This window comes from Gossypium arboreum, chromosome 6 (assembly GCF_025698485.1).
Source record: "Gossypium arboreum isolate Shixiya-1 chromosome 6, ASM2569848v2, whole genome shotgun sequence".
In the NCBI taxonomy this organism is placed as follows: Eukaryota; Viridiplantae; Streptophyta; class Magnoliopsida; order Malvales; family Malvaceae; genus Gossypium; species Gossypium arboreum.
The window spans coordinates 105,014,622-105,086,710 of NC_069075.1; the positions used below are offsets into that span (position 1 = coordinate 105,014,622).

General features: G+C 34.4%; 1 protein-coding gene, 1 long non-coding RNA gene, 1 other non-coding gene and 1 pseudogene across 3 annotated transcripts; 1 reads left to right on the plus strand and 3 right to left on the minus strand.

Annotated features, from left to right (window-relative positions):
- Positions 1–20,621: 20,621 nt before the first annotated feature.
- Positions 20,622–20,732, plus strand: LOC128294550 (small nucleolar RNA R71). The gene has a single exon (XR_008284860.1). It is a non-coding gene; the product is annotated as a small nucleolar RNA R71 (small nucleolar RNA).
- A 2,935-nt stretch (positions 20,733–23,667) lies between these two features.
- Positions 23,668–24,904, minus strand: LOC128293749 (uncharacterized). Its single transcript, XR_008283934.1, has 2 exons — positions 24,681–24,904; positions 23,668–23,746 (listed from the first exon to the last, which is right to left on the minus strand). It is a non-coding gene; the product is annotated as an uncharacterized LOC128293749 (long non-coding RNA).
- Positions 24,905–30,956: 6,052 nt separating this feature from the next.
- Positions 30,957–42,135, minus strand: LOC108484442 (proline-rich receptor-like protein kinase PERK3). Its single transcript, XM_017788229.2, has 8 exons — positions 41,044–42,135; positions 40,556–40,951; positions 40,370–40,456; positions 39,927–39,997; positions 39,742–39,827; positions 36,605–36,752; positions 36,202–36,363; positions 30,957–31,425 (listed from the first exon to the last, which is right to left on the minus strand). The coding sequence occupies exons 1-8, from the start codon at positions 42,062–42,064 to the stop codon at positions 31,186–31,188; spliced, it is 2,211 nt and encodes a 736-aa protein (XP_017643718.2). The 5' UTR covers positions 42,065–42,135; the 3' UTR covers positions 30,957–31,185.
- A 1,322-nt stretch (positions 42,136–43,457) lies between these two features.
- Positions 43,458–52,295, minus strand: LOC108455347 (beta-adaptin-like protein A; annotated as a pseudogene).
- Positions 52,296–72,089: the final 19,794 nt, after the last annotated feature.

The following is a 72,089-nucleotide window of genomic DNA, read 5'->3' on the forward strand; positions in this document are numbered from 1 at the left end:
AACTCACTAGCCAAACATGTTGGGAACATGTTTTCCCTTGCCCATCCGCCCACCTTGGCGGCCACTATAGTCAAATTTGGGGAATTTGACATGCAAGGACAACATTTCCTAGTGTGCATCAATAGACCACTTCCACATTTGCCTATCTCAATTCTAAATTTTCTCACACAAGTCCTTTCTAGTGAAATTCACCTTTATAACACTAAATCAATCATCATAAAATGTCATACATGAGCACACACATATTATAGGCATCAAAATAAATTTTTAATTATTTTTATGCCTCGGTTTTGTGGTCCCGAAACCACATTCCGACTAGGGTCAATTTTGGGCTGTTACACACGTGAGGGAGCAAGGTGGACAGCTTGTGTGCGCGCGGGCAAGGGCGTGTGCAGGCTGGCTAGCGAGGTGCGCAAGGAAGCAGGTGCGAGCAATGGAATATGCAAGCAGAGCAGAGGGCTAGTGCTTGGTGCATCGGCTACTGGTGGTGAGGGTTACAGCACTAGGAAGCTTGGAAGATGGGTGGTGTTAAGAATGATAAAAGAAAAGGTGAACGAGGAGGTGGTATTTAAAGTGCGAGTATGGGGGGAGTTTAACTCAAATTCTTAGAACAAAAATAATAAAATATTATAAATACTAATGCTATATAAAGTTTATAACAATTAATATACAATATAAGTATATTAATATATTATTTGTTATTACCTTATTTGTTAAAATAGAAACTCTTAACTAAAATAATGATAAAATATTAAACAATTCTAATCATATACAAGGTTAATAACAATTAATATATATTATATGAAATATAATTTTATATATTAGTTGCTATCATCCTATTTATTAAAAATTTAAAACTTTTATTTTAGTTGTTTTAAAATATTTATAGAAAAGATAGATAATTTCACTATTTACAAAAAAGATAGCCAATTATTGCAAATAATTCAATTAAGTTTAAAGATAATTTGAAAATTGAGTTGTAAACTAAAACTTGGATCAAAATTGACCCTTTTATTCAAAAAAAATTAAAAATTGTTTTTCACTTAGGAAATATTTTCTTGGAATATTATGTTAAAATCAATTCTTAGGAAAGATTGGAAGGGTTATAAACGGTCCATCTTAAATTACAATCTCCTAGACAAAATTTATTTTAACATATTAATCTAGAAAATATAATCTAAGTTAGCCATTATATTCAAATAATAAAAAAAGCTAACAATATTAAATAATGAACGAGAGAGAATCACCTTAATTTTTTGAAGATCGTCAATGTAACAGCCCGTTTTCAATGAAATTAGAACAGTGGTTTTGGGATCCAATGTCAAAAAATTTATTTTTTTAATATTTTAATGTCTACATCATGTTAGTATTGTCGTATAAAAATTTCGTTAAGAAATTTTATCGTTTGCATGCTTAATTTGATAAAAAAAACACTAAATTGCACAAGGTGCAAAATTTGAGTTCTATAAGTAAAAGGTTTCAAATTGTTATGAAATTGGAATGCGAGTGGCCTTAAATGGTAATTAGACCATTAATTAAAGCAGTGGACAATTATGGATACCATTAATGTAATTAGTAAATGTTATATTAGTAATTTAATAAATTAAGTTAGTAAAATGATAAAAAAAATAAGGTTGTCATCTTTGTTTCTTCCTCAGCCGATTTTTAACCTAAGGAAACCACCATTTTTGAGCATCCAAGCATTCATCCAACTCTTTCTAGTGCATGCAAGTGCATTTTTGTTAGGTTTTTAATAATTTTTATGTTTTTGGAGTCGTTGTAGCTTAATCTAGTTAGCCCAGGGACTAATTTGCAAAATTTTTAAAATTCTAGGGTTTTACCATGAATTTATGTTAGTTTTTTTTATGCTTGATGGATGGAAATGAATGTTTGATGATAGTTGAACAACTTTTGTAAAGGAAATTTTGATGAATTTATCAATTAGGGATTAAATTGAAAAAAATTTATTCATGGTGAAATTGTGAAATAAATGAAATATAGGCCTCGCTAAGGGCCTAAGTGATATTCAGATATAATAGGTTGGTACTAATTGCATGAATTTCCATTTTATGAGCTAGGGACTAAATTGTAATGAATTTAAAATTTTAGGGGCAAAAGCATAATTTTGCCAAAATTTGATTTTTGGATTAAGCTGAATAGAATGAAATTTTGATGAGTTAAATTTGATTATTTAGATCAAGAAAAGAACGTACGGATTTAGATCGGGGGAAAGAAAAAGTGTTGGACTAACCGATTGTATTTCTTCACTCGTGTTTGAGGTAAGTTCGTTAATTTAAATAGTATTGAATTATGTTCGATTTAAATGCTTTTATGTTATATATATATATATATATATATATTGATACAACTCTACGAAAATATCCAATGAAGTTTTAGCAACTTTCGGATCCCGTTTGAACCTTAGGAATATATAGTATACAAATGACATGTCATTCGGGGTTACCATGTTATCGGTACTAGTCTTGTACATCCTATTGGTAGCTGAATTTTTGGCATGTGTTGTGGTTACTTAACAGCTTGTGTGAGCAGCACTGTGTAGCTACGTCCTGACCTACAACTTGTGTGATCAAACCCACTTATGGCTCGAGAGAGAGCATTTATATGATAAATGAGAAAGTAGTGTTTCAACCACATGTTAGCACATAGTGTGTGAGATTCCTGGGTATCTTATATTATTCTAGTGGTTCAACGAGTATGTAAAAGGGAAGGTTCGACAAATGCTTTGATAAATGATGCTATGAAAATATGAAAAGGTATGAGTTGATGATGTTTTGCATAAGCTTAGCCATATGCATGAAAGAATGAATGCTTATAAGTAGTGTACATAAAAGCTATGATGTTTTGAGATGATTTGTTAAGTTATGTGGTTATCTAATTTGAAAGGTTGTTGTTGTTTAAGCTAATGCCAAGTTATGTTGGATTGTCTCAAATTGTTTTTATGCTTATATATTAAAAGGGTAAGCTTTGTTTATGAATTACGAACTTACTAAGCATTACACATTTACTTCGTGTTATTTCCTTTGTGTTTTTAGATAATCAGAAGCTCGTTTGGGTTGGAAGCTTGCTGGAGATCAATCACACTATCCATCGACTAAATCGGTAGATTTTGATGATTTTGATTCATAGTTATAATGGCATGTATAAGTGTCTTGTTTGATGAAATTGGCTATTATGTGTGGCTTGTATATATGTTGATTTGGTTGATGAACTAGTTGTTATAGCAATGTAATTATATGGTATTTTGTGAGGTTGTTATTTTGATGTTGTTTTGGATAAAATGATGGTAAGGAAATGATATGGTAATGGTATGTTATGAAGTGTTGAATGGTGTGAATAGAGATAATCCATGATGTTGCTAATGTCTTGATTTGGTAGTTTGAAAGTGATCAAATTTTGGTCAAATGGGTATGGCACATGTTATTTGTCAAAATGGTCATTTTGTATTGGTTTTGCATGCATTCTGGTATATGAACATATGGATAAATGTGGCATTGAAATTGTTCAATTGGTAGTTTAATTGATGAATGAAATGGTTAGGTGTTTAGATAAGTTTGATTGTTGAAATTGAGGTGTCATTTCGGCATATTGGTTGAATGGATAGTTTCTATGTTGTGTAAGCTTCAATTTGCATATGTTAGGTCTGTTTTGAATGCTTGATTATAGGTACATTTGGCTTGTGCAAGAGGTATGAGTTTGGGTGAGAAAAATGGCTTGGAAATGGCCTATTTTTCGTCCACACAGGCAGAGACACAAGCATGTGTCTTAATCATGTGTGACACACAACTAGGCAACACGGTCGTGTGTCCCCTGTACCTTTCTAAGGGTTGCAAGTCAAGCTGTTACATGGCCTACCACACGGCCTGGCACACGAGCGTGTGGCTTGGCCGTGTTGCCTAAATCAGTGAGTTACACGAGTACGGACACAGGCTGGGACACAGCCGTGTGTCCCTATTTTGAATGCCCAAACGGTCGAAAACACTGGCATGTCTCTTGGCCGTGTGAGTCACATGGCCTGGCCAAACAGCCGTGTGACACCTGCAGTTTGAAAAATTGTCTTTTTCCAAAAAAATTCATATGTTTTTTATTTAGTCCTGATCCATTTTCAATGTCTTTTTAGGGTTTCGAGGGCTTGTAAAAGGGACCGTATGTATGATTTTGGTTGATGTTGCCATGATTTATGATGTGATTTTTTTATGATAACAAAATGTTCAGTATATGATGTTATGCTCCAGTAATACTCAGTATCCCTAATTCGGTGATTGATACGGGCTAGGGGTGTTACAGTCACTGGCCAATGAGTTGTCAAATCTCCATTTGTCATACCAATCGTACCCGTTTAGAAAGAAGAAATAATCTTGGCCGACAATTTTGTTAAGTATTTGATCTAGGAAAAGAAACAAGAAATGATCTTTCCTGGTAAACTTGCTTAGCTTCTTGTAGTCTGCAAATAATCGCCAACAAGTAACCATCCTTGTTGGAATCAACTCGCTCTTTGCAATCATGAAACCTCCTTCATTCGATGCATATTGAACAAGGTCTATCAAAAAATTATCATAGATGGGATAAATGATCCACACTTTTAATCATTGAGACTTGAGTTTCTCGAGATCAAATATTTAAGATTGAATCAAGCTCTTTTGTCCCTCAATAGACACCTTTTCAGTTTATCCTAGAAATATCTTGTAAGTGTACGTAGAATGATAATTACCTCAAATATATGAAATAATCCACCTGATATCCTTCACATGCCTTCTCACAAGATGGTTCTTTTATTGATGGATTAGGTTGCTTCTACTCACAAGATGACAACTCTAGTGACTTGAACTGAACTTTTGCAGTGAATCCTTCCGAGTTAGCTTTCAGCAAAGCTAAATATTTATCTTCTCCCTTATCACTTGGAGGGTCTGACATTAAAATGTGTTTCAATGGGTTCTCAACAAAGTTGAATTCCCATTCTACATCTAAATCTTCTAACTCGGTTATTGTAGAAAAATCATCAGCTGTTTCAAGAAATCGCATAGACTTAAAAACATTGAACATTACCTGATCATCCTGAGTACGCATGGTAAGCCCCCCTCCTTTTACACATCAATAAGGGTCCTTCCAACTGCTAGGAATGGCCTTTTGACACCCTAAACCAGATCGGGATGGACCGACCGAATTTGAAGCATTACATTAGCCACCTAAGTGACTCTCCAGCTAACGACCTCCTAAGACACACCCCAACTTTATAACACCTCAATGTTATCCATTTATTAGTTATTTATTAATACAGAAGCAATTTTTGAACCAATTTTAAAATTTTTATAAGTAATTTAACCTAAGGGCATTTTTGTCATTTTACCACCTACGATTAAACTAACCTGAATTTAGATCTATACATTTGCCAACCCTCTTTTATTCATTTTATGTAAGCCTTATAAATTTTAGCTTATTCTGAGTTTATTTTCTATGTTTAATTCAAGTTTTATCATTAAGGACTAAATCGTAACAATTTCAAACTATCAGTACTATACCCAAATATTAAATTGAGTGCATTTCTACCAAATTTTATCAATTACAAGTCTAATCCTAAAATTTTATCAAGTTTCCTTATCATTTAAGGCTCTAATTAGACTTATCAAGTTACATGACTAATTTGCAATTTAAACGGACTAGAGAACCAATTTAAAAAGACCATAATTCAAACCCCCAACAGTCCATTGCAGTTTTTTTGTGTGAAAAGTTTGATTTTAAACCCGATTTTGAGTATTTTAATAGCCAATTAAACTCGTTTTAGCTACAATTAAATGTCCCACATATTCATACACCTACAATTGAATTTAGTAACACTAATTACGCCTCAATTAAATTGAATTAAACATTCAATTTCATGCATATCACCCACTAGTTAATTCAAACAAGTGGCGTACCTTAGTCGCTAGTAAACCACTCTATAGAAGCTTCATTTCAACAATGGTTAGTGTAAACATCACGCGTCACACACCGTGCTACCAATCACCATGTTATCTAGCAACAATACACCGTAAATTATTCAATAATCAAACTCAAACATGCATATATGATGTTATAAAACCATCCAAATTTAAAAATGTCCAATATCCAAGTCCAATTACAACCAAAATAAAACTAAGTCTCAGAAGTTTCACAATGCCTGATTAACATCTCTAAAATGTGTAACTAAATTTCTATCAACCCTTAATCTCTTGTGTAACAGTCCGTTTTTAGTCAAATTAGAACAGTGGTTTTGGAACAACAAATTCGAGGTCAAAATATTTACTTTATTATTATTTTTAGGTTTACAGCATGATAGTATGATTGTATGAAAATTTCATTAAGAAATTTTATCGTTTGAATGCTCAATTTGATAAAAAGGACTAAATCGCGTAAAGTGTAAAAGTTGAGTTCTAATAGCTAAAGGGGTATTTAGTGGATGATAATGGCTTGGTATTTAGTGAAATAATTAATGTTTATAAAGGTTAATTTTGTAATTTGGTAAATAATGATAATTAAAAATAAGTAAAACAAAGTTATCATCTTTCTATTCTTTCTTCAACCAAATTTTCAAAAAAAAAAAAAGGAATCCATGGAAGCTTTCTAGGTTCAGCCTTGGTGTTTTGTGTGCCTGGTATGATTTTTCATCCCATTTTTCATGATTTCTATGTTTTTGGAGTCGTTGTAGCTTAATCTAGCTAGACAGGGACTAATTTGTAAAATTTTTAAAGGTTTAGGGTTTTACCATTGATGAATGTGTGTGTGTTTTGATGTTTGATGATAGAAAATGGATGGTTGTTGTTAGATAAACAACATTTGTTAAGTGATTTTGAATGAAATTGCAAATTACGGATTAAATTGAGAAATGTAAAAATTAGGTGGTAAATGTGTGAAATAATGAAAAATATGGGCTGTTTTGAGTATAGTTGAAATTCAGCTAGCATAGGTTTAGACTCAATTGCATGAATTTGCATCTTTATGAGCTAGGGACTAAATTGTAAAGATGTTGAAATATTAGGGGTAAAAGTGTAATTTTTCTATAATATGATTTTTGGGTTAAATTGAATCGAATGTATTTTGAATTAGTTAAATTTGATTATATAGATCAAGAAAAGTAACGTACGGATCTAGATCGGGGAAAAATAAAGTTTTAGATTAGTTGATCTTATTACGTCGTTTTTGTGATCGAGGTAAGTTCGTATGTTAATAAGCTTTAATGTATTTTTATTTTAAATACTTTGTAATTGCATTATTTATTAATAAGATTTTACGGAAATGTTGGACAAAAATTTGGCGACGTGTGAAATCCAGTTGAACCTTAGGAATAGATAGGATACAAATGACATGTCATTAGAGGTTATTGTGTTTTGGGTGCTAGTCTGTACGTTCTACCGGTGGTTGAGTTTTCTGGCATGTGTTACGGTTACTCGTCAGCTTGTGTGAGCAGCACCGTCAGCTTGTGTAAGCAGACCCGATGATAGCTCGAGAGTAAGCATTATATGAGATTTGAGATTGAGATGGTTTCGACCATTTATTGGCACTTAGGGTACGAGATTCCCGAGTATTCAATATTATTCAAAATGGTTCAACTAGTATATAAATGATATAAAAGAGTATGAGATCGATACGAATTAGTGCAGGTATGTACGTGAACCATACAAGCATTGAATCGAATAGATTTATGAATTTCATGTCTAACCTTATGGATAGATTTTTGTTAAGTTCATCGATTAAATTGAGCTACATTATGTCATGTTTAATTATCTAAAATTGTGAATGAATGGTAAGTTATACTTATTAGCCATACGAGCTTACTAAGCTTTATAACTTACTCTGTTTATTTTTCTGTGTTTTATAGTGATTTCGAAGCTTGCTCGGATTGAGAGTCGTCGGAGATCTCATCACACTATCCAGCTATTGTTTTGGTACTTTTGAACTTTGGATATTTAGGTTATATGGCATGTATAGGTGCCGTAGTTAATATGGCATATATGTTGGTAATGTATTTAGCCATTTGATTTAGTTTTTAAATGATATATGTTTTTGGTTATGTGTTTAGCCATGTGATTTGGCTTATTTTGTTAAACTTGACTATGTATATATGTGCAAATGGCCTTTGACATGTGGTTTATATTTGCCTTGTGAATACCTTATTGAGAATTGGTAATGAAGGTAGCAATTGGTTGAATTTGAGAATAAATTAGCATGCTAAGTATTAGGCAAATAATGCATATTTGAAAGTGACCATGTAGGTGATTTTTGGATGTGATATTGGTATGATTTTGAATGCCCAATTGTGATGTTTATGAGCGTTATTTATTGTTGGTATTGGTATAGCATAATTTGGACTTGGTTGAGGTTGATATGAATGCCTATTTATGTAAGGGTCAATTGCAATTAAATGTGTTTAGGTTGATGCAAGTTTGGGTGAGAAAGATGGCTTGGAAAATAGCCTATTTTTGTCTACATGGGCAAAGACATGGGCATGTGTCTAAGCCATGTGTGACTGTGATCGGTGACACTACCGTGTGTCCTCGATGTTTATTTAAAACCGGTCGGTGACTCCACACGGCCCAAAGACCTGCAGGCGTGTGACTTGGCCGTGTGACTTGGCCGTGCGGCAGAAGTCAGTATGCATTCCAATTTTCACACGGCCTAGCACACGGTCTGGCACACAGGTGTGTGAGGCTATTTCGAAAGGTACACGGGCTAGTCACATGGGTGTGTGGTTGGTCGTGTGACCCAGGTCAAGGAGTTACACAAGGAAGGACACGGGCTGGGACACGGCTATGTGATTCCATTTCAAATGTTCACACAGCCTGTGACATGGGTGCGTCTTTGGCCTTGTGAGACACATGGTCAGGCCACACGGACGTGTGTCCCCTGTATTTTGAAAATTTTCTATGTTTTTCCAAAATTTTCCTGAGTTCTCAGTTTAGTCTTGACCCACTTTTAATGCATGATTTGGGCCATGAGGGCTCGTATTAGGGACAATATGATTGATTATGAATGACTTTTATTTGGTTAAGAAAAATGTATGGGAAATGTATGTTTGTTTTAAGTCCGTTAATGCTCCGTAACCCTATTCCAGCAATGGATACAGGTTAGGGGTGTTACATTATTGGTATCAGAGCTACGGTTTAGTCCATTCTCAGACTAGCATAGCATGTGTAAGTCTAGCTATATAAAACTTGTGATAGTGTGAAATCTCCTGACAGTTTTAAATCTTGTTTTCATATAGTAATGGATCTCAATTGAACAGTGGCTGATGATGTAGAAAGTAATGTGCCAGCCTCCAGTCACGAAGTAGCACAGTCTGAATCGTGACCTATATCTAAGAGTAAAGGGAGGCCAAAGAAGTCTTCTTCCAAATGATGAACGAATGGTTCACTGAGTTTGTCTGAACTAATCCTACTGCTCAGCAACCTCCAACCACACCTATTCCCCAACCAGTACCCGTAGCTTCTCAAGGTTTTGAACCTTTACGTTTGAGTAAGCCGCCTATGGATAAAATTCAAAAGTACGGGCCTGAACAGTTTAGAGCTACAGTTGATGATGATCCTGAGAGAGGCAAGTTTTGGCTTAAGAATACGATCCGGTTATTTGATGAACTGTCTTGTACTCTAATTGAATATGTTAAATGCGCTGTATCACTTCTAAAAGATACTGCATATCAATGGTGGAAAGCTTTGATATCTGTGGTGTCAAGAGAATGAGTCACACGGGAATTCTTTTAGACTGAGTTTAGAAAGAAATACATAAGCTAACGGTTTATTGATCAAAAGCGCAAAGAATTTCTAGATTTAAAACAGGGTCATATGATTGTGACCGAGTATGAAAGAGAATTTGTGAGACTAAGTAAATATGCTCGAGAATGCGTTTCTACTGAAGAAATTATGTGTAAGCAGTTCGAAGACGGGCTGGACGAAGACATTAAACTTCTAGTCAGAATTTTGGAATTGAAAGAATTTGTTGTTTTGGTCGACAGAGCTTGCAAAGCCAAGGAACTTAGCGAAGAAAAGAGAAAAGCTGATTCATAGGCTAGAGATTCGAGAAAGAGGTTGATGAGTAAACCCTATCATTCCTCGTCAAAGAAATCAAGAGATTATTATAACCGTTCGACAACTTCAGTGGGGTATTCTAACAAAGATCGTGGGAAGCAACATACAAGTCCAAAAGCTCAAACTACTTCAGTATCAAGCGTTAGTAGTGTTAAAGCCAACAAACTGAAAGACGGTATTTTAGAGACTGTTGGATGAATAATAAAGCTTGTTTTAGATGTGGCTCGCAAGATCACTTTATTCGGGATTGTCCTGAGTTATCTGAGAAAGACAAATTTTTGAATACAAGGCCAAGTAATACAGCTGCCACAGGGAGACCATCTAGAAATATGAGAAATGTGACTAGTAGCAAAGGTGCGATAAAGGATTCTGCTATGATATTCGAGGCTCGAGCACTAGCCAGAGCTTACATTATTCGCCCTTGCGAAGATGCGCCGTCACCAGATGTTATCACTGATACATTTTCTCTCTATGACACTGATGTAATTGCTTTGATTCATCCTGGACCGACCCATGCAAATGTCTATATGAATTTAGTGTCTAGTAAGAGTTTACCTATTGAGTCAACTGAATTTGTGATTAAAGTATCAAACCCTTTACGCCAGTATGTCCTAGTTGATAAAGTTTGCAAGAATTGTCCTTTGATGAATCGGGATTACTATTTTTCATCTGATTTGATACTTTTACCGTTTGATGAATTTGATGTAATCTTGGGTATGGATTGGTTGACTCTGCATGATTTTGTTGTGAATTGTAGACGAAAGACTATTGAGCTGAAATGTCAGAATAGTGAAATTCTTCGAATTAAACCTGATGACTCAAGTGGGTTGCCTATAATGATATCGATGATGCTAGCACAGAAATATGTGAGGAAAGGTTGTGATGCTTATCTTGCGTATGTACTAGATACAAGAGTGTCTGAATTGAAGATTGAATCAGTGCTAGTGGTTTGTGAATATCCGAATGTGTTTCCAGAAGAGTTATCAGGGTTGCCACTGATCAGATAAGTTGAGTTTGCTATTGAATTAGTACTGGGAACATCATCGATATCGATAGCTCTGTGTAAAATGGCTCCTACAGAATTGAAAGATTTGAAACCTCAATTGCAAGAGTTAACAGATAAAGGTTTTGTACAACCTAGTTTTTCGCGCTGGGGTGCATCAATTCTATTTGTAAAGAAGAAAGATGGATCGATGAGACTGTGTATTGGCTATCGTCAGCTTAACAAGGTTACGATTAAAAATAAGTATCCTTTGTCGAGAATTGATGATTTGTTCAATCAATTGAAAAAAGCAGCAGTATTTTTAAAGATTGATTTGTGATCTGGTTATTATCAGTTGCGAGTTCAAGATTTGAATGTGCCAAAAACTACATTCAAAACCAGGTATAGACATTATGAATTTCTTTTTATGCCCTTTGGATTAACTAATGCTCCGACGGTATTCATGGATTTGATGAATCGAATCTTTAGATCGTATTTGGATAAATTTGTTGTTGTATTCATTGATGACATTCTAATATATTCCCGAGACAAATCTAAGCATGCTGAACATTTGAAGATTGTGTTACAAACATTGAGACATAAGCAACTGTTTGCTAAATTCAACAAATGCAAGTTTTGGCTCTAAGAAGTTGGATTTTTGGGACATATTGTTTTAGCAAAAGGAATCTAAGTTAATCCGAGTGAGATTTCAGCAGTTGTTGACTGGAAACCACCAAGAAAGGTATCTGAAATTAGAAGTTTTCTAGGAATAGCTGGCTACTATCGGCGGTTTGTAAAAGGGTTCTCGACGATTGCTACATTGATGACTCAATTGTTACAGAAAGATGTGAAGTTTGAGTGGTCTGAGAAATGCCAACTGAGTTTTGAACAGCTGAAAGCACTGTTAATGGAAACACCAGCTTTGGGTCAACCTGAGTCAGGTAAAGAGTTTTTCATTTTCAGTAATGCTTCATTGATCGGTTTGGGATGTATTTTGATGCAAGAAAACAAAGTGATAGCTTATGCTCCCAGATAATTAAAGCCGCATGAAAAGAATTATCCGACGCACGACTTAGAGTTGGCTGTTATAGTATTCGCATTGAAAATTTGGTGACATCATTTATTCAGTGAGAAGTGCCATATTTATACCGATCACAAGAGCTTAAAGTATCTAATGACTCAAAAGGATTTCAATTTGCGACAACGAAGATGGCTTGAGTTGTTGAAAGACTATGAGTTAGTGATTGATTATCATCCGAGGAAAGCGAATGTAGTCGCGGATGCTCTGAGTAGAAAATCTTTATTTACTTTGCGAGATATGAAAATGCAGTTAAACTTGTCTGATGATGGTTCGATTTTAGCTAAACCGGTATTTCTTCAGCAAATTTGTGAAATTCAGAAATGCGACAATGAATTGCAAGTTAAAAGATTACAGTGCGAGTTGACTACTGATTCAGAGTATCAAAACGAATCCGATGATTGTTTGCTGTTCCGAGGTAGAATTTGTGTACCAAGAAATTTTGAGCTTATTTAGAAAATTTTACACGAAGCACACAATGATTTGAAACAATTGTATTGGTGGTTAGGAATGAAACGAGATACGAGATGCTTAGTTTGTCAACAAGTTAAAGCCGAACATCAAGTGCCTTCAGGATTATATGATACCAGAATGGAAATGGGACAGAGTTACGATGGATTTCATATCGGGGTTACTCCTATCTTCGAAAAAGAAAGATGCTATTCGGGTGATAGTTTATCGATTAACAAAATTTGCATTTCATTCCAATACATACAGACTTTTCACTCGATAGATTAGCTAAATTGTACATCTCGGCTAGAGATCTGAGGTTTACATTACAATTTTGGAATAAATTGAAAGAAGCTTTAGGTACACAGTTGCATTTTAGTACTGCATTTCATCTACAAACTGATGGTCAATCCGAGAGAGTGGTTTAGATTCTTGAAGGTATGCTACGTTGTTGTGTTTTAGAATTTGAAGGCAACTGGGAAAAATATTTACCGTCAATTGAATTCGCGTATAACAATAGTTTTCAATTGAGCATAAAGATGGCATCATTTGAAGCTTTGTATGGTTGTAAATGCCAAACTCTATTGTAGACCGAGCTTAGTGAGGAAAAGATTCACGAGGTTGATTTGATTAGAGAGACCGAAGATAAAGTGAAAGTAATTCGCGACAGTTTGAAAGTAGCTTCAGATCGATAGAAATCATATGCGGATTTGAAACGTAAAGACATTGAATTTCAAATCGACGACAAGGTGTTTATGAAAGTATCACCGTGGAAGAAGATTCTTCAATTTTGTCGCAAAGGAAAACTGAGTCCGAGATTTATCGGACTGTACGAGATTATCAAAAGATAAGGCCCATGGCATATCGGTTAGCTTTACCGTCAGAATTAGAAAAGATCCACAATGTGTTTCATGTGTCGATGTTACACCGATATAGATCAGATCTGTCGCATATAATTTCTCTGGCAGAGATTGAAATTCAACCCGACATGTCGTATAACGAAGAACCTATTAGAATTTTAGCTCGAGGGATTAAAGAGTTAAGAAACAAGAGCATAGCATTAGTGAAGGTTCTATGGAAACGTCACGGTGTTGAAAAGGCTACGTGGAAACTCGAGGAAGCTATGAGAAAACAATACCCTAACCTATTTTCTGGTAAGATTTTCAGGGACGAAAATTCCTAAAGAAGGAGTGGTAATAGCCCATTTTTAATCAAATCAGGATAGTGGTTTCGGGACCACAAATTCGAGGTCAGAATATTTATTTTAATATTATTTTGAGGTTTACAACTTGATAGTATGATTGCATGAAAATTTCGTTAAGAATTTTTTCATTCGAATGCTCAATTTGATAAAAAGAACTAAACCACGTAAAGTGTAAAAGTTGAGTTCTAATAGCTAAAGGGGTCTAATAGCTATGGAAATTTAAAATAGAGGTCCTTAAATGGTAATTAGCCCATTAATAAGTTAGTAGATGATAATGGCTTGGTATTTAGTGAAATAATTAATGTTTATAAAGGTTAATTTTGTAGTTTGGTAAATAATGATAATTAAAAATAAGTAAAACAACGTTATCATCTTTCTATTCTTTCTTCAACCGAATTTTCAAACAAAAAGGAAGCCATGGAAGCTTGCTAGGTTCAGCCTTGGTGTTTTGTGTGCATGGTATGATTTTTTATCTCGTTTTTAATGATTTCTATGTTTTTGGAGTCGTTGTAGCTTAATCTAGCTAGCCCAGGGACTAATTTGTAAAATTGTTAAAAGTCTAAGGTTTTACCATTGATGAATGTGTGTGTGTTTTGATGTTTGATGATAGAAAATGAATGGTTGATGTTAGATAAACAACATTTGTTAAGTGATTTTGAATGAAATTGCAAATTAGGGATTAAATTGAGAAATGTGAAAATTAGGTGGTAAATGTGTGAAATAATGAAAAATATGGGCTGCTTTGAGTATAGGTGAAATTCGGCTAGCATGGTTGTGAACTCAATTGCATGGATTTGCATCTTTATGAGCTAGGGACTAAATTGTAAAAATGTTGAAATATTAGGGGCAAAAGTATAATTTTTCCATAATATAATTTTTGGGTTAAATTGAATAGAATGTATTTTGAATGAGTTAAATTTGATTATAAAGATCAAGAAAAGTAATAAATTTGATTATAAAGATTAAGAAAAGCAACGTACGGATCTAGATCAGGGGAAAAATAAAGTTTTGGATTAGTCGATCCTATTCCGTTGTTTTTGTGATCGAGGTAAGTTCGTATGTTAATAATTTATTTGTGTTTTAAATGCTTTATGGTTGCATTATTAATTAATACAATTTTATGGGAATGTTCGACGAAAATTTGGCGGCGTGTGAAATCCCAGTTGAAACTTAGGAATAGATAGGATACAAATGACATGTCATTAAGGGTTATTGTGTTTTGGGTGCTGGTCAGTACCTTCTACCAATGGCTAAGTTTTTCGGCATGTGCTGCGATTACTCGCCAGCTTGTGTGAGCAGCACTATGTAGTTATGTCTTGACCGTCAGCTTGTGTGAGCAGACCCGGTGATAGCTCGAGAGTGAGCATTATATGAGATTTGATATTGAGATGGTTTCGACCATCTATTGGCACTTATGGTGTGAGATTTTCGAGTATCCGATATTATTTCAAATGGTTCAACTGGTATATAAATGATATAAAAGAGTATGAGATTGATACAAATTAGTACAAGTATGTACGTGAACCATACAAGCATTGAATCGAAGAGATTTATGCATTTCATGTCTAACCTTATAGATGAATTTGTGTTAGGTTTATGGATTAAATTGAGTTACATTATGTCATGTTTACTTATCTAAAATTGTGAATGAATGGTAAGTTATACTTATTAGCCATACGAGCTTACTAAGCTTTATAACTTACTCTTTTTATTTTTCCGTGTTTTATAGTGATTTCGAAGCTTGCTTGGATTGGGAGTCATCGGAGATCTCATCACACTATCCAGCTGTTATTTTGTTACTTTTGAAGTTTGGATATTTAGGTTATATAGCATGTATAGGTGTCGTAGTTAATATGGCATATATGTTGGTAATGTATTTAGCCAATTGATTTGGCTTATAAATGATATTTGTTTTTGGTTATGTGTTTAGCCATGTGATTTGGCTTATTTTGTTAAACTTGGTTATGTATATATGTGCAAATAGCCTTTGATATGTGGTTTATATTTTCTTTGCGAATGCCTTATCGATAATTGGTAATGAATGTAGCAATTGGTTGAATTTGAGAATGAATTAGCATGCTAAGTATTAGGCAAATAATGCATATTTGAAAGTGACCATTTAGGTGATTTCTGGATGTGATATCGGTATGATTTTGAATGCCCAATTATGATGTTTATGAGCATTATTTATTGTTGTTATTGGTATAGCATATTTTGGACTTGGTTAAGGTTGATATGAATGCCTATTTATGTAAGGGTCAATTGCAATTAAATGTGTTTAGGTTGACGCAAGTTTGGGTGAGAAAGATGGCTTAGAAAATAGCCATTTTTGTCCACACGAGCAGAGACACGGGCGTGTGTCTCAACCATATATGACACACGGTCAGGTGACACGGCCACATGTCCCCTGATATTTATTTAGGAACCAAGTCAATAGCTTCACATGGCCCAGCACACGGGTATGTGACTTGTCCATATGGCATAAATTAGTATACCCTCCAGTTTTCACACGACCTAGCACACAGTCTGGCACACGAGCGCATAAGGCCATTTCGAAGGGTACACGAGCTAGTCACACAGGCATGTGGTTGGCCATGTGACCCAAGTTAGGGAGTTACACGGGGAAGGACACGGGATAGGACACGGCCATGTGATTCCATTTCGAATGTTCACATGGCCTGTGACATGGGCATGTCTTTGGCTATGTGAGACATGCGGCCGGGCTACACAGGCGTGTTTCCCCTGTATTTTGAAAATTTTCTATGTTTTAAAAAATTTTCCTGAGTTTTCGGTTTAGTACCGAACCACTTTTAATGCATGATTTGGGCTACAAGGGCTCGTATTAGGGACAATATGATTGACTATGAATGACTTATTTGGTTTGACTGTGAATGATTTTTATTTGGTTATGAAAAATGTATGAGAAATGCATGTTTGTTTAAGTAATAAGTCTAGTAATGCTCCGTAACCCTATTTCAGTGACGGATACGGGTTAGGAGTGTTACATGTTGGAACTCTTTTGCTTGGCTCCTCAGCTTCTCAATCCCGACAGTTAACTATAGAATGTGAGGGTGTGAGCTTAAAAAGCTCAGTGAATGTTAATAAAATGATGAGTAAATTAACACCCAAATCATGCTTAAATTGAAACCAATCAAATACAAATTTTCAGTCACAATATCAATCCATAATAGTTCAATGCCATATGCACAACCATGTATAAAATATCATAATTAATCATGGAATATAATCATCAATTTAGCATATAACATTTCAGACATTTATATTGGCATATACAATCATGGCTTAATCGGGTGATCATACAACGGATAAATGGATCTCCTTACTCCCAATCAAAATCAGAATTAGTCTCGAATTGAGCGGGCCAATACCACATGCTCCCTTATATTGCCTCAAATCAATCCCGTTGAGTGGAGTCACAAGCTCAACACTCCCTTATCTACTCCAAATTAGTCCACCTAAAGCCTCATTGCTCACAAATAACATATCAATATGGTGAGCACTCACAAATTCTATGGTATTCCAACTATATTCAATGAACCTACCATGCTATAACGCCATTATAACCAATTAATCATAGCATAATTTTAGTCAATAATGTGCTCAATTTAAAGTGCCAAAACGCATATATAAATCATATAACATATCCATTTTAACATCAAATTAAATCTAGCACACCAATTACCTATTATCGATGTTCATTTATGAATTGAAATATCAATATACCATGAACTAAAAACTCCAGTATGCTTGCTTAGTTCACCATTATAATCAATTAAATCAAACAAACAAAATCAATAGATGCTAACTTACCAACACTTAACAAAAATTTTATCACTTAAACATATATCAATAATCTTTCTAAATTAACCAACTAAAACTCAATTAAATATTTGCAATTAGTAATTAATCATCCAATTAAGCATAAGTAAGGGTCAATTTACCAAATCGCCCCTTAATAACACTCACCATACAACTAACTTAACCACGACCAAGTAATCAACCAAGCAAATCCAAGCTCCAATTTCAATTAGCTCGATCCTCTTCAAGATTCAGAGCATCAACAGAGATAAAATATATATTACCATCTTTCAAAAGATATAATAAACACAAATTTTCATCAACTAGGCTACACGAAATTCTCACTCAAAGTTACCTTACCAGATTTGTATCATCAAGTCGAAAACTCGATGCCTCACAAAATCGATCACTCCAGCCCTCCTAATCACTTCCAAACATCAATACTAGACCAAATAAACATATACTAAGCATCAATTTCACATTTAAATCAATTTCACAAAATCTGAAAAATCGGTTCATGAAGATGATAAAATTTGAATTTCTTTAAATTACCTTACAAAATATTTTTAATCTTGATAAATAAGATCAAAAACCTTCTAATAGATCCGTTTTGATTTGGAACATCCATTGATTTGTGAATTTCCTCTCAAAATTCAAGATCCACCATTGAAGCACCTTAAACTTTTGAAGAAGATGACATTGATAAAAAATCATGTAGTTATCACTCAAATCATGTAAATATGCTTCTAATCATCATAAAAATAAGTTTAGAAATAATTATTACCTTTGATTCATTCTAAATCCTTTGATTGAAAATCTTAATTCAAGAATCTTGAGAAAATTCAGAATATTTTTTGCTACATTTTTGAATAATTTCAAGTGAAAAGAGAGAGTATTTTGAGAAGGAAATTGTTGAATCTATTCTCTGATGATAGGTATTTAAAATCATGCAAAGAAAAAAAAATTATAGCTCTCTAATCTGATGTAAATGGTGTGAAAAGTAAGCTAGATGCATTGTGTTTAAAACTGAAACAATCCACCAAAAATTTAAAAATTGGGAAATTTTTCCAATGGCCACTCCCACATTTCCCTTACTTTACCAATTAGTCTTTTCCATCAAAAATTCCAAATTTAAAGGTTTATTTTCCAAATAAATACTCCAAAATTTCCTTATTTTACAATTAAATCTAATTTAATTAATATTTAAATTTAACTCAAATTAACCCCATTAAAAATATTTTAAAATTCTTTTTCGCCCAAATTAATTATTTTCACTAATAATTATTTAATTACTTTCAAATTAAACTTCCAAAAATATTTTTATTTATCTGGATTATTTTTAATCGATTTTAGATGAAATTAACCTCTTAAATTAAATTAAAAATTATTATTAACCCGATAATTTCCTAAATTTAGGCTCGGAACCCGAAAAATATACCCAAAACTACTACACCTAGGATGAAAATATACCCGATTTAGGGATATTACGGGCCTTCCTAGGATGATTGACACCTCCTTATCTATTTCAAAGTCTAAATAAACAAATTTAGCAAGAAAAATAAATTTATACACGTGCCAATACATCCTCGATTTTTCCTTCTGGAAGTGCTAAATATTTATCTGCTAACTGAAGTGTGACCGTAGTAGGTCTAACTTCACCTATTCCCAACTTTCTAAATATGGACATGGGCATCAAGCTAATGCTCGCTCCCAAATCACCTAGTGTCTTACCATAATAAGTTGCTCCAATGTTGCAAGGTAGGGTAAAACATTCAGGGTCCTTCATCTTTGGGGGTAATTTATCTTGTAAATATGCACTGCATTGCTTCATTAGAGTTACCGTCTCAAATTTTCCAAGTCTTCATTTCTTAGGTAGTATATCCTTCATGAATTTGACGTAGTTTGACATCTGCTCAAATGCTTCTACCAACGGAATGTTGATATGAAGTTGTTTGAGTACATCTAAGAACTTCTTGAACTGAACTTCCTACTTTTGCTTCTGAAGTCTTTGAGGGTAAGGTGGTGGAGGATTCTTAACTTGAACTGGGCACTTTGTCTATTGTGGTACTTCTACATCTAACAACGGTGTTAGTTTATCGGAATTGACTGGGTCAGAAATTACCTTATCAGATTTTGCAGATTCTGGTTCTGGTGAAGCTAGATTTTCAACACTTTGTTGAATTTCCACTTTATCTTGAACATTAGTTGGCTCTTCTTCAACTTTGACAGTGTTAGGCTCTATCGTTTTTCTGCTCCTTAGTGTCAATGCTTTACAATGCTCTTTCCTTAGATTTCTTGGATTCTCCGTATCACTAGGCAAAGCACCTTGGGGTCAATTCCTAAGTTTAGTTGCAAGATAACCCACTTGATTCTCCAATTTTCTTAAAGTGGCGTCATTCTTTACCATATATGCCTTCAATAGGTTCTCTAAGCTATTGGAAGGTTCAGCTTGTGGTGATTTTTGAACTTGTTGGGTAAATTCAGATTGCTAGGTCAATTTAGGTTGTGCGTAAGTGTTACTGGGTCCAGCCCCTTGGTTATTCCAAGAGAATTTCGGGTGGTTTCGCCAAGATGGATTATAAAAATTGGACTGCAGTCCTTACTTACCTCAGTTTTGGTTCTGGTTACCCATGTAATACACAAATTCTGGGTTTAATGGGCATTCTTTAAACAAATGTCCTTCCCCATAATAGACACAGGCTACATTTTTGAATTGATTCGGTGGCTGAGCTGCAAAATTATTAGACCCATTAGCAGTAAAGTTCTTAAGCATTAAAGATATCGAAGATACCTGATATGCGAGGAAAGTGAGAGTGTACACTACGTGTATTCTTGTGACTCATCTTTTTAATGTTGCTCGATTGGTTGGTTATTGGTAATTGTTGCTGGAAATTCTCTCCATGATTTCATAAGCCTTATTATAAAACTTAGAAAAGATAGCAACCGTCTACTACCATCATCGTGTGAGCATTTAGACCGTTATAGAACATCTCTAATTGGATGCAATATGGGATTCTATGATGAGGGCATCTTCGTAATAGTTCTTTAAATCTTTCTCACGCTTCATACAATGACTCATCATCCATCTGTTGGAAGGTAGTGATTCATTCCGCAACTTAGCATTCTTGCTAGGTGGGAAGTACTTCATAAGTAATCGTTTTGCTAACTCTTAACATGCGGTGATGGAATCTAGTGGCAATGAGTCCAACTGGCTCGAGCTCTGTCCCTTAGTGTGTCGAAACTATTTTTTTTTAAAAAAGGGGGTCGACTTGATTTTGAAAATGAAAACGAAAAAAAGGGAGTCACCACCAATCCTTTTTTATGAGCTGTGATTGGATCACCTCGTAAAATTGGTTATTCTAATAAATAGTTTTATTTATTTAAACAAAGATTTTGGTCCACGAAATTCAAAAAGACAGGTTCGGGAGTCGGTTATGCACGAGGAAGGGTTAGCACCCTCGATACGCCCAAAATTGATACCTAATTGATTAATTAGTGTCTAAGTGTCGAAAATTGAGAACTTTGAAGAAAACTACGATCCATCGTTAAATTATTGCTTAATTGAAAATTTTTTGAGCAAAAGGTGTGTGAAAAAGAATTATGTCCTGTAAGTTAGGACATAATATTTTTAATCCCTGAAACGAGAATAAACACCAAAATTTATTTATTTTTGAAATGTATTTGATTATCTCGGTCTTAGAAAGAAATCACATCCTGTGAGTTAGAACACGATCTTTTCATAATTCCTGAGATTATTTAAAATTCGTGCTTTTAAAAATGTTTGTTTATTCAGATTCATCGAGAAAGTCGAAACCCCGTAAGTCAGGGAATGACATTTCGAATCTCAAAATACGAAAAAGCTTAATTTAAAAAAATAGTTTTGTACATCGAGTAAAGATTATTGCAGTATGATTTATAGTAAAAATGTGAAAGCAAATCACGGTGTTAATACATGTAACAACATAATAATAGATGCGATAATATGAGCGACAATAATAAAGCGAAAATAAATGACAATAAGGTAAATGAATAAATGAAAAGCAAGCTAATTGTAAAATAAATCAATATATAAAAATAAAAATAAAACAAAATAAAAATATTAAATAAAACAAAATAAGAAATGATGATGATGATAATAATAATAATAATAATAATAATAATAATAATAGTAATAATAAAAATAATAATCATAGTAAAAAATAAAATAAAATAATAGTAATAATAATGATAACAATGATAATAAATAATAATAGTAATAATAATGATAATAAATAATAGTAAAAATAATAATAATAATAATAATAATAATAATAATAATAATAATAATAATAATAATAATAGTAGTAGTAGTAACAATAATAATGATAATAAATAATAATAGAAAAAATAATAACAATAATAGAAACAATAATAATGATAATAAATAATAGTAAAATAATAATAATTATTATTATTATTATTATTATAAATAATAATAGTAAAAATAATAATAATAATAATAATGATGATGATGATGATGATGATGATATGATGATGATGATAAATAATAGTAAAATAATAATAAAATTAATTAATTTGATAAGATAGCCGAAATAACAAAAAAGGACTGAATTGAACTTAAAACAAAAGTTTGAGGCAAATTTAAAAATAAATAAAAGAGAAAAGGACCAAATCGAGTGCGCGGATAACAAGGAGGGACTTAAAAAGAAAATATCCCCGCCCTCCAAAACGCAGCACTTTACACGGCTAAAATGAAATCAAAGCAAAATTCTAGGGCAAAATTAGAAATAAAAGAAACTTAATTGCAAAACTATAAAAAAGCAGAAGGGCTAAAAGCGCAAATAGCCCATCCGCTTAAAAACATAGGGATCTTTAACTGGAGCGGGTCAGATCTCGGGTTAGGGGCCATAATGACGTCGTTTTGCGCTTGGTGTTTTTAAATCAAAACGACATCGTTTTGATAAGCTTTATAAATCAAATTTTTTTACCAAAAATTCATTCTACCCCTCTTTTAAAAAAAACTTTCAAAAACCTCTCAAAACACTCTCCCCTCTTTTAATGTCTGATGATCGGACGGTCGGCCACCGTCGTGGGCTCTGCCATCGGTAACCATCGTGCAAAACGACCGGAGCGAAAAAATGCTCCCCTTTCCAGGCGATTGAAGAAAGATAAGTTTTCTCTTCTTTTTTTTATTTTTGTTATATATACATATCTACAAAAACAGATTCGAAAAAGAAAAGAAAAAGAAAAAATAATAATAAAGATAGAACAACCTTTGAAGATCTTCTTCTTCTCTATTTTGCTGATTTTTTGTTTTATATCTCTCTCTGTATTTTTTATTTCAAAAAGAAAAAGATCCCTATTACAATCTTTTTCATAGCTTTTATAGCCATTACATTACATATTATTTTTATTATTTTTTTTCTATTGTTCTTGTACTTGATGTTTGCGTGTTTCTTCTTCTCTTTTGCAGGTACAGTTGGTGGCAGAGCAATTGGCATGGCGGTGGCAGCAGGCTAGGAGCGACGACAGACCTAGGGGCTAGGGTTTTTTTCTGAAAATTTTAAAGTTTTGGGCCTCTTATGTTTGGGCTAGGGTTTTTTAATTTTGGGTTTGGGTGTATTGTTTTTTTGTTGTTTTTTGGCTTGTAATAGACTGTATTTTTATTTAAAGCCCAGGTAAAATTGGGCTATTACACAGTGAATATGGGAACAACTTTAATCTTAGTGCTTTTTTGGGTACCTCGGTTAACTTGAAGGAGTTACTCGCCTCCATAAACAATCTGAAGTGAAGGTGAGGATCCTCAGTTGGCATTCCACTGAATTAGACCACTATCTGAAGCATCTGAAACATGATTGGCTTCAGCACAAATTTTTGTGCCTCGATTTTAGGTCTCTTAATACCCGAATTAAGCTCATGAAACATTAGCACGACATAATTTCTCAGGGCTCTATCCTTATCATCAGTAATAAGGATAGAATTTTAAGCATGATTTGCTCTATTTCCTTGATTTTGTTCTCAAGGTCCATCTCTTCGATCCTTCTCTGAGTTGCTTGTCTTCTTCTTTGTCGAGAAGTCCTTTCAATTTCAGGATCTACAGGAACTAAGTCGATAATTCGATCAATACTCATAAACATCTGAAGCAATCACAGAAAAAAATGATTAAATTAAAATTAAATAGAAAATTTAACAAAAATGCAAAATTAACAATTTCACAAATAATGTATTTTAAAACAGTCCCCGACAACGACACCAGAAACTTGAAACGACGAAAATGTGCAAGTGTACACAAACATATCAAGTAATAAAGTGACAAATAATGTCGAGTTATTGTACCACAGGGACTGTGAAAGAGAATATTTATGAAATGCAAATTTAAACAATTTGGTGATGAAAAATATGTTGATTTGAAGTGGTGATATAAAAACTAAGAAAATTAATTAAGTGCTAACTAAAAAAATAAAAAGTAAAATTCCAATGCACAATTTCTCAAAATGAGTTTAATCAATATGACATAAATGTGTTAGATCAATTTCATTCTTTAACTTAGAATTACTAAAACTATGTTCATGTTGTTACGAATAATTTCACGACAACTTGGTATTTTGTTAACTAATGCACATGCATACTTACTAAATCAATCAATCTCTTAAACATATTCCTATGTCAATTTAAACAATTAATCAATTTTCAGAAGCAAGTATAAGATAAAGTGAGGTAACAAAATATTTCTATATTGAAACAATTTAATCACAATAATCTTACAAGTTATGCAAGGCTAAATTATAGTTTAATATCATTGTTAATTTAACCCTCGACTACCTTAGAAGATTAAACATGCACCAATTAAATACTGTGTCAATTAATTATAATTTCAATTCAATTAATAATTAGCTCATTCATTACCTTACAATTATAATGCAAGCATAACATAAGCATGGTTTTATTTAATTGAACAATTTAAGTGAACACAAACATGATTTTAATAATTAAGCGAACGAGAACAAAAACACAACAAATATTCATAATCATGATCACAACATAAACAAGAAAAAATAAAGAGATGTGAACTAGGAAACAAATCTCGGTGTTTCTTCGAAGCCAGACTAGTGTACTCCTCTTGTTTTCTGCTCGTCCTATCGATCCAAGGCCTTCACGAACACTTGAATACTGCTACTCCAAAGGGTGTTCTAGCTCTTTATTAAGAAGGGAAATTGGCAAGGAAAGGAGGACAAAGGAAATGGGAAAATACGAAAGAGAATTGAAGAGAGAAAGATGTGTGAATTGAGGATGTAAGGGATGATTTTTAAGGAAGGGAATAAGGGTATTTATAGGTGGAGATGGCTGCTAAAAATAGAAAAAAAAATCAGCCACTCCCTCTTCCTTGGTCGGCCATTCTTTGAGATAGTTTGATTGATTCAAAATTTTTATTTTTAGCTTGAAGCTAAAAATAGAAGGCATGAAAAAAGGAGGGGCTTGAACGGAATTAAAGGCAACTTCAAGGGCTATTTTGCAATTATAAAAATCAATTAAATAAGTTGTTTGGGTTAGCTATATGGGACAGCTTGGGCCTCCAAATCCTTGGTGGATTTGTCCTCTTCTCTTAACACAATTGGGCTCATTTTTCTTCTTCATTCTTGTAATTAATTTTTAACTCAATTGATGTTGGATCAAAATTAATTATAAAATATGTTCAAAAAATATTTTTGGATTGTTCGTGGCTGGAAAATTAATAACCATACTCTTGATTCACTCGATGCAAAAAATTGTCCCAACAGTTCAAGCCTCTCGAGGTGACTGCCGAGCCGATTTTCACTCTTTGTGCAAAACCGTTGAAAATAAATCAAATTTTGAAAATTTATTATAAAAATAATTAAAATTCAATATGTTAATAATTTGAGTGCAAATTAATTATTTTATAATTAAAGTATGAATTTTGACAAAAATTACTATGAAACTGCATGAACTAAAGCTTAAAAGGTGCTAAAAAAGTTTATATATTTTTGTGTTTCCAAGGTGTCATGACATACACACTTGTAAGAGGTGTAGATGCAGGATGCTGAGATGGTGTATAGTGTGGTGCTTGTGTAAAATACATGGGGTTACTGAAAGGAGTAAGAATATATGGAGGGAATTGATCAGGATGTGGTGTAGACATCCATACCCATTATTGGGTTAGAGTTGATAACAAACCCATCACGGCACTTACTCCGGACCTATAATTCTGGAGCAATCATCGTGGCCTCCTCAAACGAAATTGCCTACTCCTCGCCTCCACTAATACTAGATATATCTTGTCGGCAAGTCTAAACCATGTCATGTACTCCATGGAGGTCACCATCTCCGAGGTGAAAAAAGTTTCGCGTATGGGTATGAAATCCTTCCTATGATCCCAAATGTCGATATATTCCTTGTAGAATTCCCGCCAATTTTCTTCTATTTTCCCCCATAAATCAAGCTTGTGTAGTGCTTCGATGTCTTGCAGTGTCGGTGGAATATTTTGCCTTCACCCAAACTGTCGCATCACTCGATCCGATTTGTGTATCTCCACTGTCACATAAACTACCAGTGGCACTTTCGCATTCTACATACTCCAAATGGCCAAAAATTCAAGTGGGATGCATTTTACGATTTTCAAATTGACGTATGGCATCCATTCAAACTGTAGTGCATGATTATAAATTTTGTTATCTACAAAATTTTAAATTTCAATTCATTGCATAATTATTATATGTTTGAAAAATTCAATAACTAACCTCGGCTTTCGAGTGTTGATCTAGCAACAGTCAGATATCTTATAGTTGGTCCAAGAGTCTCACATAACTCAGCCCATGGTTCCACCTACTCAAACAATATGTTAATTCAAACATATAATAAATAAACAACATTTACTATGATAACTATATATTATTATCAAATGAATTTTACCTTGTCACCAATGGGAATGTATAAAGGGTGTCCACTCGGAGACGTAAAAATGGTAGCTGGCACTACGCCCATGACCACAACAAGAGTAGGCAACTACCGATTGACATCTTATCCGGTTTCATTGCCCGACACAACTCCCTGTACAATGTGGCCAAACACGGCTGATTCCCAACTCAGTTGACTACATTATTTGAAGTCGATCAGATGTAGTAACCACCTTATGTGTACCAAATTTCGAAATTTATTGGGCATTAGAATGTCCCCAATTAATCTTAGGATGAATGGTCAAGCGTATTGTTCTTTAACAATGTCAGTCGCGTCCGCAGGAAGGTCTTTGAAATTATCTTGCAATCATTTCATCTTTATTTGGCGACCTTGAAACTTGTTCAACACCTTCCCTTAAAATGCCTTGTAAAGGTCCTCCTTATTGGGAATGACCATTGACCTCGTAACGACTAACCCATCCACGGGTAAATCGAGTTGTAAAGCTACATCCTCGAGTGTGATTGTATACTTACCGCATGGAAGATAGAATGTGCATGTCTCGCATCTCCATCTTTCCACCAACACGCTGATAAGTGTGGGATCCAATTGACAACCCCTGAGCATACGAGATGCATGTAAGAATCTCGCATCTTGCAAATAATGATGAATTTCACTCAGTGCGCTCTTAGATAAATTGTGTATGAACCCCTTCCAAACCCAATCATCCGCCTATTTATATCAACAAGAAATTTTAAAAACTTTAAAATTAATTTAATTAAAATTAATGAAAATTAAATTTTTTCCTTACCATTACCGATTACGTAGCAAAAATGTGTTTGTCGTCAAAACGAAAAAAAGAACTTGCCATTCATGAAAAATTAATTGAAATGAATAATTTACGAAATAATAAAGTAAAACTAGAATATTTTTGTACAAATTTATTGAAAAATTTTGATCTTCAGAGAATAGTCAGAATTGAGAGTTTAGAGAGAATAAAGAGAGTTGGATTTGAGTGAAAAGACTGGAAATGGCCTGAGCATTTATAAGACAAAAAGTTACTGTTGGGCTGGGCTAAAATTTTACCGTTGGGGAAATGACTGTTGGAGGAAAGCGTGTCCTACAAGATGCACTTTCACATACTTTTTTTCCAAAAATGACCTATTTCCCTAAATTTTCAAAAAAATCAACCTATTTGGCCAATAATTTTTTGGCATATATGGCTAATTTAGCCATTTGGTAATTTAATTTTATAATATCATTATTTATTCCAAATTATTAACATTTAATTATTTTGATTAAAATGATGACATTGGTTTTTTAAAGGAAAAAAACCTTCTAGCTTATCATGTTTGATATTGATTTTTTTTTAGAAAGGGTGTTTTATAGTGTTGTTGGAACTAGATCGAAAAGGCCAGTCGAGTTTGTTGGAATAAGAAATGACCAATATATCGGTTTCACTACAACAAAATAGGTTTTTAGCGGCGTTCTTTTAGGCCTATAGCGGCGCTTATAAGTGCCATTAAAACAATTTGTGGCGTTTTTATAAGCGCCACAAAAAGTGCTGCAATAAATAACACCACTAAATTTTGCGAAAAACGCCGCTATAGAACATGACATTTAGCGACGCTTTCGCCTTAAACACCGGTAAAGATATGACCTTTAGCGACGCTTTCCCCAAAAATGCCACTAAAGACCATATCAAATTCAACTTCCTTTTTAATCATCCCATTTACATTCTTACCTTAAATGATCATACAAAATTTAAATGACCTAACAATGGACACATTTTAAATTGTTTTTTAGTTCAAAAACATTAACAAGAGAACTTTTCATAATGTTTGATCAAAATGTTAACATAATCATCTTTGAAAACCCAGTCTAATGACTACAATACACTTTCTTCTAAAAAGTAAAATCTTTGAAACTTCTGCCTAATAAACAACGTGATGTTCACTATAAGAAACTTCAACTACAAGCATACTACAATTACTTGTCAGTTTAATTCCAGCAGAGCTTCTTGATTGACCTGCTTTAGACCTGCACAAGTACTTGTCAATTGAAGCTGCTGCACCCATGATCATACCTAAAATTGCAAAAACATAGAATCAATTGACTCATATAGAGTATAACAAATCATCTGTGAGCTTTGAAGTTCTTAAAATGCTTCACAAAGAACTTACATAATTTATACATATTTATTTCTCATTTTTTTTCTGGCTATAGATTTTTCAAAATAATCATATCTAGCATACAAACAAATGGTAATCGCAACTTTGTCTTACTCAAAAGATGAGTTTAAACCATTCTTGACGTTTTGAAGTCTACTTTGGGCTTTGCAACAAGTCGAGTAAATTTCAATTTTGTTTCTTTCGAAAGGAATCATGATTTAACAACAGAACTCTTCAATAAAATTATAATAAATTCCACTTTTAGCATAAATTCAAAGGCTTATGCAGCCAAAAAAGCTCTTGAACCAATCGGGTTAACGATTTGATAGAAATCGAACTGAGCAGCAGCTAGCTATGTCGATAGTCGGCTGTCGAAAGGGGAATTCGAGTAGGGTTAAGATTAGAGGGTCAGGCTTGCAAATATAAGGTAATAAAAAATATCCGATGGGATAATTTTAGATTAGAACGTTGTGTTTTTAAGGCAGGCAAGTCCGCTTTTGGTTACTCAAATGACCTATTTGAGAATCAATATTTTTAATAGCCTCCAAATTTTCTTTTTCATTTATTATGTATTATTTTTTAGTACATCATTATTTTTTAAATATTAAAAAGTTAGTTAAATATTAATTATAAGTATTGTATATTTTTCAAGACAACACATTATCATTAGGTAAAATAAATAGTGGAAATTTTATTAATAAATATTAATAACTTCATTTAAATACCTTAAATTTGCTCAAATTCAAGCAAACTTATGAAAAAAAAAAAGAAGAAGTAAATTAGTACCGAAAACGAATAAAAGATAAACAAAGATAAAATAAAACGAGAGAAAGTCCGGTGAAGGGAGTAAAAAGCAGTAAAGACGGAAGAACGAGCAACGAAGATAACGAAAGAAAGAGGAAAGAGAGAAGTAAACAAACTTAAGTAATATTTAAAAGAATTAGATAAAATTTGTAATTTTTATATAATTTTTTACGTAAGAAAACAAAACAAAAGCAAAAATTTCAAAATATGAAAAATATTTGTTATAATTTGGTCCTATCCAAAATAGATAACTACCTATCCATAACAATTGTTACTTTTTATTTATTTATCAATGTTTTTCTAGTATTTTAATATATCAAATGGTTTAGATTAAATATTCTTAAATATAAAAGCATTAATTGATTGTATAAAATTTCATCATTTAACAAATCTCAAGTAAACCTTAAATCCTAAACCATTTAATATATAAAAGTTTATCTATTATCTCTTAAATAATTTAAACTATAATCATAATTTTAATATATTAAATTTAATATTATTTCTTTTACAATTATATAATAAATTATTTAATATATAAATTAAAAACACAAATTAATCTACCCTAACCCCTAAACCCTAAATCATAAAACATAAACCCTTAACCCCTAACCCCTAACCCTTAAACCGACCTTAAACCCCAACCCTTAAACCATATAAACCTTAAGATAGTAACTCCTAAACCATAAACCCTAAACTAAAATGATAATTAATTCAATATTTTAAAATTAATACGATCTCTTTTACTATTATATAAGAAATTATTTAATATATAAATTAAAAAACAATAAGTCATATACCCAAAAAAGTTTAAAATTATTTTAAATAATAGTATTTTAATTTTTTCATTTTTAACAAATATTTTTCTATAGCAGCGTTTTTCAGAAAGCGTCGCTAATACTTAATCTATAGTAGCGTTTTTCAAAAAGTGCCGCTAATGCTCCTCTCTAGCGGCGTTTTTCAGAAAGCGCCGCTAATGCTCGGCCTATAGCGACGTTTTTCAGAAAGCACCCTAATGCTCGACCTATAGCAGTGTTTTTAAAAAAGTACCGCTAATGCCACTAAAGCTCAGCATAAAACGACGGCGCTGTGCTTATTTTTTGTGGCGTTTTTCAAAAAGCGCCGCTAATGCTCAATCTATAGTGGCGTTTTTCAAAAAATGTCGCTAATGCTCAATCTGTAGCAGCATTTTTTCTCCCAACGCCGCCAAAAACATGGTTTGGATAAAGGATTTGGACCAATCTTTAAGCAATTCATTAGGAACCAATAAAAAATTAAAAATCGAGATAAAAATCGGTAGTTGAATTTATTTATAAAGTTTTTAATATTTCATTAATTTTTATGAATTTTTAATTATTTATTTAATTATTGTTGGATCAATAGTCAAACTGGAACTCAATGATGTGATATGATTTGAAAAATATGTGCTAGTATTTTAATAAAAATATAAAATCTAGAAACTCAATTATATTGAATTTATACAAAATTATTAAATCTCAAATTTAACTGTGATAAAGCAATAAAAATCATAATCTGATGAATCTCAGCAAGATTTGTTTTACAACATTACAAATTATATACCATTAAATGTCAAAAAAAAAATTAGAACTGTAAATTGTGTGATATGAAATAATTTCCTGGATAGGTGAACAAATAATACAGAGTTTATCAAATATTGTGTCAGCTTTAAGAAACTATCTTTCTCGGTTGAGATCATATTCAGGTTGTTTTGGAGTTATTTCAATTTCTGTGGTGGAGCCGGAAGGATTAAGACCATATTCACTTGTGGTTTCACTAAAGCTATCATTGTTGTTGCATAGTTGAGCATTTTGGATAAACGTTGCTGACGAAGTGCTGTTAAATGAGTTTTTCCAAAACCTACTTCCTTCCTCCAGATATGGTAATGAAATATTGTCTTCTAGAGCTCGAACCACCTGCATTGATTCATTTTTTTTTACTATGTTCTAAAAATTCGAATCAGATTATAAATAATCAATAACCTGAATATATCTCATCCTAATCGAAATTGTCAGAAACAATTTGAATCTAAAAGAAAAAAAGAAAACTCAATGATTTAAATTTGAATCAACTAATACTAGAAATTATTTAAATCCAAAAAATCTAAAATGATTTAAACTCAAATGGTCAAAAATTAAACTCTAATCGAAAAATGATTTGATCAAAAAATTTAAAACCCAAATTAATTCAAGGATCCTTTCAGTTAGAGGTGTGCATGGGTCGGGCCGGGCCGAAGGCCTGTCCGAAATGTGGGAGGCTTTGAGCAAAAATATAGGCCCGAAAAATGGGCTTGAGCAAAAAATAAGGCCCGTTTAAAAAACGGGTCGGGCCTCAGGTAAGGCATTTTATGCCCGGCCCCGACCAGACCTGAATTCACTAAATGAAAAAAAAAATATCTATTTTTTAATATCATTTTCTTATTATTTTCTTCCTATTTTGCTACTATTTTACTATTATGTTGCTACTATTTTGTTGTTATTGTTTGGATATTACATAAAATTTATTTTATTGTTAATTTTTTATTATTTTAAGGACATTTGCTAATTTTATTATTATTTTAGAGGTATTTGCTTGTTAAATTGCATCTATTTTAGTGTTATTTAAGTATACATGTTTTTTAAAATTTATTTTTAATTTGTTGAGAAATATTTATTTTAATATTTTTAGTATTTTTGATGGTTTATATATATTTTAAAATTATATAAAAATAATATAAAAATTAATATGGGTTGGTGAGTTTTAACATTTTTATTCAGATCGAGCTTGGACAAAATTTTAGACTCATTTTTTGGGCCGAGCCTGGGCCTAGCAAACGGGCCTAAATTTTTAGTTAGGCCCGGCCCAACCCGACCCATGCACACCTCTACTTTCAGTCGCACCGGTGTAATATGAGATGAAATCTTGACATTTTATGAAGTATTTTTTTCTCCAATATCACCAAAACAGCATTTGGATGTTTACTAGTGAGGCTCTTAAGATTTTAGGATAAACTAGGCTTACCCCTTAGGTTTTAAGATTATCCCCTTATCCTTTCTAGTTGATAAAATCTCATACAATCAAATTACTAACAAATTCAAATTAAGATACAATTATACCCTTGTCATCTATGTATTTTCTATTTATTTTATTCATTTCTCATTTCTTAATTACAAAATAATGAAAATGTAATTACATATTAAAAGTATTATAAAATTAAATATATTTAAAAAATATTAAAATAATACATAAAATATATACATAAATGGAGTGAAAAGCAAATGGTGAAAAAGATATGTTTTCAATGTATCTCACGGCCTGACATAATGGTAACTCCACTTGAAAATTAACAAAATCATTGTAGAATCATTTCAAGGGAAATTTTATTTTTAGAGCGAGGCTACACCGAAAATTTTACCAACAAATATATATATATATTTTTGTATTTTCGAATTTTATACCGTGGGAATATTGGTGTCATCACCCTATACGATGACACCACTTTTTACACGGTCTCCTTGGGAGCCGCTAAAATGAGTGAGGAAAAAGATTTAAATGGCATATCTACCATTGCGGGTGACACCGAACAACACTTATATCTGCCTTTTTTTTTCCAGTCAAAAAGATAGTTTTGAGTTGTTAAAATCAACCGAGGGAGAAAACTTGGTTTCATAAATTAAAAATCTCATCAAAAACAACTATTAGAATTCAAGTTCAAGAATATATTGTTTTTCATCTCTAATTTTAAGTTTTAATTTATTTTATTTTGCTAGTATAAATAGTCATGTTATTATATTTTGATAATAATTTTAGTATGGCATGCAAATTATTTTGTTGGATGATAAGTTTTTTAATTTTTTTAATCAGCAGATTAGTAATTGAGCTTTTAATTAATTTCATTAAGTTACTGGTTTTAATTAAATTTGTTCATTACTAAATCATATATATAGTTTATATTATCCATAATTTATGTGTGATACTTGAAGGATAAAAGCTGCTATTATATTATATGTTTAGAGGGTAAAATGTCGTATATAGAGGTTCCAAAAGTGTATGCTATTATATTATTTGTTTATTTGGTTAGTATCATATTATGTTTGATGAAATTTTTATATTTTGTTTTTTATTAAGGTTTGAGTTTTTAGATATGATATGTGATTTATAGTAAGGTTTTGAATTAATATGTTATAAATTGTTTTAATAGCAATTAATGTATACTTTTTATTTTTATTTTGTTTTTACAGATTTAGTATACAAGACGAGTAAGGGTAATTTTTCATACGAAAGTTGGTTGAATATTTAAATATTACCATTAAATAGAAATGAGGTTCAACAAGAGAGTAAAACTTGATGAAATGAAAGAAAAGATTGGTGTAAAAATAGTTCGATGTTGTGAGAGGAGGATGTTCACACTATTCTACAAATTTCTAAATTCTTCAAATCCGTGTAAATATAGGGAGATGCAACTCAAAGATGATGATGTGGAGACAATGATCGCATTGTCTTTCTTGACTGGTAACATTAAACCAATTGAGTAGTTTGCTAAGTTGGCGGATGTTGAGCAAGTACAAAATGTCACTCTATTAAATAAACAACATGGAGTTCAAGACCCGTATATAGAGGTTCCAAAAGTGTACTACTTTTATCTGAATATTGGGTGGGTAGAATCATGTGATAATGGAGTGACATTGACATCAGGTGACAATCCACATAATGTGTCTATTTTGTATAATAACTCTAATTTAGGTCCCATTTTACATATACATCCATTGGTGATTGATATCCATGCAGACAGTGAAGAAGTACCCAATTATGATGATGGTCTAGATCACTAGGTGGAGGAATTTTGTGGCCTCAATCTTGATGAGGTGTTGGATGATATAGACGATGACAGCAAAGGCGATGATTAGAGGAGAAGCTAGGAAAAAAATTTAAGGGGCTGAAATTAAATTGTCTATATCTTTATAATTTTTGAAGGAGTAAATCAAACGTTTATCATTTTTAAAGGTCCAAAGTGTAATTTTACCTGTACTAATTTAAAATTTTTAAAATTTTAAAGGGTCAAAATAGCAAAATTTCCATTTTAAAGGGGTCAAGGCCCCTGCCAACCCTTTTAAATCTGCCTCTAGCTATGATGATAATGCAGACACCCCTCCGCTTGGAATCTGACTCGTGGCATTATTATACTAAACGAATCTTCAACCCACATATTGAGTGTAGATCCCGATGCGACACATGCATCTGAGTTCCCAAAATACCCAAATATAATATCTTCCCATATATTAGTGCCAGATTATGAATCAAAAGAGTTGGTTGTAAATCTACAATTCCTAAATAACGGGGCATGTGTAGCTACCACCAAGCAGTATAGCATGAAAGTGTCGATAGACTACAAATTCGTTGTATCTAAGCCAACATTATATATTAGGGAGTGTTGAGCTATACAGAAGGGTGTAACTAGCCTGTACGAGTTGCATTGATGCAAAGGTCACAAGTGTAGGTGATTTGAAAATATGTAAGGCCTCTTACATATACTGTTGCAATGATGACTTAAGATAATCAGAAACTTGATGCAAAATTAATTTGTAGTTGCATCACACCAATGGTGAAAGACATGTCCGCCATTCCTATATCTATCTATGCAATCCCGGTTTAGGTACAAAATATCATATAAAAAAATGGAGGGCTAAACAAATAGCAACAAAATAGTTTTATGGTGATTGGGATACGTCGTACAATGAACTTCAAGAATGGTTAGTTGCAATAAAAAAGTATGTGCCAAGAACAGTGGTTGAGTTGAAGATACTACCTACTTACGGCCAATATGACCAACTAGTACTAAGGAAAAGAATTTTCCATCACTTGTTCTGGACATCCGATCCTTACATTAAGGTCTTTCCTCACTATAATCCAATTGTGTAGATTGATGGAACATGGATATACGAGAAATATACGCAAAAACCTTCTTATTGTGGTTGCACAAGATGATGATCAAAACATATTGCTTATAGCCTTTGCCATTATGGATAAAGAGAACATGGAATCATGACAATTTTTCTTAATGAACTTGCGCAAGCATGTTGTTAGACAAGAAAACATTTGCTTGATTTCTTATCGAGCAAAAGGTATCATTGCGACAATTAGGTGTTCTAGACGAATCATTGTCTACTTTTTTTTTTCAAGAGTTTATAATACTCCTTTCTTTCAATTTTTTTATAGTTATTTATATGTATCATTTGTATCCAATTGTACTATACTTATAATTTCAAACAAAAAAATTCACATATATTAGAAAATGTTAATATAACTAGGTCCAATTTGGTACCTATACATTTTTTAGTCTATTTGAGTATGTGAACCTGACAATTAGGTCTTTTTTAACTCATAAACTTGAAAAATGTAAAAGTTTAACGATATAACACTTTGAGATTGTGTCATGGCATCACCTAAAAAAAGTGAACCTAATGACATGACAAAATCTCAAAATGTCACATTATTAAACTTATACATTTTTTTAGTTGCCTTGTGATACCAAAATAGACAAAAAAAGAAATACAAATACGAAAGTAGATTTAATTGTCAAATTTAAAGGCTAAAAATTAAACTTATATAGATTAATTGAAAGTGAATTATATATGATTATATTAGAATATAATATGATTTATCATTTAATTTGGTAATAATTAAAATAGTTTAAAAGTGTAAAGTATAAGTACCTGGATCATTCGAGGTCTAAGCCACGCTGATTGACGCAGACAAGCAGCAGCACAAGTGACCATGTTTGCCATCTGACTCTTGTTGTAGGCGCCGTTTAACCTCTCATCAACTAGGCTCTCATATTCGTTTGCTTCGATTGCACCACCTAGCAAAGGCCTTGCCTGTTTCACCCAACACATTCAACATAAATCCCCATAATTCTATGTTTGGATCCAAGATGTCCATTAATTAAGCCAGCTAGAGTCGAGTTTAAGTCAGATTTGTGTATTATACCAATTATACATAATTGTTATATCTCGACTCAACCTAAATTTATAAAATTTAAATTTAAATTTAATATTTATATTCAAATCCTCTCAAATATCAAATATCTTGTACAAACAATAGAGGATGATGATGTACCCAATCAACTAAGCTATGATTTGTGGAGGATGATTGCTGGATGATAGGTGGACGTCCAGTTATAAGCTCTAAAAGCATGACCCCATACGAATATACATCTGATTTATCCGTTAATTTACCGGTCAATACATACTCAGGAGCAAGGTATCTGCATGATCAAGCATCTTGTTAGAGCAAAAATAAATTGAAATTCATAACAAACAAAAACTATTCATTCAGCTCGAGTCAGTTTAGTTTTAGGTCAGTGATCGATGACAATATCACATATAGTTAGCCAACCATAATATGTACTGAAATTTAGTTTAAGTCTGCTTATGTATATATAAAAATGGTTAACCTAAATCTATTTAGGTTTGCCATATTATTTCTAAAAATATAATAAATTTTTATTTAACATTTAGTAATTTTATATGATTGCCCTTTTGCTAAATTTATAATCATAGATAACTTAACATAATTTTTAATTGTAATTATTTAATATATAATTTACGGAGTTTAAAAATTCCACAAGCATAATTGATAATGTAACAAGCGTCCTATTTATTTATATATCTATTTTAAAAAAATTTATTTATTATACCCTATAAAATACATATTTTTGTGAAATCTAAAAACACCACATATAATATATTAAATAATTTTATATTTTTAATATTTACATTATAAAATCATATTGTGAAAATGATAATGATAATTCTTAGAATAAGAACATTAAATTGAATTTTCTAGGCTATAGATTTACAATATAACCTATCTCACTAAAATAAAAATTATAACACTCAACTTTTTTTTTTTTTTTTTACCATGAGCAAAGGGTCGAAAGAAATCCTACCACTCAGATTCTAATTTCAATTAATTCTCAAAATCATTAATAAATTGCCATGCATTAAAAGTTCGACAACCAAAATATATATGCAAAGATTTAAATAATTTCGTGTAATGGTATTGCCGCAAACACACCGGATTTGATCATTTCTTTACACATATTTTTGTAGGTTTTTTAGTGCATCACAATTGCTTAATGGTATTGAGAATTAACTGAAATTGGAATTTGGGTTGTAGGAATAGATGTTGTGGTTTTTATTTTAGTGAGAGGCTAAATTATAAATCTATGGCTTAGAAATTATTCAATTTAATCTAAGGGCTGAAAACCAAGGGTGAATTTAAAATATTTTTTAAAGAGCCAAAATTGAATAATAAATTTTGAGAATTTAGGATATAATTTTATTATATATTAATTTATTATTCATTATTTTTAAAAGAATTAAACATAACTTTCTTTATTTTGGGGTAATGTGTAATTTATCACAAATTAATTTTTAAGGACTTAAGTAGCAATTTCTATTTGAAAGCGGGCCAGGGCTTGCCTACCCCTTAAATTCGCTTCTATTACACATTTTAGTTTTTATTTTAAGAGTTTTCACTATAATTGTCACCGTATTATATATTTGATTTTGATATGATATAAAACGCATAATATATAAATAAAAAAGAAAAACATATTATGAAATTGAAAAACAAGTTGAGTAAGGCTTGTGTAAACCTATTCAAGTGATGAGCTACTCACCCAAACTCAAAAACATGCTCAAAACATTATGACGGTTTGAGTTAGGCTAAAAAATGAATTTAAAAATAAATTCATTTAATATATATGATAAGCTCGAGCTTAATATTCAAAGCCCGAGTCCGACTCAACTGCTTTTCAAATTATGATATAAATATATATTAACTAATTTATAGCATATGAAAATTAAACATACTATACTATAATGTAATATTAAAAAATATGTTAAGTTGTGTGTGTTTAGATAAAGAAAATATATAAAGGTAGTAAAAATACATATAATTACTAAATATTAAATAAAAAGAATTATGTTTTATAATATATATATAGACGGGCATTAAAAGGTTTAGGTTAGTTATTTATTAGTTTTGATAATTATACACAATATTAATATCATGCACATACTCGATCCGATTTAACCAATGAGCACTTTGAATCATGAAGTTTAAGTTTAGAGCATATTTTAAATTGGCTTTTTTTCTATGGTTAATTTAGAGTTTTCTTCCTAAACTTCTCCAAAATTATTTAGTTGGTGCTTGAACTTTTTTTTCGATACTTAAACTTGTATTTCATCATTCATGTTTGTACTTCCGCACTAACCCTATTAGTTTGTATTGACATGGCACTGATGGCCAATCTAATGGTGACACACAATACATGGCGGACATAAATTAAAAAATCTTTAAAATATATAAATTAATAAAAGTATAAATTTTTTCACATAAAAAATGAACTTCTACAAATGATTGCTTAGAAACATTTGAATCTAAACACCATTTTGTCTAGATTCATTTTAAATGTATTTTAATAAGTTTATATATTTTAATTTTTTTATAAAATATCAAATTTTAGGTTATTATTTTTAAAATATATATAAATTATAAAGTTATAAATTATAAAAATATATACAATTAAATATATATATAAAGGCTATAACATTTTGAAAAATATATAAAATATATAATATATAAATTTATAAAAATATATAAATATATAAAAAGAACTAAAAAGTATGTCTACAAGGAATTTAAACAAATGGTTGTCTAGATGCATTTGAATTTGGACAACCATATATCTAGGTTCATACTTGATGTAAAAGTTTTATCTTTTTACTAAATTATATACTTTAAAATTTTTAAAATTTTTATATCATTTCTAATTTCATAATAAAAATAATAATATAAAGAAGGTAATATTTTAAAATAAAAAGTTATTAACTTATTAAAAATACATTTGAATGAATGAATCTGGACACCAATTTGTCCGGGTTCTTTTGATTTTAAAGTTTTTTAAATTTTTTTAATTTATACCCATTACGTGACATATTAAGAGGCCGACACATGTCACCATCAAATTGACTCTCAGTACCACATCATCACAAATTACTAATGTTAATGTGAAAGTACTAACTCGAATAACAGAATACAAGTTAAGTACCAAATCCATTTTTTATGCATAATATTTTTGTCCAGCCAACCTTCCTACTCAAACGAATAGTCCGATCCTAGTAAAGTTTGAACATTATAGTATTAGAAAAAGGAATGGAATGGGATGAGAAAAGAAAGGACCTAACCCAAAAGTTCCCATAACTCTGGTAGAGATGTGAGTAATGGAGGGACTCTCATCAAAGAAAATTTTGGCAAGTCCAAAATCAGAAACCTGAATATGCAAAAAAACATACAGTTCATTCACTGTCAAACACTTTACCATAAAACAAACAAAATCACTATATGTATATCTATAGATTTTGAGATCTACCTTAGCTTCAAATCTCATATCAAGTAGAATATTAGCTGCCTTGATATCTCTATGAATGATTGTTGGACTGCCTGTAGGAACAATCTACTTCAATCACAACTAGAACTAGATTATGAAATTTGTGAAATATAAGACACCTCGAAATTCCGACCTAATCAACTTAAACACGAGTTGAATCCACCCCAGCTTAGCCGTAAAAACGTCAACAAAACAAAGCTGTCCGATCCGAATCCGGATTGAACTAATCTCAAAGTTGACCCGAACTAACACTAAAATGACCCAACCAGGAAAATGGAACCTCAAATCTAAATAATCTTAAATCCGAAACAACTTGAATTAAAATGAATATTTTAAAACAAGAATTAACTCAACCTGACCAATTGACAGGCCGTAAATTTTTATTTTTATTTTTGTAATGAGTAAAAGCTAAGAAATCAACTCACAGTCCTCATGGAGATATGCTAATCCTTTTGCAGAGCCTATAGCAATTTTGAGTCTGCTTTCCCAGACTATAACAGGTTGTCGGTTTTCTACAACACAATTAATTACAGTTAAAAATTGCAACACATTGAATCACCGAAACATTCATTGATCATAGCGAATGAAGAAAAGGAAATAATAATACTAACCATGCAAATGGAATTCCAATGTTCTGTTAGGGACAAACTCATAAACAAGCAATCTCTCAGCCCCATTGATGCAGTATCCTACCAAGGAAACAAGGTGTTTGTGATGCAGTCGGCTAATGGTCTCAACCTCGGCCCGGAATTCACGCTCCCCTTGCCGGCTCCCAGCCTTCAGTTTCTTAACCGCGACGTCTTGTCCGGTCAGCAGACGCCCTTTGTAGACGTAACCGAAACCGCCTTGTCCAATGAGGTTGGATTCGGAGAAACCATTGGTCGCAAGGACTAATTCCTCATAAGTGAAAATGCCACTTGAGGGATTCAATGCGGTATCTGCTGTAACTGTTGCTGAATTGGTGACATTTTGTTGTTTTTGTTGCATTGAAGCAGCAGAAGGGCCATCTAGAAAAACAAACCAAATAAAACATTGAAATTCTATCAGATTTGAGTTTTTAATTAAGATTTGAAACCAATACTAGTTGTATTAAATTCACCTTTTGTGACAGAAGAACATTGTTGAATTTTAGTGTCTGAAGGCTTGTGTTTTCTCCTTCTACCTTTGAAACAAATGCACACTAATGCAAACACAACAAATAGTAGAACTGTAACACCAATGGATGCAACTATAAGCCCAATTGGAGAATGTGGCCTGTGCTTTGTGGCTGCCAAACCTCCTTTGTTCGCTGTTAGCGCTAATGCTGCTGCTGCTGGTGGTGGTGGTGGTGGTGAAGGCGGTGGAAAGGCCTGAAAGAATCCTGGAGTGTTAGGAGCTCCGATGGAATGAGAAGCTGCAGGTGGTAGTGGGGGTGGTGTTGATGTTGGTGGCGGTAGAGGTGGACGCAGTGGAAATGCCCGAAATGGTGTTGGAGTTTTAGGGACCCTAGTAGAACGAGAAGCTGCAGGTGGTGGTGGTGGTGGAAGCACCACAGATGGTGGCCTTGGTGGAGCTGTTGGAAGTGGAGTGGATGGCAAAGGTTTAGATGGCTGTTGAGGAGGTGGAGGAGAAGATTTAGGAAGCAATGGGGAAGGAATAATAACCAATGGTGGTGCTGGGAGGGGGGGAGAAGCTAATGGGGTAATTTTAGTAGCAGCAGCAGGCGGTGTTGGTGAGAGTGGTGGTGGAGAAGTAACAACCGCCGGTGTAGGAGTAGTAACAGGACTTATAGCAACAGCAGCAGGAATTGGAGGTGGGGTTGATATTGGGGCCAAATGGGATGCCAACAAGGGTGGAGGAGAAGCAGAAGCAGGAGTTGGTGGGGGTGGTAGAGGACGCAGAACCACCGGGAGTGGTGGTGGTGGAAGAGGAGGAGGGGAATATAGGGGGGATGATGGAGACAATGAGGGTGTTAACAACATACTGGAATGTAGAGTCCACAACTCCCACATGCAAATCAATGTACAATCAAATGTTTTATCCTCGGAGTAGTGGATTTCATAGCTGGAAAGTGTTGTAGAGAATTTCTTTTTTGTTTTGGTTGCAGAATTTATGATTCCATTTTTACTGACATAAACCATGAAAGGGGTTAAAAGTAAAACCAACCAACTAAACCACTCCAGAAATAAAAGTTGCAGTTTCAAGGCAAATTCCAATACTATATATGTACCTAAGCCTACTCTAATACTAATGGGGGGATTTTAAAATAATAATAGATGAGAGTCACGGGCACCTCTAAGACCTGGGTCCACCTGTTTCGTTTTTTCTTTTATATATTTTTCATATCATATGTTATATGTAAATGCAAATGCAAATCTTAGAATTATGGAAGTAACAATGTATATTACATTTAAAATATTTATATTATATTAATATAAAATTTTGGTTCAATCGAAAAATTAGTGTTTTACTGATGCTAAATACCACATGTTTAAATTTAACTATGTGTAACTTTTCATTGTTTTGTTAAAATAAAATATTAAACCCTAAATAATATAATTTATTTTTAATTATAAAATAATATTTTGTAATTTCTTTAATCAAGTTGTTGTTTAATTAATTCCTAATACTAATTCAATTGTGGTTTTAATAGTAGTATAAATTATCTATGAATCATTATATAAATCAAACCAAGTCATATTCTCAATTTTTTTTTAAGCCCAAGTTTAAATTAAGTCCAGCCCAATTCAATAGCACTAAATTTAACTTCAACTTTTAATTTGGCACTTGAATTTTTTTTGTCTCTCAATTTTGTACTTGAGTTTAGTTTCATTATTCAACTTGATACCCAAATCAAACATGTAACCTAATGAATATTTGACACATGTGTTCTATTATAAAAATCCCTAAGTACTTCATTGAGACAAAAGAAACTCAAGTATCAAATTAAATAACCTTACCCTACTAAATTGAACATTGAAATCACATTCAATATTTATATATTTTTTAATTAAATTCAATTTAAAAAATTTTTAAACTTTTGTAATTGGCTTGTGGTTAAGGGATGTCCACTCATGGAACCCACCTGAGCAAGTAGTAGGCTTTTATTTAGGCAATTCCATGTGAACTTAGTGTGTGCATGGGAATGTTCCTACCATGTATGCGTGAGTATTAACTTTCTAACTATACAGTATTGAAAAAATTAGTGCCTTTTTTTCTTTTTCTATTTAAGTGAATTTGAGCAAATCCAAGCCTATTCGAGGTGAAAACTTCTTGCCCAAGCTCAGCCAATCAGATAAGCCACCCGACCGATGATCAGGGCACTCATAAATGGTTTCTTTACATAACGAAAATAAGAGACCGTGAGGGAAAATCAATAGACATGTACATTTTAATCATGTAGACATATCTATACCTACCAAAATGGAGAGCTTATCATTTTTCTCCTCTGCAAAATTTCTTTAATGTCTTCCTACTAGAAAAGGGAAGAGCATCTTTGACATCGAGCCATCAAATGAGGAAAGCATTTTGTGCTCAGGAAATGCCAAATTTGGACAAAGCCGACTGGAAAAGAGTTGAGAATACCTGGGATGTACTTGTTGTTCCAATAGGGTCGAAAGCGTGTAAATTATTGTACTAAAAAATCACACAAAGTTCAATTCCCAGGGAAGAGAGGTAGATCACAAGGATCTCTTAAATACCAAGTCTTTCCTTAGTCAGAATATCCCTTTTATAGTAATTTAATAGCACAATAAATACTACTATTATACCTCAAATATTGAAAGAAAAATAGGATAAGAAAGAACACAAGAGTTTTAACGAGGTTCGTAAATTATACCTACGCCCCTCGCACTAACACCGGATGATAACTTTACTATCTCCAAAATATTACAAACAAATAGAATTCCTTAAGAATTCTCAAATGGGAGAAAAGAGAAAACTAAGAGAGAAAGATTGGTTGGGATAATTTGAAATGAGAATGAGAAGGCCTATTTATAGTTGAGGTTCAAGGACCAAACAATAAATAGCCCATTATCTCAAGGACCAAAAAATTATCCCATGCCACTTTTTCAAAGTCAACTTTAGGGTGCTAAACTTGCACCACTTTGGATTGTTTGCCATTAAAATTGTCTACCATTAATCATAATGTTAACAATCTCCACCTTGAAGATTTGATTAGGATAATCACATCTTCACACACTTCCTTCAACTCCCCAAATTCGATAAAGCTATCTTTTGTAGTGCCTCCAAATGCGCTCTCGGCGCCTTACACTGAAGGTGCTCAAATTCTCGGGATGTTAATCAAGTTCAAACAATGATTAAACTTGATTGTTGTTACCACCTTGGTCATCATATCTGCGGGATTATCTGCCGCCGGAATCTTCAAGTAGAATTTTTCCTTTTCAAAGACTTCCCGCACAAAGTGATATCTTACGTCGATATGCTTGGTTCTTGAATGATAGACTTGATTTTTCGCTAAATGAATAGCGCTCGATTGTCACAATATAGACTAATGTGACTTTGAACAACTCCCAAGTCTTTCAACAATCCATTAAGCCAAATAGCCTCCTTAATGACTTTTGTAATCGCCATATATTCGCCTCAGTAGTAGACACGACATCAGAGATCAGAAGGTAGACTTCCAACTCACTGGGCTTTAGCAAGAGTAAACAGATACCCGTAGTTGAACGACGTTTATCTAAATCACCAAAGAAAGTCGGAATCAACATATCCAACTACAAACCCACCAAGTGCTTCATCCCGCTCAAAAACTAAACCAACATCTAAGGTTTTTCAAGATACCGTAGAATCCATTTCACACTTGCCAATATCCTTTTCCAGATCATGCATATACCGCTCACAACTCCAACAACTTGTGAAATGCCGGTAGCAGTACACACTATCAAGATACATCAAACTCCCAACCGTGCATTTGCATATGGGACTTTTCCATATATTCTCTTTCTTCTTCGGTTTTGAGATAATTGAGCACTAAGTTTCAAATGAGAAGCAAGTGGGTACATACATGTTTTGTGTTTTCATTTACACCAAAACATTGTAATACCTTTTTCAGATATTGCTTCTGATTCAAGCAAAGCTTGCCTCTCTGTCTATCTCTACTTATCTCCATGCCGAGAGTCTTCTTGGCCTCACCTAGATCTTTCATCTCGAACTCTTGATTCAACTGAGCCTTCAGCTTATCTATCTCTTTTTGGCTCTTCGAAGTGATTAACATATCATCAACATACAAGAGTAGATAAATGAAAGATCCGTCATGTAGCTTTTGCAAATACACACAATTGTCATATTTGTTTCTTTGTGTATTCGCTTTTCATAAAGCTATCAAATCGCTTGTACCATCGCCTCGGGATTGCTTCAATCCATATAGCGATTTGTTCACTTACAAACCCAACTTCTACCACCAAGATCTTTGTATCCTTCGGGTGAGTCATATAGATCTCTCTTCTAACTCACCATGCAAGAAAGCCGTCTTAACATCAAGTTGAGCTAGCTCCAAATTCAACTGTGCTACCAAGGCCAACAAAATTCTAATGGAGGAATGCTTCACAACAGGGAAAATACATCATTGTAGTCAATTCCTCCTTCGGCGTAGCCTTTAGCTACCAACCTTGCCTTGTAGCTAACATCTTTCTTGCTAGGAGATCCATCTTTCTTTGCGAATACCCACTTGCATCCGATTGCCCTTTTACCTTTCGGTAATTGCGCCAACTCCCAAGTATTGTTCTTCAGAGAGATTGCATTTCTTCATCCATGGCGCTTTTCCATTTATCACTTTCTAAGCTTTGCATTGCTTCTTGATAAGTGATAGGAATATCATCATCAACAACGGAAGGGCATAGGCCACTATATCAAGAATCGAAAGGTGTTTACGAATTTCTCTCATTGGCCTTGCAACCGCAATCGGTTCGGTGTACTTAATGGTTCTTGGGTCGAACCTCTTCAACCTCTAATTCCTCCATTGTGGTTGGAGAATTAGACTTATTAACCGGGCAAATCCCCATCCGCTCAAACTCTACTGTTTTGGAGTATACTCCACCGCCGTGGAGTATCGCTTGTCCGAATATTTTCATCTACTACCTTTTTCAATGTGGCAAATTCATCAAAGGTAACATCTCTGCTATAGATCATTTTCTTTGTGTCTAAGCACCAAAGACGAAATCCCTTCACTCCAGAAGTGATTCCCATAAAGAGAGCTTTCTTTGCCCTCGGATCTAACTTTGACTCCTTCACATGGTAATATGCAGTGGATCCAAACACATGTAAGGAATCATAATCAGAGCCGGTTTTCCGCACCATACCTTCATAGGAGTTTTTCTTTCTAATGCGATGGTGGCAAACGATTAACAAGATGGCCAACAGATGTCATAGCCTCATTTCAAAATTGCTTGCCCAACCCAAAGATTGGACAACATACATCGAACTTTCTCCAAAGAATGTTCGATTCATACGCTCTGCCACTCCATTCTGCATTGTGGTGTATCCCTAATCGTGAAGTGTCGAACAATACCATACTCTTGGCACACATCAAGAACGGATCACTTCTATATTCCCTCCATTGTCTCGTCCTAAGCCGCTTGATTTTCTTGCCGGTCTGGTTTTCGATCAAAGTTTTCCATTTAAGAAAAACTCCAAGCACTTCATCTTTAGTTTTCATGGTATACACCCAAACTCTTCCGAAAAGTCATCAACAAAAGTAACAAAGTAGTGTTTTCCTCCCAACGAAGATGTTTTGGAAGGCCCCACACATCTCGAGTGAATATATTCCAAAATACCTTTTGTATTATGGATAGCAGGTCAATTTCACTCTTTTGCTTTCCTGAACACAATGCTCGCAAAATTTTAATTTGCAAGCCTTTGCACCTTTCAACAATCCTTGCTTTGCCAGAACTTGCAAGGATTTTTCGCTGGCATGTCCCAACTTCATATGCCACAATTGCATTGAGTCCAAGTCTTTGTTACCGTAAGCTGCAGCGACTGCTCCAATAACTGTACTACCTTGATAGTAATACAAGTTATTTTTCCTGATGCCTTTCAATATCACAAGTGCGCCAGATGTCACTTTCAAAACCCCATCTCTCATAGTAATAATGAACCATTGGATTCCAAGGCTCCCAATGAGATGAGATTTTTCTTCAAACCGGTACGCATCAACATCGCTTAGAATTCGTTGATCCATCTTGATTCTTTAATTGGATTGAACATATCCCAACAGCTTTACTGTGCATTGTCATTGCCCATATAAACAACTCCTCCATTTAGCTCAACTAAATCGAGAACCACTCTGGTTGGGGACATATGATAGGTACAACCCGAATCCAATATCCACTCATCCGAATGGAACGACGATGATGATGCAACCAATGATAGTTCGAGTCACCGGTATCATGCTTTACAACACAAGCATCTACAGCACTTTTCCCTTATTCTTCACTTTGGACAATTTTTCTTCCAAGTGGCCTTTCTCATGACAAAAGGCACATTCATCTTTCCCGAGTCCGGACTTTGACTTTGATCTCCCTTTTGAGTTTTCTTCCGAGTGTATGAACGACCTCGGACTACTAAAGCTTCAGTATCTCCGATTGAGTTTTTCTGCTTGTCCTTCTTTCTCTGCTCATAATCAGTATAAGGCCGCATGACTTCGCCGAGAGATATATCACTCTGCCATGAAGTAGAGTAGTTTCTAGGAACTCAAACTCCTCTCGAAGTGACCCCAACAAAGATCAAAGCCAAATCTTCATCTTTGAATGTCTCATCCATATTCAGAAATCGGTGACTAATTGATTAAATTTGGTGATGTGATCATTCATTGTGGTACTTGGGACGATGTGAAGTTAAGCAGTCTTTTCTTCAAGTGGAGCTTATTTTGATTGTTTTCTTCAAAATTTTTCTTCAAGTGCCACCCACAACTTATTTGCGAAGTTTCCTTTGAAAAAGCATACTCGCTTCTCGAGAAAGGCATGATCGAATTGTGCCACATGCCAACCGATTGATCGCCTTCCAATCTTTCTCCGTACATCATCCGGTTTCTCTTCATCAATGGCAATGTCTAGACCTCACTGAAAAGGGCATCTAGAACCTCACTTTGCCACATACCAAAATGGCCCGTGCCATCAAAGATCTCCACGGCCAATCTTGCATTTGCAATTGTCGGTCTTGTCCACATGGACGATGTTGAAGCTCCTACACCGACCGCTTTTCTCCATAATCTTTCAATATACCTAAGGAAATCTTTTTCGATGTGGAAGATCACTTAAATCGCAACCACAGAGCATACTACGATTAACCTTGACTCTTGATACCACTTGTTGTTCCAATAGGTCGAAAGCGTGTAAATTATTGTACTAAAAATCACACAAAGTTCAATTCCTGTGGAAGAGAGGTGGATCACAAGGATCTCTTAAATACCAAGTCTTTCCTTAGTCGAATATCCCTTTTATAGTAATTTAATAGCACAATAAATACTACTATTATACCCTCAAATATTGAAAGAAAAATAGGACAAGAAAGAACACAAGAGTTTTAACGAGGTTCGTAAATTATACCTACGCCCCTGCACTAACACCAGATGATAACTTTACTATCTCCAAAATATTACAAACAAATAGAATTCCTTAAGAATTCTCAAATGGGAGAAGAGAGAAAACTAAGAGAGAAAGATTGGTTGGGATAATTTGAAATGAGAAATGAGAAGGCCTATTTATAGTTGAGGTTCAAGGACCAAACAATAAATAGCCTATTATCTCAAGGACCAAAAAAAATTATCCCATGCCACTTTTTCAAAGTCAACTTTAGGGTGCTAAACTTGCACCACTTTGGATTGTTTGCCATTAAAATTGTCTACCATTAATCATAATGTTAACAGTACTTTGATAATCAGCTTTGATCTTAATTTGGGCTTTAGCAAATGATGTGTTGATTATACATCCTACGAGATAATTAGATATCGACGACTCCTTTTTTTTGTGCAAAGAAGAAAAACTTTAAGTTCAGGGATTGACCGCCCGATGCAATGCAGTGGATGGAATGGCTTTGCATGTGCCGAACAAGAGCTTGAGGAGCCATCAGTGCCACGATTCCTTGAGGCTTACTGAGGGCTCCTGGACAGATTACATGACACGATGAGTTCCAAGAAAGTTGCACATAATCGCATATATAAGCAAAGCTTTCCCAAATATCAAGAATGGCATAATGGAGAACACATGGTTTCCACTCTAGGGCCCATCTAGGAAAGGCCTAAAAGTTCGTCTTGATAGGAGTATCCATACGAAGGGTCTATAGGATCGAATCCAATTGCAATTCCATTTCCTCTCTCTTCCCTGAAAGAGTAGTCTATCCGCTGCTTTTGAAATATTTTATGAACTGCAGGAAGTGAAAAAGTGTTGGCAAATCAGATGTTCGAACGAGACCGTTCAGGAACATAGGTTGTGGGTAACTAAAGAGGTAGCGAGACTGACAGCTTTCTCTATGGGCTTTCAAGCTTATCTTTTGTTTAGCTTTAGGGGTGGCAACTAAAGAGGTAGCGAGACTGACAGCAACTGCAGGAAATGTGACTTTCATTTTTTTTTTATGGAAACGTGAGTCGTTTAAGATCGCTACACAAACCTGTGATAAAGCATCTGGCAATTGGCGCCACCTCTGCTGAAATGTGCTTGGATCCCGGAACAGCTTTTGTATTAAGCTTCAATTGAGGAGATGGAGTAGCAGGTGCAGCTCCTGGTAGACCAAGACCAAGCAGATCATCAATTGCCGAGCTTGCTGCTTGTGAAGAATGGTCAGCTGCGGTGGGATTTGATATTGCCAATTCTGTCTTTGTAGACGAACTATCATAAGGAGCTGTATATGCAGAACCATTATTAGTTGAACCTCTAGTTTCCTCTTTCTCAGAAGTAGTTAAAAGCAGATCCTTATCATTTTCCTCAACTCTCAGAGCAGAAACAACATTATCTGCTGCTTCTTCACCGATAGATTTCGGAGTTCATCTGAAAACTCAAATGGACCCGTGTTCCTTATCTGTAAACATGTAAGATGGCTGCATATATTTACAAATATCAGTTGACACTCATTATTATTATTTGAGTAACACAATCTAATTACGTTCCTAAAAGGAGATGCAGAGTGGATATGGTACACTAAATTGTTTAATAGCAGGAAGTAAACCCTTGAGTAAAATTAAGAAAATGCTTGGAGAAGCAGAATACTGTTATAACAGCAGAGAAAGGAAACTACGTACTTAAGACTAAGGCATATTCTTTTTAAGTTATGATGTATGGATAGAATTTTCCTTGCAAGAAATTTGGGCAACCTAAAAAGTTAGAAATAGTAATAGATACCATATTGAACGACCAGATCTAAAATCTTTATATTTCCGAAAGAAATGGGGGAACCGAACGCTTTTACTCATTAACTTTGATTAATTGAAACAACAAACTACGTAACTAGCTAAGGCATATGCCTTGTCTTTGCCTTAATTTCTTTTCCCCTTTTAATATGCAGATTGGATGCATTAACAACCCATTACAAGAACTTTAAGAACAGTTTTAACTACAAAAAAGGTGCCCTATAACATGAAGTTAAAAGAAGCAGCTAGCGATTTCAAAAAAAGAAAGAAAGAAAAAAAAAAGCTGCTAGTGTGTTAAAAAAGAAGAAGAAGAAGCTGGTAATTACCTTCTGGTATACAACAGATAAACTGTTAAATTCATCAAAAATGTGATCTTTGATTTTACTGCTTTGAATAAACAGCTTGCTTTGGAGGGTTCCCCACACGTTCTGCTACAGATACATTATACTGTAGAATCCTATAGTAGAACAAGGCTCTGTCATGAACATCTTGCAGTCATGCTGAAGGTTTAATTGATTGTGTCCAGAAAACAAACAGTACTTTTGATATAAAAGTGGGGGGAAAAAGAAGACATTCAAAAAAAAAAAGACCCTCATACGGTCATACCTTGTTTTGAATCAGCAATACCTGCAGCCAATGCAGCTCCCAATGCATTTTGGGTCTCAGGTGGACTTTTAAAAGAACACTTTATCACTGCAGTGAGAAGATGTAAACGGACCTGTCCAATGGCATAATCCATCAACCAAGTAAATGAGTTAATTAATAACACGATCTTTCAAACAGGCAATATTCTATTGTTAATGGATAACAAATACTCAATCTACAACAAGAAGATAGCAGCAGTGCCCTTGGTTGTGGAATGAAATGAAAGAGAAAACAGCTTGGATGGAGAGGAAAAAAGAGGGGCGGTGAGGTTAAGCAGGGCACTGGATGTGGGTTAACTAAAGTTATTAAACACACAGAATAAGTCCATGAGATCAAGTACGTAAGATGGTTAACATTTTCTATGCAACTATACTATTAAGTAAATAAAATTTGCACATCTGCACCACATAGCCACTAGAAAGACATGAACAAAAACATCAAAGGACCAACAGTGGTTGGCTGATGAGATAATAGAAACTGCCGGAAAGTTGAACTAAATGGCTGAACATTTTTTTTTCTCATAGAAGGGACCAATTCCAGAAAATGGCTCAAAAAATAGAACACGGCTTAAAATGGAATCATTGGACAATATACGTGAAGATTAATTACCTCGGCAGAATGCTCCTCATCCTAGTTTTCAACTAGACTCTCCAAAACATAAGGAGCATCTTGCATATCCTGTGAATATTCCCCAAACATCCATATAAAAGCTGACTTTGCCTTTGGTTCTTGTACATTTTTGCTGCTTATGCTCCCAACCAAAGCAATGCAATCATGGCCCCACTGACGATATTTTCTAAGAAGATCTTTCACAAGCACCTGCATAAAAGAACTCATGTAGATGTAGCTGGTAATAGGGAACTATTGAAAGTTTTTTCTGTATTTTATTAATTAAAGAACTAAATTAAAATAGAGAAAAGAGTCCTAACCTAATTAGAGAAAATAATTTTCTTATTCTAATAAACTACTAAAAATAAAATAATCTTAAAATATCTCAAATTAATTATTCTAATATTTATCTACCTAAATAACTTTAAAATATATCCTAAAAAATAGATGGGTTTCACATATTTTAACACCCTCTCTCAAGTTGGTGCATATATATCAATCGCGCCCAACTTGCTTACAAAAAAATCAGAGCTTGTCTTAGAAAGCCCTTTGGTGAGTATGTCAGCAATCTGTTGTTTTGAAGGAACAAACGGCATTCACACTTGGCCTTCTTCAATCTTCTCCTTGATAAAGTGTCTATCAATCTCAACATGTTTAGTTCTGTCATGTTGGACTAGGTTGTGAGCAATACTAATAGCAGCTTTGCTATCACAGTACAACTTCATTGGTGAAGTGATTGGATTCCTCAGGTCTTCCATAATTCTTTTTAACCACATCATTTCACAAACTCCTTTGAGTCATTGATCTAAACTCAACCTTTGCACTACTTCTTGCTACAACACTTTATTTTTTTGCTTCGCCAAGTCACAAGGTTTCTCCAAACAAATGTACAGTATCCTGATGTAGATTTTCTATCTGTTATTAAGCTTGCCCAATCTGCAATTGTATAAGCTTCAATCCCCCTTTGTTTGGATTTCTTGAAGAATAAGCCATTTCCAGGTGAACTCTTCAAGTAACTTAGAATTTGAAACATTGCTTCTTCATGTTCCTCCATTGAGGAGTGCATAGATTGACTCACTAAGCTCATTACAAAAACTATGTCTAGCCTTGTAAGTGATAAGTAAATTAACTTACCAACTAATCCTTGGTACTGCCATTTATCAACTAATTGACCTTCTTTATTTTTGAATTTTACATTTGGATCAATTAGTATGTCAGTTGGGCGGCAACCACTCATCCCAACCTCTTTTAAAAGATCAATCAAATATTTTTCCTAAGAGACCACAAGACCCTTCTTTGATTGAGCAACTTTCATTCCAAGAAAGTATTTCAAAGGACTCAAGTCTTTGATCTCAAACTCCAATGCTAGATGCTCATTGAGACATTTTATTTCATCCACATCATCTCATGTAAGAATGATATCATCGACATAAACTATAATAACTGTTATTCTATCTCTTAGTGAGTGTCGATAGAACATTGTGTGATCATCTTGCCCTTGTGAGTAACCTTGTTTTTTAACAACTTGAGTGAACCGTTCAAACCAAGCTCAAGGAGACTACTTTAGACTATACAAATATTTCTTGAGCTTTCATACTCAAGATCCAAATTTTTCTTCAAAACCTAAAGGAGGATCCATGTAAACTTCTTCTTCAAGTTTCCCATTTAGGAAAGCATTCTTCACATCTAGATGTTGTAAAAACCAATCAAGATTAACAACAATTGATAAAAGAACTCTAAAAAAATTTCATTTGGCTATTAGAGCAAATGTTTCAAGATAATCTATCCCGTATGTTTGAGTATACCCTTTAGCCACCAGCCGGGCTTTGTATCTATCTAAAAATCCATCCGGTTTGAATTTGGTTGTGAACATCCATTTACAGCCCATTATTTTTTACCCTACAGGTAATTCCGTTGTTTCCCATGTACCTTTTTTTCAAGAGTGTACATCTCCTTTAAAATAGCCTCTTTCCACTCAGGAACCTGTAAAACATCTTTCACATTTTTGGGTATTTTCACAGTATTGAGACACGAAACAAAGGCTGAGAATGTCAAATACAAGGCTTTATAGGACACAAATTTAGACATTGGATATTTGACAACATTTCTAACACCTTTTCTTTTAGCAATTGGAATATTTAAATCAGAAAATTCATTGGTTGGAATATGAGCTTTACTTCGGCTTTTTACAAGATCTTGCGGGTCAAATTCTTGGTGATGAATCTGGTGGATTTCACTTTCTTGATTTCGGTTTCTTCTTGAGTAAAAAATTAACTCTTTTGTTTGTTATTTATTCTCATGATCAAACTTTACACCTTCATACTCCTTTTTATTAACAACATTAACATCATTAATTTTTGTGTTAATCATAAATTCATCTTCCCCATTATTAGAATCCCTATGTTCTATATTCCTAGTCTAGAATCAAAGTAAGATTGTGTTTCAACAAATGTAACATCCATGGTAACAACAATCTTCCTATCAATTGGATCATAACATTTGTAACCCTTTTTATTAGAAGCATAGCTAACAAAAATGCATTTTTTTGCTCTAGGATCTAGTTTACCTTAGTTGTAAAGATGAACAAAAATACTACACCTAAAAACTCAGAGGATAAACATGTGATCAATTTAGAGTTAGGACAGTTACCTTTAAAAAGACAAAAATGAGTTCTATAGTTCAGAGTTTTACTGGGTATTCTATTAATAAGATATTTAACTGTTAACAAGGCTTCGCCCCAAAGATAACGTGGTACTTGAGAAGTGAACATCAAGGCTCTAATTACTTCTAAACAATGCCAGTTTTTTCTTTCTACAATCTCATTTTGTTGTGGTTTATTTGTATAAGAGCTCTGGTGGACTATTCTATGTTTGGTGAAGAAAATACCTAATTGGTCATTAAAAAATTCCCCACCATTGTAACTCCGAAATAGTTCTATTCTCACACCAAATTGTGTTTTCACCATAGTATAAAAATACTGAAACACATTTTTAACTTCAGATGTAACATCTCATTTTCAGTGAAATCAGAACAGTGGTTTCAAGACCACAAATTCGAGTCTGAAACAAAATTTATTCTAATATTATTTCATGGTTTGCATTATGATAGGAATGTCATATGAAAATTCTAATAAGAAAACTTTTCCGATTATGTGTTTAATTATGGAAAGGACCAAATTGCATAAAATGTAAAAGTTGGATTCTAGTAGCTATAAGTATCAAATAGCTATGGAATTCAAAATTTGAGGTCCTTATATGATAATTAGACCATTAAAGAAAAGTTAGTAGATATTTTTGGTGAATCATCCATGAAAAATTAGAAAAAGAAAAGTACTAAATTGGAAAGTGAAAAAATTAAAAGATGATAAAATAAATAAAGGTTTAATATCATCATTATATATATCATCTTCATCCCCGAATACATGAAAACCCTAGGAGAGAGAAAGGAAACTAATCAAGCTTAATTAGGTATGAATTCTTGTCTCATTTTTAGTAATTTTTATATTTTTAAGACTGGAATAGCTTAATCTATCTATTTTGGGGATTAATTTGTAAAGTTATCAAAGTATCAAATTTTTTCCATGGATGACTATGCTGAAATTTTGAAATTTATGGTAGAAAATGAAAGGTTGTTGATAGATAAACAACTTTTGTAAAGAGAATTTTCATGAAATTAAGATTTAGGGATTAAATTGTAAGTATGTAAAATTCATGGAAAATTTCTAGTTTTTTTATGAAATATATGTGTTGTAAATGTTATATGTAAAAATCTGTTAGGCTTGGAATAAGGATTAAATTGTATGAATTTCATTTTCTGAGCCTAGGGACAAAATTAGAATTTATGAGCGTATCCATTGATATTTCAAATAAATTCAACGGGTAAAGTTCTGACATGATTAAATTGAACTTGAAATGATTTGTCAACAAAATGTACATGTAATATGGAATAGTGATAAAGAAAGTACATGTATATGAAAGTCATTAAATGATGAGCTCATCCATGTTCTTGGTATTATATGAATTACTTGACTAACATGATTGGTGAAATCTTATTTTAGGCTATAAGCCAAATTGCTTGGATGCATTTTTGTATGCTTATCTTAAATATAAATATATGGTAAGTTAAATTCCTGTTATACAAACTTATTAAGCATTTGAAAGGCTTAAACGATTTTCTTTTCTTTGTTTTATAATGTTCGGAAGCTCATAAAGGTTAGAGTCAGTCGGAGCATCATCACACTATCCTACTATTTGTTTTGGTATAAAAAAAAAAACTTATTTTGACATAATGGCATGCATAAGCTAACTTAGCCAATGTTGGCATATACTGGTTGTTTGCAGTCTAGCCATTGGAATGGCTAATGATAGTATGTTTAGACTATTTAGTTAATATATGTATGAGGTTATAACATGGTTAATACATGTGTGCTTGGTGTGATTTAATCGAATTATGGAAAGTATATTTATTACAAAGGTAAGTTTAGAAACACATGAATGCATGTAATAATATATCATGTTATATGTTAGACTTGGCTTGGTTATAATGCTTGAATTGGTTGGTATATGTTTGCAAGTGTTGATGTAAGTTGTTGGCAAATTTTGGGTGAGAAATAAAGTTAGGAAATGGCTTTAAATTGTCCACACAGGTTGAAATATGTGAAACCCATATATTTTGAGATATATTTTAAAGTTATTTAGGTAGATAAATCTTAGAATAAATCATTTGAGATATTCTAGGATTATTTTATTTTATCTTTTAGTAGTTCATTAGAATAAGGAATTATTTTCCCAATTAGGTTATGACTTTTTTCTCTATTTAAATTCAGTTTTTTAGTTAATAAAATACATAACAATTTTATTAAATGCTCTCTTGAAAACTTTCATGGCATCTGACTTAGGTTAAATATCTAGTAACATCATGGTTAAAATAGTCTTCACTAGAAGAGATAAGAGATCCAGCAATCAAACAGAGGTAGAAAGTTCTATTGTTGAAACAACTACCAAGAGTACAATGACTCAAGGGACAGAGGCATCTCACCTCTCTTTTCAGCTTACATCTCACAAGTTGAACGGCAAGAATTATCTAGAATGGTCGCAGCCCGTAAAGTTAGCAATTGATGGGCATGGCAAGCTAGGTCATTTAACTAGATAAGTCAAGCAACCTCAGGTGGGTGATCCAAAGATGAACAAGTGGAGGTAAAAAAATTCTATGATAATTGCGTATCTTATTATTTCCATAAAAGCATCCATACGTAAACTTTTTTTTTCTCCCGAGTGTTAAAGATGTTTGGGATGCTGTGAAAGACACCTATTCAGATTTAGAAAACGCTTCACAGATCTTTAAGTTAAAAATAAAACTCTAGAAAGCTAGACAAGGGGAAAAGAAAGTTACTTTTTATTATAATGAGATGATGTCTTTGTGGCAAGAACTAAATCAGTGTTATAATGATGAACAAGAGTGTCTCGGAGATGGTGTGAAAGCTATGAAAAAAAGAAGAGAATGAATGAGCTTATTTATTTCTAACTGGTTTAAATAAAAATTTTGATGAAGTGAGATCTCGGATCTTAGGAAAAAAAAACCACTTCCAAGACTCTGTGAGATTTTTTCTAAGGTTAGAAGAGAGGAGACAAGGAGAAAAGTAATGTTAAGGCCAGGATTTGAAACTAATAATGATAATTTTGCTATTGTAACTATTAAAAATAATTATGATGGTGAAAAAAGAAAAAAAAAACTTGGTGCGATCACTGCAAAAAATATTGGCATACTCGAGAAACGTGTTGAAAGCTCCATGAAAAATCGACAAATGGAAAAAAGAAGAGTGGCAATGATCGTGGTTCACAATCAAAGGATAGCAAAGCTTTCCAAACAACTAATGAAAATCATGAGGGCCAAAGTTCTCTGAAATGGTCTCCATTCACTAAGGAACAATTAGAGCATCTACAAAAGCTTTTTCAATCACCACAGTTTCGAATAAATTCTTCGGTTCCTAATTCATCCAATAATCCTTCTTCCTCCTTTGCCCAATCAGGTACTAATTTTTCTTTTTTTAGTGTCGAGCCTTATAAAACAAACACGTGGATCGTTGATTCTGGAACTAGTGATCATATGAATAGTAGTCATTTTCTTTTAGCAGATGGGTCGTTTTTGGTAATAGCCAGGAAAGACACCGTTAAAATTTTGCCTTGGTTTTACATGATTTTTTACATGTGTCAAATCTAGCTTGTAATATCATATCAGTCAGTAAATTATCCCAGTCCTCTAATTTTCATATTATATTTGAGTCCTCTATGTGTGAATTTTAGGACATGGTATCGGGGAGGATGATTGGCAATGCTAAAGAATCTAGTGAAATTTACTTTCTTGACGACAACCATCTAAGTCAACCAACAACTACTTTATATTTAAATTCTATTTCTAGTTTTGATAAGGTTATGATTTGGCATTATAGGCTTGGACATCCTATTTTTTACTATTTAAGATATTTGTCACCTGATCTATTTAAAAATATAAGTCCTTCTTCATATTACTGTGAATTTTGTGAATTAGCTAAACATCATTAGTCATTCTTTCCACCTCACAAATATAAAGCTTTTAAACCTTTTTCGTTAATTCATAGTGATGTTTGGAGACCTTCGAGAGTCTCAACTTTTTCAGGAAAATGTTGGTTAGTCACATTTACTGATGATTATACTTGCATTTGTTGGGTGTTTTTATTAAAAGATAAGTCTGATGTAACACCCCTAACCCATATCTGCCACCGGAACAGGGTTCGGAGTATTACCAGAGTTTACAGAACAATTTCATACAATCCATGTCATTTACTATTCATATCTGAAACTAATCTTATAGTCCCTTGAATGGACCTTCGAGGCCCAATTAAAACATTAGAAACAATTCGGGACTAACCGAAAACCCAGAGAATTTTTCGCGAAATTTTAAAATTTTTCTTATGTACAAGGGTCACATGCCCGTGTAAGTAGGCCATGTGGCTCACACAATTGGATGACATGCCCATGTCTTAGGCCGTGTGGGCATTCGATGTGAGGCATACGGCCGTGTCCCAACCCATGTCCTTACCCGTGTAACTCTCTGACTTATGCCACACGACCTGCCACACGCCCGTGTGCTAGGCCCTGTGGTCAATTTAATTTTCACAAATTAGGTGTAGGTTTCACACGTCCATGATACACACCCGTGTTTTAGGCCGTGTATCTCACACAGCTGAGACACACGCCCGTGTCTCCGCCCGTGTGACCAATTCTGAGCATTCTGTTCCTCAATTTTAAAATGCATGGGACATACGGCCAAACCACACACCCGTGTGTCTACTCGTGTGGACAATATAAAGCCATTTCCTAGCTTTATTTCTCACCCAAAATTTTCCAACAAATTACACCAACACTTGTAAACATATACCAACCAATTCAAGCATTATAACCAAGCCAAGTCTAACTGTAACACGCCTAACCCGTATCCATTATCAGGATAGGGTTCGAGGTATTACCGGATCTCTACATTTAAAACATACTAAATCGACTCACCAAGTTTAGCTTAATCTGAGACTTCCAGGCATTCACATCTTGTCCCTTAAATGGGCCTTCAAGGCCCTAAATATACATAGAGATAATTCAGGATAAGACCGGGAACATTCAATAACTTAAGAAAACTTCCTTATTTAAAAGTGTCACACGCCCGTGTATGAGGGGCCGTATGGTCGCCCACGCCCATGTGGTCTAGGGCACGTCCATGCCTTTAACCTGTGGGCAACACTGACTTTTAGGCATGGCCAAAACACACACCCATGGGCTCACTCCATGTCCAAAACTTGAGCTTTCTGTTAAAATAACACGGCCTAGACACACACCTGTGTGTCCTACCCGTGTACTAATTTGACTTAAAGTTTTTGGTGCAGGGGACACACAGCCATACCACACGCCCATGGGGATGTGCCGTGTGTCACACACGGCCTAGACACAAGCCCGTGTGTCTAACCATGTAGACCTTTATAGGCTATTTTCCAAGCCTTTAGTCACCCCTTTCTATTTCTTTTTCTTAAAAGATACCAAATTCCAAGTAAGGCATGATTATACACTTGTAAATGATCTTGATGAAGTTAGTTGTATGGAAACCTCGTATCATTGGTTTCATACAAAAAGGTTATTTCCCATCTAGTATTTATGGGTTCTTATGTTATTATAGCATATTTAAAATTTGGCTCGTTTTTGAACTCATTGCCACATGTAGCAACCCATCATAATAGAACATAAACATGCATATAAAGGTAGGTCGTAGCCTACTTCCAAATATGCCAATTCTCATGGCCTTATACAAAAAGATGAATGCATCTTTACATGCCTTCATTTGGCAATTCAAATGACACATATGAAAAAGTACTCAAGCCCTGTACATGCCATTAACAAAATAGAAGTGTCTTTATACCGAAGCTTGACTAGTTGATATTGTATTGCTTCTCCAACCGTCTTACAATCCTTATGAATCCTCGAGCTCTGTAAAATAAGGAAAAGAGAGGGGGTAAGCATTTTCATGCTTAGTAAGATCGAATAACCAGAAAGTAAACTTACCGAGTAATTAGCATACATCCACACTTAAACCATGAAATCATCCATTATGAAATGATTTCCTATAACATACACTCAATCAATGAGTTAGTCACATAATCATATATCATGTAATTTAACTAGATGAGCTCATCATTCAACATTCCATTCACACATATATGTATATACGACGTTAATATCATTAAATTTCTAGGAAATCTCGATGGAATACCCATTATCCGTCTATGCATACGAATGATCATTTCGTATACACACTCCCGCAAACCTCACATCATATGGAAAGATTACCAGTCCAGGCTAAATCCCCCATTATATGAGCTCATAAAGTGATGTTGGGATTACCAGTCCAGGGTAAATCCCTTATAACGACAACACCCTTAATGAGCTCGGATCTGAATTACCAGTCCAGGCTAAATTCAAACCCTAATCGGATTACCCGTCCGAGCTGAATCCATCATGTACACATATTCTTCGGGAGGCTTGTTCATGCAAGGAACACCCGTTCGGGCTAGATTCCTTTTCATACTTGAGATATTGGATTACCTGTCTGGGCTAAATCCTTACTGCAACACATGCAGGATCTCAGTTCACATGTCAATGAGGGTTTATCCATCGAATTCCCTTTGTCAACCTCAACCGAGATATTTTTCACATGTTATCATAAATATGCATTTCTATGATATTTCATATCAATAACAAATGCAATTATCAAGTATTCATAAATCATACAATTATGCATATTAGGAGTTACTTTAAGTTTTCCGAACTTACCTGGTATTCTTTTTGGAGTTACGTTTCGGTTATTCCGAAACCTTGTGTTTACTACGATCGACCTCTGGAATTTGTTCCTCAGGGTCTATATCAACAAAATTAACACATTAATACAATACATTATGTATTTCAAGTTTAATATCTACTCCCGGTCCAAATGACCATTTTGCCCTTAACCTTTCACATTTTTACGATTTAGTCCCTAGGCTTGTATAATGAAACACATGCAATTTCTATCTTACCTAAGCCTAGCCAAAAAATTTTCTCTCTTATGGCAACCCACATTTTCCATTATTTTTCTCATTTCTACCACACATTTACATTTTTTGCAAAATGGTCCCTATAAGGGTTTCTCATGAAAACCAACTTGGAAAATATGTTTAACACACATTTATCTTTCATATTCCTCCATAATCCATCAAAATACCAATAACTCATGCATGGGTAAATTTTTGAACATGAACCCTAGCATGAAATATGGGTAGAAATGGAAAGAGAAAGCTACCGGGATTTCAAAAATACAAAGAACATGAAAAATGGGGCTTGGGAGCACTTACTATTGAGCTTGAAAATTGAAGAAACCCTAGCTATTGTAACACCCCGTACCCGAGACCGTTGCCGGAGTCAGACACGAGGGGTTCACAGACTTAAATCACTTATTTGCACAGTCCATTTTAAATTTCTAGACGAGCTGGCTAACTGCGTCACTGTCACCTTAAAAATCATATCTCGAGTTCCAAAACTCGAAAAGCAGTTCAGTAAATTTTTCCTAAAACTAGACTCATATGTTCATCTATAAATTTTTTTCTAGAATTTTTGGTCAGGCCAATTAGTACAGTTTATTAGTTAAAGTCTCCCCTGTTTCAGGGTTCGACTACACTGACCTATGCGCATTACGACTTGGATATCTCCCTGTACAGGGCTTCAATACAGATGCCATTTGTCTCTATAGAAACTAGACTCGGAAAGGAATTTATACATATATGGAATGACTTCTAATTATCTTTGTTTAATTTATAATGAATTTCCAAAGTCGGAACAGGGAACCCAGAAACCGTTCTGGCCCTGTTTCGCGAAAACCCAAATATCTCTTAACGTACAACTCATATGACCGTTTCCTTTCTTCCATATGAAAGTAGATTCATCAAGGTACTATTACATAATTTATTCACTATTTAAATCTATTCCTACTATTTTTAGTGATTTTTCAAATTCACGCCACTGCTGCTGTCAGCTTCTGCCTTTAAGGTAGACTTTACCTATTTCATAGTTTCCATGATTCAACTAGCCCTTTAGCATATATAGCACAAAATATGATCATGATTAACCATTCCAATGGCTAATCGTTGCCAAACGTTTCCATGCCTCTTAATGAACATATACATTCAAGATGATTATAACATTATGCTCAAAAAATATATATAAGCCATTTTCGTATGGCTATCCAAATTTGTACAATACCGAAAGGTACATGACCAATCATCAAAAAGGGTAGTCCTATACATGCCATTTCAAAGTTCAACCAAAAGTGTACCAAAGGGTTTTGATAGTGTGGGCGACTTCGACTTCGACACTCCCGAGTCCGATAGCTGACGAACCAAAATCTATAAAACAGAGATTCAAAGAAACGGAGTAAGCATTTAATGCTTAGTAAGTTTTGAGCAATGAAATTAGGCTCTCACCAAGTATAGCATTCATATAACTAAACGGATAATTTCATATACATATATTCTCAAAAATCAGTCCTACTTCATATTTCCAACCTTATATTCATACATAAGGGATCAACTTAACCAAAAACCTAAGCTCCTTAATCGATCGAGCGAATGCTATTTAAGAGGAATCAATTAATCCAATGCATGTACAACACATACCTCGTTGTTGAGATTTTACGAGTATTAATTGAAATTATTACAGCAGATCGCTCATTCCCAAACTCAAGTAATCTTCGGGATTTAGCCGGATATAACTACTTGCACAAGGCCTTCGGGTCTTAGCCCGGATATGGTCACTAGCACAGATGCTTTCGGGACTTAGCCCGGATATAGTCGCTAGCTCAAATGCCTTCGGGTCTTAGCCCGGATATAGCAACTCGCATGAATGCCTTCGGGTCTTAGCCCGGATATAGCAACTCGCATGAATGCCTTCGGATCTTAGTCCGGTTATAGTCGCCTAGCACAAAAGCCTTCGGGACTTAGCCCGGATATCATTCGAATAACCATGCACATATATCAATAAATCATGGCACATCCATATTTCATTTTCATTACCAAAGCTCAAACACAAAACACTTATCACACTTACAAATTTCGGCTCAATAGCCACATACAAAGAGCATGATTTTGATTTACTTAAGACATAATCTAATCGAATCATAATCTAAGCTCCATTACTCGAAAACTTACCTCGGATGTGGTCGAACGATTTCGACGGCTATTCGATCACTTTTTCCTTTCCCTTATCCAACTGTGGTCCTCTAAGCTCTTGAGCTAATTCAAACAAATTTAACTTATTAAAGTCTCATTATGCTAGCTTATGGCCGAATATGACAAGGAATTTGATAGGTCATATGGCCACCTTTTAGCTCAAATACACAATGGTCATGCACATTTTTAATCACATTAAGCAATTTAATGCAATTCATTCGAACATCAAAAGAGAAGCTCAAGGTACTTAGCCCATATATACATTAGACATTAGAGTCACATATTGTACGAAATCACAAATCGAATTCAACATATCAGCTAATATTCCCCTTAGCCGAATTTTCTAAGTCAAGATAAAGCCATCAATATGCTTACCTATGGCCGAACATACACATCAATTTATGTACTCATTCATATGGCCGAACATACATGTCTATGCTGAGGCCGATTGCAACACTTAATACATTTTACAAGTATGGTCACTTGTATTGACTAAACACCATTTTGTTTCAAGTTCAAAACTTGGCTAATACACATATATACACTATTAAAGCATCCTCTCCCTTTCCATCGATTCAACACATGCATTACTCATTGATATACAAAATTATATTCGGCCTTAGCACACATCTTGCTGGCCGAATTTTTCTCCATCTAGCAACATTTTATGTACTATGCCGAACCAAAAGATCAAACACCTAGCTTAATCATTTCCACAACACTTAACCGGCCTTTGACCAAGACTTTAAACAAAGTCTATGTTCGGCTATCACACATATGGGCATTATTAGTTCAAAGTTTTAACAAGATTAATTTCTTTGATCAAATGACAACCCCCATTGTTCATCTAGATTTATCATGAAACAAACACCAACCAAGAAAACAACACCCATGGCCGAGTATCATCTTCATCACATAGCAAGATTTAAACCATGGGCTAGGTAGAACTCAAACTAACATAAAAAATATGCATGAATCTCATGGAACAACATCAAACTTACCTTAACCTAGCTACAAGCATGGCCGAATCTCTTCAACATTTCCTCCTTTCTTTCCTTTTGAATTTTGGTCAAGAAGAATGAAAAAGGATGGACATTTTTTTTTCTTTGTTTTCATCATTTTCCTTTTTCCATTTCTTTATTACTAGCTTTTTATTTTATTGTTTCCTACATACCACATTAGCACACCATGCTTAAAATATGCTATGCCCCATAGCATGGCTGCCACTAGCTCAAATATTGGGCAATTTGACATGCAAACCCACCATTTCACAACATGCATTATTAGGCCTTTTTACATTTGCCTAGCACATTTCTAAATTTTCTCACATAAGTCCTATTTGATAAAATTCACTTACAATTAACAAAATTCAAACATGAAATTTTCACACATGCATATATACATATAATGAGCATCAACTATGACGGTTAATTATTTTTATGACTCGGTTTTGTGGCCCCGAAACCACTTCCCGACTAGGGTCACATTAGGGCTGTCACAACTCTCCCCCACTTAAGAAATTTTCGTCCCCGAAAATCTTACCGGTAAATAGGTTTGGGTATCGCTCTTTCATAGAGTTCTCGGGTTCCCAAGTAGCTTCTTCCATCCCGTGTTTGAGCCATAACACTTTTACTAACGGAACCCTTTTCTTTCGCAACTCTTTCACTTCACGAGCTAGGATACGAATCGGTTCTTCTTCATAACTCATATCGGATTGAATTTCAATCTCTGATGGATTAATTACGTGTGATGGATCGGATCTATAACGTTGAAGCATCGAAACATGAAAGACGTCGTGAATCTTTTCAAGTTCAGGGGGCAAAATCAATCTATACATAATCGACCAACTCGCTCGAGATTTCATACTACCTAATGAATCTCGGACTCAATTTGCCCTTACTACCAAATCGAGTATCTTTTCCAAGGTGAAACTTTAAGAAACACTTTGTCTCCCACCGATACTCAATGTCTTTTCGTTTCAAACCACAGATGACTTCTGGCGATCTGTGGCCGCCTTCAAACTTTCACGGATTACTTTTACTTTCTGTTTAGCATCTTTAACCCAATCAACTTCGAAAATTTTACTTTCACCGAGCTCGGTCCAAAACAATGGTGTATGGCATTTACGACCGTACAAAGCCTCGTAAGGTGCCATCTTAATACTTGATTGAAAACTGTTGTTGTAAGCGAATTCAATCAAAGGTAAATACCGCTCCCATGAACCATCGAACTCGAGGATGCAACATCTCAACATATCCTCAAGTATCCGAATTATCCGCCGGATTGACCATCGGTTTGGGGGTAAAAAGCGGTGCTAAAATGCAACTTGGTACCCAAAGCTTCTTGCAATTTCTTCCAAAATCGCGAGGTGAATCTCGGATCTCTATCCGACACAATAGAAATCGGTACCCGTGTAATCTCACAACTGAGAAACATACAGATTCAACTAGTTTATCCAATGAAAAATCCGTGACGACGGGGATAAAATGAGCCGACTTAGTCACCTATCAACAACAACCCAAATCGCATCTTTCTTACTTGTCGACAATGGCAACCTGCACACAAAATCCATCGTGACTCTATCCCATTTCCATTCGGTATCATGATCTATCAAGTAAACCCGTAGGCACTTGATGTTCCGCCTTCACTTGTCGACATATTAAACACTTCAAACAAAATTGGAAATGTCTCGTTTCATACCATGCCACCAAAATCGGCGCCTCGGATCGTTGTACATTTTCATACTCCCGGGTGAATTGACATTCGGCTACAATGAGCTTCGTTCGTAATCATCGAAATGAGTTCAATTTCTTGGAACACACAAACGACTTCGAACCTCAAACAATCGTCATTATCAATTTGAAACTCGATTCCATATTCGAACACATTCAGCCCGTTTTGCGACCAATTCATCATCGACTTTTCGGGCTTCACGAATTTGATGAATCAATAATGGTTTGGCCTTTAATTTCGCCACTAACACATTGTCGGATAGAATGCATAAGTGTACATTCATCGTCAGTAAAGCAAACGGTGATTTACGACTTAAGGCATCCGCAACCACATTAGCCTTTCCCGGTGATAGTCAATGACAAGCTCATAATCTTTTAACAACTCGAGCCAACATCTTTGTCGCAGATTCAAGTCTCTTTGAGTCATCAAATATTTGAGACTTTTGTGATTCAATATACATGGCACTTCTCACCAAATAAGTAGTGTCGCCATATTTTCAAAGCGAATCTAAGGCGCTAATTCGAGATCATGGGTCGAATAATTTTTCTCATGTGGCTTCAATTGTCTCGACGATAGGCCACAACTCGACCCTCTTGCATCAATACGCAACCCAACCCAAGTAGGGAGGCATCACTATAAATGACAAACTCTTTGCCCGATTCGGTCGCACTAGAATTGAGCTTCAATGATAAGTTTTCATTGATCGAAACTTTTCGACATTTTTCCGTCCATTCAACTTAACATCTTTTTGAAGTAGCTTCGTCATTGGTGTGGCTATCATCGAGAAACCTTTACAAACCGTCGGTAGTGTAAGTAAGTCCCAAAAGCTCGAACCTCAAGAATATTTCTTGGAGGCTTCCAGTTAAGTATGATGAAATTTTGCTCGTCAACTCGAATACCGTCGCGGATACCACATGACCCAAGAAGCTAACCTCTCTTAACCGTAACTCACACTTCATGAACTTAGCATATAATCGCTTATCCCGTAAAATTTGCAACACTAATCTCGGTGCTCAAGATGTTCGGTCTCATCTCTTGAATAGACCAAGATGTCATCAATAAACACAACTACGAATCGGTCCAAATACTGTCTGAAGATCCGATTCATCAAATCCATAAATACCGCAAGGGCATTAGTAAGCCCAAACAGCATCACTAAGAACTCGTAGTGGCCGTATCTCGTTCTGAAAGCAGTTTTGGGTATATCCGAATCTCGAACTCGCAACTAGTAATAACTCGATCTCAAATTCATCTTCGAAAACACTGAGGCTCCCTTTAGTTGATCAAACAAATCATCAATACGTGGCATCGGATATTTATTCTTTATTGTCACCTTATTCAGCTGACCATAGTCGATGCACAACCTCATGGTTCCGTCCTTCTTTTTCACAAACAATACTGGTACACCCCAAGGAGAGAAACTTGGTCGAGCGAAACCTCTATCCGTCAATTCTTGCAACTGAGCTTTCAAATCTTTTAACTCGGTTGGTGTCATACGATACGGAGCTATCGAAATTGGCATAGTCCCAGGTACAAGCTCAATACCAAACTCTACCTCTCGAGCAGTGGTAAACCCGTAATTCTTGGAAAAACATTCGGTATTCACAAACCACCCAAGACAGATTCGGTTTCTTTTCTAACTCTTTGTCATCAAGTACATACGCAAGGTATGTTTCGCACCCCTTTCTTACATATTTCTGGGCCAACATTGATGATATTACAGCTAGCAACCCCTTTAAGTCCGTAGACTCAACTCGGATTATCTCGTTATTTGCGCACCTCAAATCAATAGTCTTGCTTTTGCAATTCACAACCCCATCATGCACGGTCAACCAATCTAAACCGAGGATAACATCAAATTCATCAAACGGAAAAAGCATCAAGTCCGCCAGAAAACAGGAACCTCGAATTACTAGGGGACATTTCCTACACACTTTGTCGACAAGCACGTAACGACCCAAGGGATTTGACACCCGAATTACGAACTCAGTAGACTCAATAGGTAAAGTCTTACTGGATGCTAAGGTTTCACATATATAAGAATGAGTAGAACCAGGGTCAATCAAAGCAATCACATTAGTATCAAAGAGAGTAAAAGTACCGGTAATAACATCTGGCGAGGAAGCATCCTCGCATGCGCGTATAGCATAAGCTCTAGCAGGAGCCCGAGCCTCGGATCTGGTCGTAGCATCTCTAGATCCTCTCTAACCACCACTAGGGATTCCCGTGTTTCTAGATAGTCTACCTCGAGCAGTGGTAGCACCCAGTTTCCCACTCTGATTTACATTTTGTTCAGAACACCTCGGGCAATCTTTAATAAAGTGGTCAACTGATCCGCACTTGTAACAGGAGCGGTCATGGAATCTACAACTCCCCGAATGCCATTTACCACAATACTGGTACTCCGCTCTGTCTCGACGATCATTTCCAACACTGGCGACCAAAGTGACTCGTGCACTCACAGGGGGTCGATAGCGATCTCGTCTAGATAAGCCCGAAGTGTCTCTAGACCGGCCTAAGCCATCTCTAAATTTCTTTGATGACTGTGGGAAGGGCTTCCCCGAAGACCTCTTACGAAACTCCTTTGCTCCCACCTCAGCTTTCCTTTTCTCCTTACTGAGCTCCTCGGCTTTGCAAGCTCGCTCGACAAGCACCACAAATTCTTAGATTTCTAAAATACCAACATACAGCTTTATATCATCATTCAGTCCATCTTCGAAACGTTTACACATCACTGCTTCTGAAGAAATACATTCTCGCGCGTACCGGCTAAGCCTTACAAATTTTCGTTCATAGTCGGTAACCGACATGGAGCCTTGTTTAAGTTCAAGAAATTCCTTCCGTTTTTTATCAATGAATCTCTGACTGATATACTTCTTTCGAAACTCGGTTTGGAAAAACTCCCAAGTTACTTGCTCTCTGGGTACAACAGAAGTCAACGTATTCCACCAATAGTAGGCAGAATCACGTAGCAAGGAGATAGTACACTTTAGGCACCCATCGGGTGTGCAAGATAGCTCATCGAGTACCCGGATAGTGTTGTCCAACCAAAATTCCGCTTGCTCGGCATCATCGCTGTCCGTAGCTTTAAATTCAAGAGCCCGTGTTTTCGGATTCATCAATTGGGGCTTATTCGACCTTATTTGGTCGGCCACGGAGGTATTGTAGGTGCGGGGTGGCATTAGTCGGAATGGAGGTTGTGGAACAACAGATTAGTTCGAATGTATTGGTTGAACCAATCATTCATCACGCTATAAAAAGCTTGCCTAGCCTCATCATTCGGATTGCTAGCAATAGGTTGAGAGTCCGGCGTTGTCCCTTGTGCGGGAGCAGCGCTACACTCTCAAGATCATCACCACCGCTTCGGTCGGGATCGGGATCCATTACTATAAATAAACACATTTGCAAATGTCGAAATCACCACACTATCAAATAATCACAAAATGGCATGTATAGCTAGACCCACACGTATTACGGTAGTCCTAGAATCGACTAAACCGTAGCTCGATACCAATAAAATTGTAACACCGCACTCCGAGACCGTTCTTTGAGTCGACACGAGGGGTTCGCAGACTTAAATCACTTATTTGCACAGTCCATTTTAAATTTCTAGACGAGTGGCTAACTGCATCACTGTCACCTTAAAAATCATATCTCGAGTTCCAAAACTCGAAAACTAGTTCCGTAAATTTTTCCTGAAACTAGACTCATATTTTTATTTTATACAAAATTTTTTTCTAGAATTTTTGGTCAGGCCAATTAGTACAGTTTATTAGTTAAAGTCTCCCCTGTTTCAGGGTTCGACTACATTGGCCTTTGTGCATTACGACTTGGATATCTCCCTGTACAGGGCTTAAATACAGATGCTGTTTTCTCTATAGAAACTAGACTCGGAAAGGAATCTATACATATATGGCATGACTTTTAATTATCTCTGGTTAATTTATAATGAATTTCCAAAGTCGGAACAGGGAACCCAGAAACTGTTCTGGCCCTGTTTTACAAAAACCCAAATATCTCTTAACATACAACTTATATGACCATTTCGTTTCTTCCATATGAAAGTAGATTCATCAACGTTCGATTACATAATTTATTCACTATTTAAATCCATTCCTACTATTTTTAGTGATTTTTCAAATTCACACCACTACTGCTGTCAGCTTCTGCCTTTAAGGTAGACTTTACCTATTTCATAGTTTCCATGATTCAACTAGCCCTTTAGCATATATAGCACAAAATATGATCATGATTAACCATTCCAATGGCTAATCGTTGCCAAACGTTTCCATGCCTCTTAATGAACATATACATTCAAGATGATTATAACATTATGCTCAAAAAATATATATAAGCCATATGAAAGTAGATTCATCAACGTTCGATTACATAATTTATTCACTATTTAAATCCATTCCTACTATTTTTAGTGATTTTTCAAATTCACACCATCGTCTGTCAACCGCCTTTAAGGTAGACTTTACCTATTTCATAGTTTCCATGATTCAACTAGCCCTTTAGCATATATAGCACAAAATATGATCATGATTAACCATTCCAATGGCTAATCGTTGCCAAACGTTTCCATGCCTCTTAATGAACATATACATTCAAGATGATTATAACATTATGCTCAAAAAATATATATAAGCCATTTTCGTATGGCTATCCAAATTTGTACAATACCGAAAGGTACATGACCAATCATCAAAAAGGGTAGTCCTATACATGCCATTTCAAAGTTCAACCAAAAGTGTACCAAAGGGCTTTGATAGTGTGGGCGACTTCGACTTCGACACTCCCGAGTCCGATAGCTGACGAACCAAAATCTATAAAATAGAGATTCAAAGAAACGGAGTAAGCATTTAATGCTTAGTAAGTTTTGAGCAATGAAATTAGGCTCCACCGAAGTATAGCATTCATATAACTAAACGGATAATTTCATATACACATATATTCTCAAAAATCAGTCCTACTTCACATTTCCAACCCTTATTTTCATACATAAGGGATCAACTTAACCAAAAACCTAAGCTCCTTAATCGATCGAATAATGCTATTTAAGAGGAATCAATTAATCCAATGCATGTACAACACATACCTCGTTGTTGAGATTTTACGAGCATATTAATTGAAATTATTACAGCAGATCGCTCATTCCCAAACTCAAGTAATCTTCGGATTTAGCGGATATAACTACTTGCACAAGGCCTTGGTCTTAGCCCGGATATGGTCACTAGCACAGATGCCTTCGGACTTAGCCGGATATAGTCGCTAGCTCAAATGCCTTGGTCTTAGCCCGGATATAATCGCTAGCACAAATGCCTTGGTCTTAGCCCGGATATAGCAACTCGCATCGAATGCCTTGGATCTTAGTCCGGTTATAGTCGCTTAGCACAAAAGCCTTTGGACTTAGCCGGATATCATTCGAATAACCATGCACATATATCAATAAATCATGACACATCCATATTTCATTTTCATTACCAAAGCTCAAACACAAAACACTTATCACACTTACAAATTTCGGCTCAATAGCCACATACAAAGAGCATGATTTTGATTTACTTAAGACATAATCTAATCGAATCATAATCTAAGCTCCATTACTCGAAAACTTACCTCGGATATGGTCGAACGATTTCGACGGCTATTCGATCACTTTTTCCTTTCCCTTATCCAACTGTGGTCCTCTAAGCTCTTGAGCTAATTCAAACAAATTTAACTTATTAAAGTCTCATTATGCTAGCTTATGGCCGAATATGACAAGGAATTTGATAGGTCATATGGCCACCTTTTAGCTCAAATACACAATGGTCATGCACATTTTTAATCACATTAAGCAATTTAATACAATTCATTCGAACATCAAAAGAGAAGCTCAAGGTACTTAGCCCATATATACATTAGACATTAGAGTCACATATTGTACGAAATCACAAATCGAATTCAACATATCAGCTAATATTCCCCTTAGCTGAATTTTCTAAGTCAAGATAAGGCCATCAATATGCTTACCTATGGCCGAACATACACATCAATT

What these genes read in the sequence shown, in the direction of transcription:
- LOC108484442 (XM_017788229.2), bottom strand. Translation starts at nt 42,064, where the DNA reads ATGGTTTATGTCAGTAAAAATGGAATCATAAATTCTGCAACCAAAACA. An exon ending in ATGTTCTTCTGTCACAAAAG is followed by an intron (nt 40,952 to 41,043) that starts GTGAATTTAATA and finishes TTGTTTTTCTAG; the next exon opens with ATGGCCCTTCTGCTGCTTCA. An exon ending in ATATGAGATTTGAAGCTAAG is followed by an intron (nt 39,828 to 39,926) that starts GTAGATCTCAAA and finishes TTGCATATTCAG; the next exon opens with GTTTCTGATTTTGGACTTGC.